At 34.2% G+C, this 72,089-nt stretch overlaps 1 pseudogene; it reads right to left on the bottom strand.

The window, feature by feature from the left end:
* Window positions 1–15,140: 15,140 nt before the first annotated feature.
* LOC133084698 (rho GTPase-activating protein 17-like) lies at window positions 15,141–21,417 on the bottom strand (annotated as a pseudogene).
* Window positions 21,418–72,089: the final 50,672 nt, after the last annotated feature.

The following is a 72,089-nucleotide window of genomic DNA, read 5'->3' as shown; positions in this document are numbered from 1 at the left end:
ACCAGCTCAAGCTATGGCCCCTCCATCTCCAGCTCCACCCCCTACCAAGGTAATAGACACCAGAACACCCTAAGATGTGACTTGCATTCATGTCAAATCCAGCTCCCCCACCAAAGGTATCGGGCACACAAAGTCTGCATAGGGATTTCCCACATAAGATCAACACTTTAAGACAAAAATAGGTAATTGTTTCACCTAAATTCATAGAGACAGAGAAAGTAAAGCAAAATGAAAGCACAGAGGAACTACTCTCAATTGAAAGAGCATGAGAAAATCCCTGGAAAAATAAATAATGAAAGAGAAATAAACAACTAACCAGAAGAAGAATTAAAAACATTGGTAATAAAAATGTTAACTGAATTAGGGGGAAAAAATTGATGTACACAGTGAACACTTTAACAAGGACTAGAAAATATTAAAAGAAGACCCAATCAGAAATAAAGAATTTGATAGCTGAAATTAAAAAAAAAAACACACCTGAAAGGATAAGTAGTAGACTAAATGATACAGAAGAACACATAAGTCATCTGGAAAGTAGAATAATGGGAATCACACAATCAGAACAGCAAAAAGCAACTCAAATTTTTTAAAACTGAAAATAATTTAAGAGATCTCTGGGAAACATTAAGCTTACCAACATTTGCATTATACAGTTCCCAGAGGAGAAGAAAAAGAGAAGGGTATCAAAAATGTATTTTTGGAAATTATGGCTGAAAGCTTCCCAAACCTGAAGAAAGAAACAAATATTCAGGTACAGGAAGCACAGAGAGTACCAAACGGAATGAACCCAAACATATCCACACTAAGACATATCATAATTAAAATGGCAAAAGTTAAAGAGAGAATTCTAAAGTCAATAAGAGTAAAACAAAGAGTCATATACAAGGGAATCCTGCTGCTTTTACTGCAGAAAGTTTGCAGGCCAGAAGGGAATGGCATGACATATGCAAAGTGCTGAATGAGAAAAACTTTCAACCTAGGACACTCTCTACCCAGCAAGATTATCATTTAGAATAGAAGGAGAGATAAAGAACTTCTCCGACAAGCAAAAACTAAAAGAGTTCATCATTACTAAATCTACCCTAAAATAAATCTTAAAAGAGTCTTCTTTCAGTGAAAAAGAAGTAAGAATCTATAGGAAAGGGAAAATCCCACTAGGAAAGGCAAATATGTAATAAGAACTGAGGATCAACCAATTAAATAGGCCAGTACAGATATTAAAAGGCCAAAAATTTTAAAGCAACTATAACTATAATATAAACAGTTAAGGGATAAGCATGAAGATGAAAATATGACATCAAAAACAAAAATGTGGGGGAGGGGTGTAAAAATGTAGATTTTTAGAATGTGTTTCAACTTAAATGACTACCAGTTTCAAACAAGTATATATAGTTACAGGTCAACATATATGAATTCCATGATAACAACAAATCAAAAACCTACAATACATAAACAAAAACTAATAAGAAAGGAACACAAGCACACTACTAAAGAAAATCATTAAATGACAAGAGAAGAAACAAAAAGAAGAAGAAATGAACAGAGAAGAACTACAAAAACAACTGGAAAACAAGTAATGAAATAGCAATAAGTACATACCTATCAATAATTACTTTAAATGTCAGTGAGTAAATGCTCCAATCAAAACATAGTGTGGCTGGTTGGATAAAAAACAAGACCCATCTATATGCTGCTTACAAGAGACTCACTTCAGTGTTAAACAAACACACAGACAGAAAGTGAAGGGATAGAAAAAGATATTTCATGCAAATGGAAATGACAAGAAAGTGAGTGTAGCAATACTCACATCAGACAAAACAGACTTTAAAACAGAGGCTGAACAAAAGACAAAGAAGGGCATGGTTAACGTGTACAGGAAGATATGCTCAGCATTGCTAATCATTAGAGAAACGCAAATCAAAATAACAATGAGGGGCTTCCCTGGTGGCACAGTGGTTGAGAATCTGCCTGCCAATGCAGGGGACACAGGCTCGAGCCCTGGTCTGGGAGGATGCCACATGCCACGGAGCAACTGGGCCCGTGAGCCACAACTACTAAGCCTGCGCGACTGGAGCTCCACAACAAGAGAGGCCGCAATAGTGAGAGGCCTGCGCACCGCGATGAAGAGTGGCCCACGCTTGCCGCAACTAGAGAAAGCCCTCGCACAGAAACGAAGACCCAACACAGCCAGAAAATAAATAAATAAATAAATAATGAAAGCTTTAAAAAAAAACAAAAAACAATGAAATATCACCTCACCTGTCATAATGACTACCATCACAAAGTCTACAAATAACAAATGTTGGTAAGGATTTAGAGAAAAGGGAACCCTTGTACACTGTTGCTGGGAATATAAATTGGTGCTCCCACTATGGAAAACAATTGGAGTTTCCTCAAAAAACTAAAAATAGAACTACCAAGTGATGAAGCAATTACACTCCTGGATATATATGCAGAAAAAATAGAAACACAAATTTGAAAAGATACATGCATCCCAATTTCATAACAGCATTATTTACAACAGCCAAGATATGGAAGCAACCCAAGTGTCTACCAACAGAGAAATGGATAAAGAAGATGTCATTTAAATATATTTATATATATATAATATATCATATATAATATAGTATATTACTCAGCCATACAAAATAATGTCATTTGCAGCAATGTGGATGGACCTAGAGAATATGAGCTTAGGTAAATACAATGTCAGACAAAGAAAGACAAATACTGTATGATATCACTTATATATAGAATCTAAAAAATAATACAAATCAATGTATGTAGCAGAACAGAAACAGACTCAGATATAGAAAACAAACTAGTGGTTACCAGTTGGGAGAAGGAAGGGGGCAGTGGTACGTTAAGAGACAAAAACTACTGTGTATAAAATAAACAAGGATATATTGTATATACATGGAATTATCGCCATTATCTTGTAATAACTTTTAATGGACTATAAGCTGTAAAAGTACTGAATCACTATGCTGTATCCCTGAAACTAGTATAATATTGTAAATCAATATACTTCAATAAAAATTAAGGTAATAACATCTGTGAATAGAGATAATTTTTGTTCTTCCTTGTTAATTTTATTCCATTTTGTTTCACTTTCTTCTCTGATTGCGCAGTCTAGAACCTCCAGTTCATTGTTGAATAATAGTGGTGAGAATGGACATCTTTGTCTTACCCCAGACCTTTAGAGGAAAGCACTATTAAGTATATATTAAATGGGAATTTTTCATAGATACCTTTTATCAGTTTGAGTGTTTTTATCATGAAAGTGTGATTGATTTTGTCATATGCTTTTTTTCTGTCTACTGAGATGAACAAAGTATTTTTCTTCTCTATATATGGCACATTACAGTGATTGATTTTTGTATGTTAAACCAAGCTTGCATTACTGAGATCAATTTTGTTATGATGTATTGTCATACTATTTCATTATGGTATATTATCATTTTTATATATTGCATTATTCAGTTTACTAGCATTTGTTGATGATTTTTATACTTATTTTTGTATGGGAAATTTGCCTATAGTTTTCATTTCTTGTGGTATCTGTCTGGATTTGGTATCAGGATAATACTGGTCTCATAAAATGAGTTGGGATGAAGCACCTCTCTTTTTATGTTTTGGATTAGTTTGTGAAAAATAAGTGTTAATTCTTCTTTAAACATCTATTAGAACTCACAAGTGAAGCTATCTGAGCCTGGATTTTTTCTTTATGGGAAAGTTTTTGATTATTAATTTATTTTAACAATATTTGTGAGGGATCTTATTACTTTTATGGTGAAGCTAATTTTGGAGGTCTTTATTCTGCTATTCTGGAAGTGTATCTTTCTTGGATGTCATTTGAATGCAAATATTTTATATGAAATCCTCACTTGTAATGGACATTGATAGTTTCAAACAACATCTCCTTCTAGATTTTAGGCTCTTATTAATTTTTAGATTAACCTTTAATCTAACTTTTCACATATATTGAAGATATGTATGAATACTGCACAGGGAAATTTAGAGATAATGGTGAAATACAAATTGAATACACCGATATCTCATTGAAAGGGATAGAGCATTTAACTAATCTATGAATGTTGTGTTCTAATATATTTGAGTGGGTGCCTTGGTCTTCATTAGCTACCTCATTTTTGTTAAGATCTCTCAAGAGATCGTATTTTAGGTTTGAATTTAGACTTCTTTGTTTTAATGAACAGAGTATTTGAAGAAAATTATATAAATGCATCTTTTGATGTGAACTCCCTGATAAATTCCAGAAAAAATAGCCCTACCTATAATGATTCATATAAATATGTGTGGATATGGCCCTACTTCTCTGCCTATTCTGGGTCTGGTGTTGAGTTACAGTCATGTAGCTCTACTGTAGATGATGTAAAGTGAAAAATATTTACAGGTAATACTATTGTTGTTTTTCAGGGATTTTTAAAATATGATATGGAATTTCACTACAATACTAAGTCAGGATACTGTTCATGCAAATGGTGCCTACTGGATTTATGTGCCACTTATTCATGACGACCTGAAAGAATTAATGTTTTCATAGTTAGCGAATCTCAACATGCACCTTCAATAATTTTTTGAAGGAGAATTGGGGCAAGTTTATAGAGCTCATGAAGTTGAAATTGATCAAATAGAATTCTATGCAAATTAAGAATAAAAAGTACAAGTCAAATTGTATGTAGAATATATATAGATATAGAATAAGATATAGAACAATTACTTATGCCACTATTTTTCACAAGTTACTTTGGATAAACGTATACAATTTTTAAAGCTACATCACATTTATATTTTAAACATAAATTGTTTATATCCTCCCCAGTTTTTAACACCAAGTACTCATGTGTACAAACTACAGTCTTGCGATAAATTATTTTACATTTTTGATGTCTGGATTCTTCACTTCATATTTCCAAGGTTCTTTCCTTTGAACCATTAAGAAAATTGGAGCAATTCGTGAGTAACTCAGCCCCTCTCCTCCCAACAAGGTGGCTCAGGTAAAATAATCATATACATCTGACCTTTAAAATGTAATACGCCAGTGAATGAAACAAGGCCAGTTCGATGCTTTACTGCACTGCTGCATTTTCACATGTAATACTCAGGAGCTGACATTTATAAAACTGCTGGTGCACTCTGGAGACATCCTGATAGCTGAGGTGTTATATGAATCTATCTTTATCATGATAATGGATATAAGCGTGTAGAGAATAACAGTGAGATCTTTTGAAAGAAAAGAGACATTTTATCATTTAGTTAATTGGATAACTTAAGAATCAATATAATTTAATAAAGTTGTTATTTGCTGTTAATAGACAAATTCATATTCATTTTACTCAGAGTAACAATTTAAGTAAATCAGTAAGAAAAATATCATATAAAAAATGTCAAAGAAAAATGTAAAACACTTTTTAATAATCCACAACAGTTATTGCTTTTTTTCACTTTCCCTATATAATATCACTGATATAATGTTTATTTGGCAATAATTTTCCTCATAGAAGGCAAATGGGAGATATTTCATGTGCAGCTAAAAAATAAAAACAAACAAAAAAACTTTACTGAAATGATTTTTGTGGGTTTTGTCAAGATGAATTATTTCTCATATGTTTCCATATTTTAATAAATTCAAATGAGAAAATAAGTGAATATTGTTTAGAAATATAATGAATGTTTTTAGCAATCATATCCAACTTTAGAACATTTAAGTCATCAAATACATGTATTGTGCATAGGTTAACCATCCTGGTGAATTTCTTCAAGATTACAATCGAACAGAAATTAACTTTGGGATATGCAATTTTATATCTATATTTTAATGTGTTTTTTAAAAATTGTAATATCTATGTCCAATTATTTACATTATAAGCATCATTATATTTCTTATGTTTAAAATTTGATAGACTTATAATTGATAGGAACGGTATTTTCAGTTAGAAGATTCTTCCTGAATTCAACTAGATATTTATATAATATTTATATTCATAATTACATTTATTATTTTAATTTAAATATACTTTCAGAAAACATGCAAGATCACATTTCATTAACTTTAAAAATCAGTGACATTTACTTATAATGTCATAGAAAATATTTGTGAAAAATTTTGGTCTCATTCACTCTTTGTACAGCAAATAGACCAATGATAGATTTTTGAATAGACACCCACATAAACGCATTTACAGAAAAATATATTTTAAAATTAATTCAAATTGTATTGTGCACCTAAAGGTAAAAGCTAAAACTATAAAAATATCTAGAAGAAAATATGGGAAAATCATATGACATTAGTTTACTTAAAGCATAATTCATAAAATATAAAACATAAATTGGATTTTATTGAAATTAAAACTCTTAAGAAAATCCCAATTCAAGCACGAACTGGGAGAAAATATTTGATCTATCTTATAAAGAACTTGTACACACAATATATAAAGAATACTCAAAACTCAATAATAAACAACTATCCTAATTTAAAAAATTGATCATATACTTTACTAGAGAAGAAATAGATATGGCAAATAATCATATTAAAAGATGCTCGGCATCATTATTCATTAATGAAATGCAAATTGAAACACACTTATTAGAATGTCTTTAAAAATATAAGCAATACTAAGTACTGGTAGAGGTTGGGGGGCAATTGGAACTCTCATATCATTGGGGGGATGCAAGTTTGTAGATCCCTTTAGTAACAGTTGGGCAGTTACTGATAATGTTAAAAATATACTCATCATATAACCTAGTAATCACACTTCAAGAAATTTGACCAAGTAATATGAAAACCTACATTGACATAAACCTGTACATGAATGTGTACAGAGGCTTTATTAATAATTACTAAAAACTGGAATCAACCATATGTTCCTCAACTGTGAAGTGAGTAAACAAACTATGATACATCCAAATCTCCACAATAGAATTCGAACTATTCTTCCACAATAAGGAATAGACTATGGCTACATGTGACAATATGGATGAATCTCCAATACATTTTGCAAAGTGAAAAAATCCAGACTCAAAAAATTACATATTGTATGATTTCATTTATATGACATTCTTTCAAAGGCAAACTTTAAGAATAGATAACAGATCAATTTTTGCCAGAGTCTGAAGTAAAGTGGGGGGGTTGACTACAAAAAGACATGAGAAATATTTTTAAATGATGTACTGCTCATATCCTGAATTTAGTGGTGACTATAGGTCTGTATACATTTTAAAGATTCACAGAACTGAGCACTTAATAGTGTGAATTTTACTGTATATAAATTATGGCTTCAATTTTAAAATGAAAAAATCTATAGTCAGCACTTCACACAAAGCCTGGCACGTGGTAAGTGCTCAATCAATATAACCTAATAATATAATTGTCATTGATTGCACAAAAAAATATAAAAATAGAGATGTAAAGATTAAAAAATAGAGAAAAATCATCACACAATTTCGATAAAAGTTACTTTGCTGTCCTTCATTTTTTCTTAAAAACCTCCTTTGTGGACCAAATTTCTAAAATTGAAGGAGAGTATTTCTCTGATGTACATTTTAATAAAAAAATTCATACCTTGCCATTTGAATAAAACAACATCATACCTTGCCCCAGGCATATAAGCTGTCGTAAGTATAAATTGATTTAAAATATATCAACATCGAATGTGAATGCTAGTGTTCAATAAATTGTACATATGGTTTTTTGGAGTTACATTTACTAGAGATGGGTTTCTTTGCCTTATCAATATTCTTGTAATATCATATCCATTGTTAAATAAAAATACTCCTAGAAGAATTAACTTGTGAATTAAATCTAAAAGTAATTGAATGTTCTTTAAAACATCTTCTTAAGTAATATTTAGAATCCTTTAGTCTTTAAATGAAAGCTGAAATAATTATTAATGTAGTAAGTTTTCTCAAAGTATGGCACAAAGGTTAAAAGTAATATTGACTGTTTTTACTCAAAGTTTCCACATCTTTTAATAAAATGTAAAAAGCCTCAAAACAAATGTTCAATAGCAGTAAAAGTTACATAAATTTGCTATGAAGTAATTATAATTTCTGAATGTGCAATCTATAGCAATAACAAAAATTTTTATTATAATGATAAACCTTAAGGTAATTTTTAAATGCATTTTGAATAAGAAGGTGCTTTAGTGTTTTTATTAGTGTTATTATGGTATATCATTCTCTGCCCTTTTGTTTTTAACTCATCTATGTCTTTAAAGTGAGTTTCTTTTTTATGACATATAGTTGGGTCTTACTTTGTTTATTCATTTTGGCATCCGTTTTTTAGTTGGTGTGTTTAGAACATTCTTATTTGATACAGTGGATTAATGTCTATCATATTTGTGTCTGTTTTCTACTCATTGTATTTTTGTTGTTTCTCCCTTCCCCTTTTTTTGCCTTTTCTGGTTTTAACTGAGTATTTTATATGATTCCATTTCTCTCCTCCCTTAGCATATATATCATTTATATCTCTTTTTAAAAAAATGTTTAGGAGTTGTTCTAGGGTTTAAAATGTATATTTCAAAACAATCTAAGTTCACCTTTGAATAACACTATACTGCTACACATATCACTACTGTACATGTAGTGCATGTATCTTGTAATAGAGTATTCCCATTCTTCCCTCCTATCCTTTGTGGCATTGATTTATTCATTTCACTTATCCATAAGCCATAATCACCCAATACATGTATACTATTATTACTTTAACAAAGTGTTATCTTTTAGAACATTTAAAAATAAGAAAAAAATATTTTATTTTATCTTTACTTATTCCTTCTCTCGTGCTCTTGCTTTATTTAGATCCGGTGTCAGATCAATGGAATTTTCTTTCTCCCTGAAGAACTTCTTTTAAAATGTCTTTCAAGGCAGGTCTGCAGGATAGGTCTGTTTTTATTCATATGAGGAAGTCTATTTCTCTTTTACTTCTGAAGGATAATTTCCTGGAGATAAAATTCTAGTTCGTTTTTTCCTTTTACTTTCAACACATTAAATATTTAACTCCCCTCATTGCTTGCATAGTTTGTGTAGGAATTCCACTGTAATTCTCATCCTTGTTCCTCTCTAAGTAAGGTGTCACACATCCTCTCCTGGCTTCGTTTAAGATTATCTCTTTGTATTTGGTTTTCTGTATTTAAAAATAATATGCCAAGGTATGGATTTTTTTTGCGGGGGAGGTATTTATCCTGTTTGATATTCCCTGATCTTCCTTGATGGGTGGTTTGTTGTCCGTTGTCAATTTTGGAAAGCTCTTGGCCAATATTTCTTTAAATATTTCTTCTGCTCCATTCTCTATACTTCCTATACTCCACTTATAGGTATGTTACATCTTTGGACATTGTTAAGCAATTCTTGGATGTTCTTTTTTCTTTTGTTGTTGTTTTTAAAATCATTCTTTTTTCTTCTCTTTGTGTTTCAGTCTATAGCGTTTCTACTGATCTTTCTTATTCATCACTGATTCTTTTTGGCCATGTTGAGTCTACCAATGAGTCCATTAAAGTCATTCTTCATTTCTATTACTGTTTATTTGATTTCTAGCATTGATTTTTTTCAATTATTTCATAGTTTGAGTATTACCTTTTGATTCTTTCATAGCTTTTCATCTTTCTGTTTACACTACCTACCTGTTCATATATGTCTTCTCTTTGCGTTAGATCCCTTACCATATTAACCATCATTATTTTTAATTTCTTCTCTCACAATCACAATATCTATTTAATATCTGAATATGGTTCTGATGCTTGTTTTATCTTTTCAGACTGTGTTTTTCCTTGACTTTTGGCATGTTTTTGAATTTTTTGTTGACAGTTGGATAAGGTGTATCAGGTAATAGAATGAAGTACATAAATCTTTAGTACGAATTTATGCTAATCTGGCTAGTACTTGTGTTGTGTTATTTAATTGTTAATATGTCTAACATTTATTTTAGCTTTAGTTACAAGAAGCTTCAACTTATTCCTCTAGTGTGCTTTGGTTTTGTCTTCTTTTTTGGCTTTGGGGATTTCCTATATGCTGCTCTTGGAGAGAGTCTGTGTCTTGTAACTCTTTCATCTGTAATCCATTGTAATGAAACTGGAGGCCTGTTGGAGTGGCGGTAGGTAAAGTGTTAGTTAGTAGGAGCATTCTATAAACTTCAGATTTAGTATTCATCTTTTAATGGCCGTGCATCTCAGGACTGTGGCTTTCACAAGTGCTTCTGTTCCTTAACCTCACACCCTACTCCTTTCTCTAACTGCAGAGTTCCCAATCTATTTCTTCAAAGTCCTATCCCTTAATGAGAATCTTGTTGTTTTGTTTTTTACCCTCCAGGAAGATGGGAGATGACAGAACAAGGAGAAATCATCTTGCCCCAGTAGAATGTGCTTCCAGAATTGCAATCTGGTGAAGTTCTTTCCCTTGGAGTATAGGTCACTGTCATTGATAACGTGCTGCTCACCTTTCACAATGATTACATTTTCCCTTCCTCTTCCAGTGATGAAGGGATCTTTCTCAAATCCTCATTATGAGAATCTGGTGAAATTCTCAGAGAGAAAATTCACACAAGATAGGGCTCCCACTAAAATAGCCTCCCCCCACTCCATCCCACAAGACTGAGGCCTCTTGGAGTTTCTCATTCTCACATTGAACCCTTCACTGAATAATTTCTGGTCCTCTCAAGTCAGCCTCTTGGTGGCACCAGATGAGTTCTAGTAGATATTATAAATATTTCTCCATGAAAATATTCATCATAGTAAAGACAAATTGGTTACTATCTCAAAGGAACTGGGAGACTTTAATAATACATCTGAGGTTATTTTTATCATCACCTGTCAACAACATAATCCTGGAAAACCTGTAAAGGTGGGACATGGCCAGGAAGCAAATCCTCAAGGGCTATTTGAGCAACCTGAAATGGCTTTTATCCAATTTCCCTTCACGATGGGATTTGAGTATGTTTTAGTTACTTTATGTCTATTTTCAGAATAGATTGAAGAACTCTTTTGCTAAAAACTCACTGCCCTAACAAGTCACTAAAATGCTGCTTGACTTTATGTTCCAACCTGGGGCATTCCAACATTTATATAATGTGTCCAATGTACATACTTTATGGAAACCATTATAAAAGAACTCTACAAGATGTTATGTCTTACTCAAAAACCACACTGTCCTTACCACTCACAATCTTCTTGAAAGGTTGAAAAGCTCAATGGCATCCTTAAATTAAAATTAGTAAAATTTTGAAAACCCTTTAATTTCTTTGGCTAAAGGTACTCCAATTAGCCCTAATGGCCATATAGTCCTCTCACTCAGACACATCAATTTACCCTCTATGAATTGGTAACTGAGGTGTCTATGCATTTAGAGATTTTTCTCTTTTATACTAGCCTATGCTCTGCTACATGCAGTCAGGGCAAAATATTGCAAGGGACTTAAGTACTGTACCCTGTCCTATCACCATCAAGTTAAGATTGCCTTTCTTCTTCAGATCTTGAACAAGGAGCTTTCATGTATCAGAAAAGACATCAGAGAAAAAGCTGGTCTTGAACCTTGTTGAAATCAATTTTATCAGGTTCTATTAACAACAAATAAAAAATTTCAGGAAGTCAATGCTTAGGTTTACCTTTCACAACTAAAGAAGCAATGTAGAATTGTACACAATTGGATAATACTCCAATAGGGGACCTCAAAGTGAAGATTCACAGATATCCTAAAGAAGAAGCTCATCTTCCTAAGTACAAAGCTGACCCGAGACCTTCAGAACAAGCAGATGATGTCAGATAGTGGACTGCTTTCACTCAAGATGTCAAATCTAAGTCTGTATGACACCTAAGTCCTGTTTTGTTTCTTACTTTCTCATTTATAATCATTCTTCTCATTTTCGATAGATTCTTCACTGTTGTTCACCTATAAGGCCCTTTTTCTCCTTTCTTTCCTCTTCATTATATTTTTTAGATCAAAACATATACATTTTAAATAAAGTATAGCATGGAAAATATAAAATGGGATAAAAATGTATAGCATGGAAACTTTTTAAAAAAATACACATTCTAAGACAATTTTTAGATTATCCCAAATGTAGTTATTGCCCTCAATTTTACCTACTATTGACTATACCATGTATCACCAGACCCTCATGATAAACATTTGTGGCCAATTCTGCTTTCATCAAGTGACACTTCAGGGAATTACAACTGGATAGTGTTTTTACTTGCAAATATACGAACAAGTAACCATAAACAAATCAACCTATGACTTTGCTAGTGCCACTCCATCCCAGAAAGAAAAAAAAGCATTACAAATCTATTGATCACATGACAGGTAATTCTAAATTTGAATTCAACAATCTTCACAGGGCAATAGGCCAAGTACTTGCCACCTGAAAGAGACTAATAGAGATCCAAATATGCAACCTAGCTAATGTAAGGCTTTGATTCTGACTTTGTGTTGTGGACAACTCCTTTGTTTCTCTGCATCTTTGAGTGCCCCTAGCAGGTACTACTTTATTTGTAGCCAGGGTTCCAGGTCTGGTTTGCCTCAGACAAATAACTCATGAAATTTAGGAATAACATTTGAAGATTTTTCTATACACAGAGACCTTAATTCTACAATAACCAAGTCTGGAAATTCTGACCCAGGCACAATATCCAAAAAAAGGCCACTCTTGATTATTCAAACATTTTACTCATACAAATTACTGATTCATTTTTTAATATGAAAAATCAGAGCAGTGTCCCCATTGGTGCTAATCTTACACATAGACAAAAGTGAAGGAAACTTATCAGTAACTCTGACAGAAGCTATTAAAGATATTACTTCTGCCCTAGATGGAATATAGGTCAGTCTGAACTCATTGTCATGACTAGTGAAATTGCTCTCAATTTCTTGTTGGTAAATTATAATGATGTCTGTGCCATGGCTAATACTTCTTGCTATATTTGGATGAATGAAACAAGCAAAGTAGAATAGGCTATATATTATTGCCTTAAGGAAGAAGCTACTTGAATATCTAAGTTTTCTCCTTGTGGTCTATGAGACTTGTTCTTTGGCCTGGGTTCAGAAGGTTGGGCTCCTGGTTTCAAGCATCTTAAATGAAGTATTAATTATTGTTACTTTGTGTTCATTTTAGTAGTCATTATGCTGTTCCACTACATTATATCCCTGATCTTAAATGCTTCTATGCAGCTGCTCTTTTGTCAGATGATTACCATGATAGTACAACAAAAATGCCAAGAATTGTTTTTCATACAGTTGCATAAGGACACAACTGAACAATCCTAAAGCAGTGAAGATCTGGATCTAGCCTTTCCTCAGCTGGTCAACTTCTTGCAAGGGACAGCATGATCAGAATGAGGACTGAGAGACAATAGATATACAAACAATGGCCAGGCCATATATGACAATTAGAACTCTTACCTACAACCTCTGAAGGAACTAGCCCAGGAAGACAAACCACTACTTGTGCAGACATTGACCCCGAATAGTCAAAGACATTTGGCTTCCTGGTTGTTTTCTCCTGCTTCCAACTAAGGACCAACCAGTGAAAGTCAAGTTAACATAAAAGATTATGGTTTGAGAAGTTTAGGGGAGAAGTGGACCATACTTAATACAAAATGATTTTGCAGCAAGAGTGAAGGAGAAGCAACTCATTCCTAATACATAAGAATGAAAGTCCAAGTATCAGGAAGTAGGTAACTTACAATTAATGTATTTTATTAAATAAATCATTTACACATTGCTTCGTATTCATTTCAAATTGCCTTGGTGCTACTTGCTTGCAATAACAGCTGTGACTAAAGCTTCCTATACACATCTCAGCAATAATACTCTTTCCAGTCTAGGTATTTCATTTTGTTTTGCTTTTGCTTTTGGCATAATTTCTTTCCCTTTTAAATAAATTCAACTTCTCAAGACACAAGTCATTCAGCTTTAAGTGTTAGCCTCCACTTTTTCCTCAAGCTGAGCAAAAGGCAAAGTCTTGCATAGTAAGGTCTTATTCTTCCCTCTAATGAAATCTTTTCACTGGTTTGTGATGATAATGGTTGCCTGCCCTATTCCACTCACCAGTAAAGAAGAGGTCAAGGGCTAGGAGGCAGCTTTTTTCAAAAGGCTGCCCTTTCTGTATCATCCATATCCAGCAAAATGTAGCCAGGCAATTTTTGCTTGCTGAATATGAGTGTATTTCAGGAAATATGCTGCCAAGTGGTCTGAAAACCTAGAATTGTTGTCATAAAATATTATAAGCCCCAGTTATTACTAAATATGGAAGATCATATATCCATTACTATTTTGAAAGCTGTTAGTGCTGTGTTGGTGAGGTTGCCATCCCCCACTGAGTGGGCATCAGGAGAATAAGGGGATGGGGGCACACTGGGTCAGCATCATGGCTTTGGTATTTGTCTTGGTCTCAGTAAGATTTCACTATGTAACTGTACAGTCTCAAGGTTACTCACAGCTTGAATCTAAGAAGTTAAAATCTAGGACTGTCCTCTTTGAGTGAAGTACTAAGGGTGTTGGACTCTGGAGAGAAGTGTGAGATAATTGCTCAAGTCCATGCTCACTGGGCAATGCCATGGGTTTGGAAGGGCTATGGCTACCCAACTTGGCTGGCCTAGGTTGGGGCTGTGTCAGTGGGTGTTTGTGAGGTTGTAAAGGACAGGCTATGGAAGTACCCCCAGGGCCCAGAGAGCTGGGAGACAGCGGAGGGCTAGCCTAGAGCCTGACCTGTACGTTGAGTGCAAGGAGGATTTGGTGAGAGACTGGTTAGATGCTAAGATATTCTTGGACAACTCTGGCCCCCAGGATAGCCAGAAGGTGGTTTTCCTGGTTTTAGAGGTGCTGGAAGGATTTTTAACAGCTCAGAGCAAAGTATGAGTGCTAAGATAAGAGAAATTGTGAGCTGTACCAAAGCTGATGGGACCTGGCAGCTGCCAGAGACTGGCTTTGACTAATAGTTATCTGACTCCAGTTCCTCAGCCCCTGTTCCAGTGTGTCCATAAAGTAGGGGCGGTCTTATCCCCTTCACTGCTTTCAGCCATAGAGCTTTGGGAGGGTGCTCTGGGCCCACTGAAGCCAAGGTGATGTGATCTGCAGATGGGAGAGGCAGGTGGAAAGGAGGGGATATATGCTTTCTTTAGAGTGCTACCCTAGAAGTCCATAAGCTTCATATTTAAGTTCTCCTTCTTAGCCAATTCTCCTTCCATCTCCACCAAACTGGCAGGCCACTTCTTCTGCAGGGTCCCCGAGTTAGTCATTTCCAGTGTGGGAAGAGTGATGGAATTTGTGTGGAGATGTACAAATGCTCCGATACATTACATTTTACCTTTATAGGGAAGAACAAGTTGTCATACTGAATGATTTGTTCAATCACCATAACCACGTGAATGGATGTGGCTACAGCCATTTCAGCAAGCATTCCTTCATTTTTGGCCCATAACAAGTTAGGCACAAAAATGATTGCAGTGCATTTTGTTAATGCTGCTGGTATAAGCAAACTCTGCAAGGAACTTAATTAAATACCTAAAGTTAACGAAATTTTGTGGTGACAACTTTTGACCTGTTCTCCATAAATCTTGAAGTTTTTTGTCTTAATCCCACACACTTGCAACTTGTGTCCATTATTCACACAGATTGAAAGTCATCAAAATTTAAGGCAATTTCCATAATTAGGACTTTAAATCAACAGCTTACAGAATGGGGGTCTGAATAGAACTCATCTAGGCGAGAGGTAGAGCAGTCTAAAACAGCTCTCAGTTTCTTTAACTTGGAGGCCCCAATACCAATTTTAAAATGCCCTTCTCTATGTGGTTCTCTAGGAGAAGCAATGACACAGGTCTCAACCAGAACCACCTCTATTCTTTCAAAGGAGTCCCCAAAGCTGGTTTTCCACCCACCTACCTTGGTTGGCTCACATTCCAGTGAGGGCCCTTCCTAAGATTGCTAATGCTTTTTGATGGTAATCTGCTTGCTTCTAATAATGAAACAAAGAATTTGTTATACTGCCCTTCTTTGGCCATACAGTTGCTTGTGTCTGCTGCAAATTGATCCTTGCAGTGTTCTACTTGATTTCCAGCTTCAACCATCTCTTAAGGTATCTAGTTTTTATGGAAGCCCCTGAAAGTTGACTTCTGAAGTTTTGTGAGCTTAGTTCCACCTAGCTCTAACCAAATCCCATTTTATTGAGCTATTTCCTCTGTTTCTCGATATTTAGGGATCTCCACTTCTGTTTATGCCATGCAGAAAGTCCACAATCTTTTCTTCAACAAAGAAAAGCACTCCATCATGCTGAGAGAGTTTAGAGCTAATCGATTCTCAGCATCCCCACATGTGTCCAGCATCTTCCCCAAGAGAAATTCTTCTAGCTGAGCTGATGTGTTTTGAATATTTTGAGTTTTGAAAGGGGGTTTCTGTACCTCCTGGCTTCGGTGCCACACTGGCCCTGGAAGCACACCATCAGGCTCTTGTGGGGATGGTGGTACATTGACTGAACCATGTCCATGCACAGCTTGAATTGTAACAGATCTTCACAGAGGACTTCTGTTTTCTCAGCTCTAGCCACAGTTTGGTTGGCCAGCTGCTTCATGAAGTTGAACTTCTTCACTCCTGCAGTGGTGGCCAGGCCTTAGGGACTCGGGCCTGAAAGGGCAGGGCAGCAGCATCAGTGGTCCTCCAGACTCACCTTTTGCCATATCATGTGTCACTCGCGGTGACACAGCCCTACTTCCTTTTTTATGTTTGTTTTTGTTATCTTACCTCAGGTTGCTCTCTGACAGGATCTCCAGGTTGAATTTGGCTAAATCATCATGTCAGTTGCACAAAATTCGTGGAAGCCTGGTCCTTCTATCAGATGAAATGTGGAAGTGTGGAAACATATGGAATGTATATGATACTACTTTATTTTGAAATTGATTGCATAATGCAAATATAAACACTTAATATTCATACAGTTTGAATCTTTGTGGGAGAAATTCTTCTTTGCAGGATGTATTGTTCTTTCTTGTAAGAAATAATTATACTGCCACTTAATTGCCATTTCTGAAAAAAAATTAATTTTAACTTGGTTGTTGCTGAACTGTGACCTTGAAAGTGACTTGTCTCTTTAACAAAGGAAATGGTGAAATATGTACTACCAAATACAATTTACTCTGTCTTCTTTTAAAGTTGCTTCTGGGGCTTCCCTGGTGCCACAGTGGTTGAGAATCTGCCTGCCAATGCAGGGGACACGGGTTCGAGCCCTGGTCTGGGAAGATCCCACATGCCGCGGAGCAGCTGGGCCCGTGAGCCATAACTGCTGAGCCTGCGTGTCTGGAGCCTGTGCTCCGCAACAAGAGAGGTCGCAACAGTGAGAGGCCCGCGCACTGCGATGAAGAGCGGCCCCCGCTCGCCGCAACTAGAGAAAGCTCTCGCACAGAAACGAAGACCCAACACAGCTACAAATAAATAAATAAATTTATAAAAAAAAAGGAATAGGCATCTAAATAGTATCTGACACCTTCACTAGGTTGGCTATCATTTAAAAAATAAATAAATAAATAAATAAAGTTGCTTCTGAAAATATTCCATACATACTGTTTATATAAGCATTAATATTAAAATGGAAGTTATGGGATTTTGTGTCTTCTACGCACTCTATCCAATATTGAAAACCAAACAGTTTTCAGTTAATACTGTCTCTTAATTGCTCTAATGTTCCATGTCAATACTTTATGCATAAAACAAAGAGAGCTTCTTAGTGTTAGTTTCAGTCCTTACATGATAAAGAGTTTGAATGGTCAGTATGCAGTGTAGTATAAATACACTTTAGACAAACTGAATTTAGAAGGCAATGATATGGCTGCAAATTTGCAAGAAGATTCAGTTTGTTTATATTTTGCAAGTTCAGCATTGCTGAATAATCAATGTTACTGGAAGATAGTTTATCAGTCAGAATCCTTCAAGAATGAGAAATGGACAGTTAAATTGACAAAGTCTGCATAAAAAAAGAGTAAATTATTAATCTGCAGACCAAAGAAGAAAGGCATCCTGAAAAATATTTTCTAAGTAGAATTTTTACCAGTCATGCTATCAATTCACAGACTACATACTAATAACATAGATTTTTTTATTGAAAAAGAAGTCAATAGCTGCATTATTTGTCACTTCTTACCTACACATCTGACATAATTCCATAGAGTATTTTCCTTCAGTTAACTATTTTTCCTGAACAAATTTTGGCCTCAATTTTCCTACAGTCAAATCGGTTCAAAAGTTTGTCATTTTTTTCAAACCACAGGCAACTTTGATGAATTTTGTCACAGATAGGATAAACAACTATTGTCCCTATGTCAGTTCTTCAAAGGAAAAAAAAAGTATTACAGTTGTGTAAATAATGATTTGTGTTTGTCAAGAAGCATAAATCAGTCGGAGTTTTATGAAGAAAAGGGATAATCATCCTTAATAAAAAGGAGCTATTGTTTGAGAACAAAGTGCACATACTCATTTTTGAATTTGATCAAATCTCTAATAGGGAATGTATGAGGAAAATTTCAAAGGTGTAAGGAGATATTCAAGTATGCTTGCTTAACTTTTATAAAATCAGAATCATGTAGTTGAATCTCATTATATTGGGCAACTCCAGGTAGAATGTTTCAACTTTGCTCTGCTTTGGTGTGATGTGAGCATCACTGACAGACATTCTGTAACATATTGCTATGATTTTTGTAATGTAAGAATGTGTATAATATCCATAATAATATAATTATAATATAATACCCATCTTACATTACTATTTTCTCTGTTAGATGTTACTAGGTTTCACAATGTTTTTCATGGTTTGTGAATTCACTGAACTACACTTGGCTCTTAGCTGCTATATAGCTGTAACTGAAAGTGGAGCTCTTCCATCAAAAGTGCAGAACCTCAGTGCACACACAATGTGTACAAGCCTCACTCAACTTAGTTTACTTTTGCTTTTCTTGTTCTCTTGGTTTGAATCATTTCAGCTAGAACTATTGTGTAATAAATCATGTATTTAGAATGAGACAAGGAATAAATGAAAACAATACTGTCAAAAACACTAGATTGATAGAGCTGGTAGTTTACATAACCATAGAGAAAAATTACAGGAACTGCTTAAGCAGTTTTCATTATAGACCCAGGTTTTATGTTGATGTTTTAAAATGTCAGTTATTTTTACCTTGAGACATCTTGAATGGAAGGTAGCTTGTATCTTGTTGCTACTTTTCCACTAGGGCAATGTATTTTACTTTTAAGTAGTTATTTATTCCTTCTATTAGATTCAGTGGTTTTTCTTTTATTAGTCTACCATGGGCATTAAACACAACTATGTATCGTGTTTTAATAATGGTTATTTGCCATCACCATCATCTTCATGATGAATGTAATTATGACTTCATCATCTGAAACATCACCACTAGAGCAATTAAAAAATATAAAATGTTGCTCTATGTCAGTGGATGAATTGAAGATTTCCATATATTCTTTTTGCATTTATTTATCACAACAACTCTAGGTATTAAACTTGGCTTATTTAAAAAATGTGACTGAGCAACGAATGTTAAGTAGCCATCTGATTCTAAAACATGGTATCAGGAATACAGATCCTAGTTAGAGAGATGTTAGTTTTATGACAGTGTATCTGTTTTCCATATTGAAACTACACACACACTCTTAAGAAAAGACTCAGTGTTCCATGGTAGCTATCCTTTATTTTACCACCTATAGTATTTTCACCTACCCACTCCTTATATTCCTACTTTATCCTAGGTGCTCTTCTTTAGCCAAAATATTTTAATATTTGGTTGGCTTTAGAAATATAATAATCAAAATAAAAGTTATAAATGAGTTTGAAGTGAACTAGGAGTAGAAGGAAACTTTCTTAACCCAAAAAGTCATTTATAAGTTCTATAGTTAACAACATAGTTTATGTTCTTGTTGGTGAAAACATGAATGCTTTTCCCATAAGGCTGAGAGTAAGGTAAGGATTTGTACTTTCAACCTTTTTTCTTGAGATCCTAGAAAGTTCTGCAGTGGAAAAAATGAAATAAAATGTATACGGTTTACAGAAGAAGGAATAAAACAGTTTTATTCACAGTAAAGATAATGTTCTACATATAAAAGCCTAAAAACTACAAAAACTATTAGAATTAATTTTATAAGTTTACTTTTTATAATAACATTATCTAAAATTCAATTGTGTTTCTGTATACTATCAACAAACAGCTATAAAATGAAACTAAAATGAAAATATCATTTACAAAAGAGCTGAAGAACATAAAACATGCATGGATGAATGTAACAAAACATATATAAGACCTCTACAATAATACCTAAAGAACTTTGGTGATAGAAGTCAAAGAAGACTTAAACAAATTGAGATTTATACAATGCTTATGGATTCAAAGACTCAATACTTTTATATCAGTTATCCCAGAAATTATTATTAGAATTAACAAATTCTAACAAATTTCTGAAAAAAATTGTTTTTGGAAGTTGATAAAATTATTCTAAAATTCATGTAGAAATTCAGAAGATCTAAAATAGCCAAAATAATTTTGAAGAAATAGTTTAAACGTTTTGAGAAATCATACAACTTTATTTCATAATCAAGACATATTGTGGTACTGACATAGAAATAGACTATTAGATCAATTGAACCAAATTAAGTGTCCAGAAACAAATACATATTTATAAGGCCAATGGATTTTTTAAAATGTACCAAATCCACTTAATGGCAAAAGAAAGCCTTTAACAAATTGTTCTGGTACAATGAGCTATTCATATGTGAAGAAAATGAACCACTATCTCATACCATACACAATTTGAGATTGATATTTGACCTTAGTAAGAAAGCTAAAAGTACACATCTTCTACAAGAACACACAATATCTCTTTACAATCTTGGCATAGTCAAGATTTCTTAAAGAGGACCCAGTAAGCCTTGACAATAAAGATATTTATTTAAAAAAAAAATGTTAAGCAACAGACATAGGTATGAAAATTAACAGGAAGCCACAGAGTGGGAGAAAATAAATGTTATACATATGTGTTTGGCAAAAGACTTGTCTCCAGAAAACATGAAGACTTCCCACAAATCAATAATGAGCAAATAAAATCAGCAAAATAATAAAGACTTCAAAAAGGAAGTTATACATTTACCCATAAGTTAATAAAGAAGCAATCAGCATCATCAGTTATGAAGGGAGTGGAAATTCAAATATATCCTTGTGGGTGAGGAGTTCAGCTCCTGTTCAAAAACCTATGTATGATTTTTCAGGCCTGACCATGGGCAACTATAGAGGCTTTACCTGGCAGGCCTCTTGGGGGAAAACTGCCCTCCCCACACCAGTATTGGTGCACAGCCAGTGCATTGCAGTCTCTGAATAGAGTTTCAGTCAAGGACTCAGGCCCTCTCTGGCTGGCCATGCTCTTACTAAGATCTGCATTTCTAACCCAGGCACTTACTCCAAAGACTGTATGAATAGGATCATCAAAAGGATTGTGTCCTGTTTCAGACGACGTATTAGACTTAATTCACTTAAAGAAAATTGATTTTACTACTATTTTCAGTAAAACCTTCATTTAGTCAACAGGTAATTATTAGATTCATCCTGTTGCCCTGCACTGTATAATGCTTATGATCTCCTGAAAAAGACAATCATTAAAAAGGTTCATCAAACGTGCTGAGTTACATGACAAAAAAAGCAAGTGGATTCATTTGCAAGAATATTTTCTTAAGCAAAATATAAATACATCCTGAATAATTCTGTTTTTGGATGAATAACTGAAATATCACAGAATAATTTTTAAAAATTATATGCTCTTTAGTGCTGTGTCATACTATAATAGTCTGTATTCTCTCTTTTTTAAAATAATAGATATCAAATGCAATATCATTATTAACTATTATTATAATTGTTACAACAATTATATAAAATATTTAAAGAGCACTTATTATGTACCTGACATTGTTTAAGTACTTTATATGGATAAACTCTTTTCTTTCTCAAAAATCATTCTGTGAGACAGGTGCTAATGCTGTCACCATTGTAGCAATTTTAGTGTCTATCTATAAGTTACCAGAGTATTCAAGCTTGCAAAATAAATGTTGACTCTTAATAAGATGATAATTATTAAATTTGTACATTTTTAATAAATTCATCATTTTAGGAAGGTATGAAGAGATTTCGAAAAATGCTTATTTGACCAATTTTTCTAGGAATTTTGGCAATATTACATGTAATTAGATTGTGAAGTAACAAAGGCAAAAACTTCACTATGGTTGAAGTTGTAATTCTTTATTGAGATTTTTATTTTGTTCAAGAGAAAAATATGACTTAGGACCAAAATTTTTAGAGGAATTGTGCTTTTTTTTTCAGCATATATCAGGAAAAGATGGAAACTCTAATTTGAAAAGATACATGCACCTCTATGTTCATAGCAGCACTATTTACAATAGCTAAGACATGGAAGCAATGTAAATGTTCATCAACAAATGAATGGGCTCAGCCATAAAAAATAATGAAAGGATGTCATTTGCAGCAACATGGTTAGACCTAGAGATCATCATACTAAGTGAAGTAATTAGCCAGACAAAGACAAATATCATATGATATCACTTATATGTGGAATCTTAAAAAATGATGCAAATTAACTTATTTATAAAACAGAAATAGACTCACAGACATAGAAAACAAACTTATGGTTACCAAAGGGGAAAGGAAGGGGAATAAATTAGGAGTTTGGGATTAACAGCTACACACTACTATGTATAAAATAGATAAACAACAAGGTCCTACTGTATAAAACAGGGAAATATATTCAATATCTTGTAATAACCTATAATGGAAGAGAATCTGAAAAAGAATAGATACATACATGTATAACTGAATCACTTTGCTGTACACCTGAAACATTGTAAATCAACTATACTTCAATTAAAAAAAAAAAAGGAATTGTGCTTTTTATACCCTTGTTTACCTAGATGAGTCACTTTCTCTAAGCACAAATTATGACATCTTTTATCTTCTTTATTCGTTCCACAGTAGACTGACATACTTAGTTGTTAAATCTGGAAAAAAATCACTGAACTTAATCTACAGAGCTGCTTCTTCATCTTTGCAATTTCTTGTTCAGTACTGGGAGGCCTGCCCTAATTAGAGCTGTCTGTAACTGGGTGGGTAAATCAGCTTATTTCTGGAGTTCCATATTAGAACTGCTACTTCATCTAACCTAAGATTTAGTGTGAATAACATTGACTATGTTGATCTCCTTCTACCATTCCTTTGTATTTTTAAAAATTTTTTCAGACCCTTATGTAAAAGAGATGTTATTCGTTAGATACAATTGAAGAACCTAAGGTACACATTAGTTTTACACCATTACCTTCTTTGAAATCCATTTACCAAATAACTATTAAATTATTTATAATGTTGTATCTCTGATGCAGTTGAAGTTAATAAATTATTAAGATTATCTTAGTGTAGACCAATGTGCATTCCGATCATGTTACTTTACATCTAAGAATGATGATGTCAGTTGATTTTATGATATGAAAAATTGAGGGGTAAATTAAGTACAAAATCTTAACTTTTATCTGAGGCCTTCATGTTTGAATGGATAATAAATTTACAGGCAAGTTCTGAAATTTAAGCATTTGAATTCAGGCATGAACACAGAAAAGATGGGCAAGTCCCAATACCTTACAAATTATAATAACGATTTGAAGTTTCCATGAGTAGGCTGGGGAAATAAATTATTCACTGACCGACTTTCACAGGAAACCCTTATAAATTAGACACTGATTGAAGTTTTTTCTTCTCCTAAAATGGTTAAAAAGCTGCTTTTATAAAAATTCAATTAGCACTCTTACTTTATGATGCTAGTATATATGTCATTTATGAAATCTTCTTTGGGAATATTCTCATCTTAAGGTAGATCAAATTCACTCTTTTTTAAAATTTATTGATTGATTGATTAATTGATTGCTATGTTGGGTCTTCGTTTCTGTGCTAGGGCTTTCTCTAGTTGCAGCAAGCGGGGGCCACTCTTCATCGCGGCGCGCGGGCCTCTCACTATCGTGGCCTCTCGTTGCGGAGCACAGGCTCCAGATGCACAGGCTCAGTAGCTGTGGCCCACGGGCCCAGCTGCTCCGTGGCATGTGGGATCCTCCCAGACCAGGGCTCGAACCCGTGTCCCCTGCACTACCAGGCAGACTCTCAACCACTGCGCCACCAGGGAAGCCCCAAATTCACTCTTAATAAGAAGATCTCAATTAAGATTTATTAGAAATTTCTTGTGATGAAGCAAATTAAGGATTTGTTGATATAAGCAAATGATTTATATGTTGATTTACTTTGCACAGCACATAGTTGCTTTCAGCAGTAGGGGATGGTTATTTAAAGAGCTAAATTGCCCTGCAGGGTGTAGATGGAGCCAGGCAATGAATGGCTCCAGTCAAGCCACCCACATTCTGGTGGAATGTCTGTGACTGTGGCATCATAGATGCCATTACCCAAAATGTGCTGCTAATTGTAATTTCCATTCTGAATCCAGGAGAATTTAAATTATTTTTGACTGGTAAAGTCTTATAGCAGTGTTAAATCTCTATCATTTAACAACATCAAGGAATCTCTTTATTCACATTAAAAGAGTATCACAAGACAGCTGACTATACTATATACATATGCACACACACAAACACAGACATCAAACATTAGGATTCAGACATATTTCTTGCTATAACTAGGAGACTTGAGACTTAGGTCCTTTTGTATGAAAACTGAGTATATACATCATTCTGCGGGAAGAATCCAGGAACAATAGGCTTAACCCAATGTGAAGCTTTACTCATTATTGGAAGTAATAATTTGTCATAGGTCATATTGTCTGTCACACCAGTTGTTTCCAGGGTCAGGGCCTAGGACAAGAGAGCACTATAGGTAATTCATGAAGAACTGGCACACATTGCCCTACTGTGGGAATCCTGTAATGAAACTGAAGCCAAAGGTAGAGAGGTTCTGATGCCATCCCCTCACGCTGCCCTTTAATGGACTGTGAGCAGTAGTCTGAACTGTGCTGCACAGAAGAGTGGGAAAGCGATCCTGCAGAATGGAGAAAAGACTGGAGGAGACCACGTGGCCTTGTCAAGTGCAGCAGGGTCTGGCTACACTGAGGTACCCCATGAAGAAGTGACACTGGCTTTCTTTGCTGATACAGAATTACAACCACACGTAGTAGGAAAAGTTGTCATAAGAGCAATTATCAAGGCCTACTCATAGAGGACACATACACAAACGCTTGCAAAGTACCCTCTGCTAAGTCCTGGAAATGCTTTGAGAGGACTTCAAAAGGAGCCAAGATCCTCACTCTGCAGGGGAAGGTTCAAGCTGACGGAAATTTCCCATTTCTTTCTATGTGAGGTAAGGTCAAAGAGACTTTGTAATGCATATAAACACTATGTAGCTTATTAATGATGAATGGAAATGGAGAAAAATAAACCAGAAAATATGCAAACCTTATTTTTATTTCTTGTAACTAGGACTATGTCTATATATGACTTTATATATGTAAATTAATTATTTTTGAGGGGGTTAATAAAATTATGTTCCTGTTTATCCCTATTTATCTTCTCTTTTATTTCTTCTTTTTTGGATGCACGCTCATTTCCAGTTACTTGAGGCTACCTGAAGTGAGATTAGCACACATGCAACACAACATGTGACAGTGCAAGCTTTGACATGAGACAAACCTCTATTTGAATACAAATTTCATCAATTTGAACTATTATATTATCACCATATAGAGAGTAATTATCACCAGTAATCATCATTCATGATTTCCCTATCTTAATTATATTATATATATATATTAAAATAAGTAACTCACATGTTGTTTGTGAGAATTAAATGAAATAATGTACATAGAGTACTTTTAACAATGACTGACATATATCAACTTCTTGATGAATATTAGTCTTACCCCTTATGCACCTTAGAATTTGCTGTGAACTAGTTTTCTGGCTTGTTGCAATTAGAGTCAACCAAAATCCACATATATATTTCAAACCTATTTCACATTCTGGAGTTCATCTTGCCAGTTAAAGGTTTAATAAAAGGAACTTTATGCTCAAATCTCAATGACTCAGCATTAAAATTTCCCTCATTCAATTCCCAATTTTAACTTCCATCTTATTGTCAATAAGTGAGTATTTGTTTCTTTTGATTCCTGTGTCTCATCCCACAATTGAGTTTTGGGGGGGGTTTTCTGCTTTGCCTCAGATGTTTTTGATCACTGTGATGATTGGTATCACCCATTCATTAACAATGCCCCTATACAAACTTTCCAAAATCCTGCAGCAATCCAAATAAATTTAATATTATTTTCAACTCCATTTCACAGAAGAGAGAACTGATACACAGAGATGCTAAGTAACTTCTTTGAGGTCACCAGGCTGTATGTGGCAATATGGGATTGTTAACCTTGGCTCTCTGGCTTCAGTGCTTTTACTTTTAATCACTATGCTATGTCATTTCTCATAAACTACTTAGCATAGTTCCTATCACTTAAGGTACTCTAAATGAATGTAGCTACCCTTTTCCCCATTTCATGTTTACTAGTCAAGTTTCTTTGATGCTCTCCATATTCTTTCTAGGGTTGCTAATCTACATTTGACCCTCTCGATGCTTGATTACCTTAACTGATTTGACTTCCAGTCTTCACTAGATGCCAGACCTCTCATTACTGCTTTGGACTTCGGATTATCATCTCTTCCCAAATTATTATTTCCGGATTATTTGGTTAGCTACTGGAGATTTGATTCTAGTTTGCTTCTTTTCCATGTAAACCAAGAACTAGTTGTGTCTTTTCAAGTCATCCATAAGGCTGGTTTTACTCTTGGTGTAAAAGTCTTCTCTTAACCTATACAAAGCAGTTATTTCTTCTGTACTTAGGATCACAACCATTCTTTCTTTTCTAGGACCCAGCTACTGGGATTATTGTTGGCAGGCAGCCTTCAGCTGCTCCTACCTATAGTGACTGCCTCAGTTCTAGACATCCTTGCCCCAAGATACACTGATTTCCAGGCCAGCTCACATCTAATAACTGATCTGTGCAATAATATGATGACCTAGCCATCTTAGCCTAATTTGGGACGATTATGAAATGCTATTTTATCTATAGAATTCCGAGTGAAATCGCTTGAGGCTATTATTGGGTCTGTATCTCAGCTGATGTCTCCTTCTGCACAATTCGTCTTCTTTCCATAGGTATCTATCCCATGGGTAGTCCTTAATAAACATCCTGCCTTCTAAGTTTCCTCTTAGAGTCTGCTTAATGGGGCAACCCATTGTACAACATAATTAATTCATTATCTTATGTCTTTCCTGAGACTTTGAGCTCTCTATCTTTACAGGTTTCTTCTAGTAGTATTTACATACATTCAAGTCAATTTTATATTCCAACAAAAACAATGATAAAAATCCCTCTCAACTTCATACCATAGTAATCGCTCTTAATTTTGGCTAGACATAGTATAATGCTTGAGTGGTTGTCCACATGAACTATCTGCATTACTTATTTTAATCTCACTGCCTTCTTAATGCATTGCCATATGTTTGCAAACATGTCATTTCACAAAAACTGCTTTTGTCAAGATTCACAATTCTTCTAAATCCTATATACACTTTTCCATTTAGTATGTTTGAATTAGACTCTTAAGTAAAAATTTTCTCCCTCAAAAACCATGTATTTTTTAGCTTCAGGAATACCCCTCATTCGATTTCTACTCTAATTCTCTAGCTATCAATTTTCTGTCCTTTTTGGGGTTCCCCTTTAATGATTCTGATCACTATTTACAATGTGGAGTGTCCCCACACACCAAGCAATTCTCAGATACCAGCTGCTTATCCCACAATTCAAATCAATTCTGACAGTATCTATCTGGAGATATCATCAGATCCCACAAGTTAAGGTCTCAGTCCTACAAGATTGCCCACCCCCTCTACTTCAGATGCCAATCACAAGTCCAGATTGTCACTGTCACCTGTGCTACGTGACTGGATACAGACCAGAAGTTCCCATGATCTCCTCCTCAGGTTCCATTAATTTGCTACAGCAGCTCACAGAACTCAAAGAAACATTTTACTTACGAGATTGTTGGTTATAATAAAAGGAACAGTCAGATGGAAGAGATGCATAGGGTAAAGCATGGGGAAAAGGCTTGAAACTGTCATGATCACTTCAGGCATACTCCTCACCTTACATCTTCCTCTACATGTTTACTAACCTGAAAGTTTTCCAAACCCTATCCTTTAGGATCTTTGTGGAACCACCATCACATAGGCATGATTGATTGATTAAATCATTGGCTATTGATGACTGAACTCAATCTCCACTCCCTCTTTCCTCCCAAGAGGTCAGAAGGTGGGACTGAAAGTTTCAACCCTCTAATCACAAGGTTGGCTCCCCTGGCAAATAGTCCACATCATTAGGTTTCCTGGGGGCTTTCCAAAGGTTGCCTCATTAACATAACAAAAGACATTTTTAAGCTCTCATCACCTAGTATCAGTGCTTTTTACCAGAAACAGGGATGAAAGACAAATATATGTTTCTTACTATAAATCACAGTATCACACTCTTCTTCTTCCCAACATTTATTGTTGTTACTCTTTCTTGTCCCATGCTGTGCTTGCCTTAATTCTCATTCTTTATATTATTTTTGAATCATCTATTTATCTAACTTCAAAAGACTATATGGATACTATTGTTGACCTTAAACAAACAGACTGCCAGGTATTTCTCCAGCAAAGATGGGTTTGATGAAATAAAATTCGGGTTGGATTGGGAGTTTGGGACTAGCAGATGCCAACTATTATATATAGAATGGATTAACAAGGTCCAATTGTATAGCACAGGGAACTATATTCAATATCCTATAATAAACCATAGTAGAAAAAATATGAAAAAGAATATTAAAAACTAAAATTCATATTTTATGGTAAGACAAGAAGAATTTAAGCATAAAATTTTTCTTTGCCCATTTGGGCTTCCTCCCTCCCCTTTAATGTGTATTGTGCATCTGCAGTAACCAGACCTCCTTAGGAGATAACCTTCCTTCTTAATCTTGTAAGAGACCAGGATAACCCATGACTCATTACTTGCTCTGTATGTATAGGTATGGATCATGTAAACTGTCAGTAATATGTCATTGGACCTACAACCTTTTGTCTCAAAAACTTATATAACTGTGCTTTGACCTCTAATGGACGGAACAATCCTCAGAGCTTTCTGAAAGACTCTCTCAGTGTTATAATCCTCAGGTTGGCCTGAATAAAATTTTCTATTTCTTTCATAGACTGTTGATTAATTTTTTTCATTGGCAGATTTCTTTGGGATCAGCAGAGAACTGCAGTTCAGGGTCTGCAACCACGGTTAGTCATGTACAAGTCCCCACACTGCAAGGGAAGGAGAACATTTTTATGGAGTGGAAAAGAAATTTGGGACGGGTATAGTAAACAAAGAGTCCATGGCTTATTGGCTGAGTCCTTGCCAGGAAAGAAGAGGCATCTTGCTTCTTCCTGTTGAACTCTGCTATCTTTGCAGAGCATGAAAGCTTCCCCTTCTGACCTCCTGACTCTATGTAATTGAGGTTTTTGTTTTTTAAGTTTTTACATTATATTTCACAGGAAAAAATACTTGCTGAATTAAAACATAATAAACAAGCTTAAACCTTATGGGGAATTTAAAAAAACAGAGAGAATTTGGGGAAATTATTTTCCAAAGATATAATGGCATAAAATTTTCTAGAAATGACAGAAGACAACAGTCTTCAGATATAATACTCACAGGTTAATATAGTATTTTGAAAATCCTAAATTACAAAAAAGAGAAAGTAAATCTTAAAATCATAGAAGATAAAAAAAGAAATTGCAAAGCACTTCCAAAAGATAAGATTTACATTGACAGTCTATTTCACATCATCCACATACATGCAAGAAGTCAGTGGTATAACATATTCATATTGCCATGGGGTGGGGAGCAAACAACTGCCAATCTAAGCTATGCCTGAAGAATGGGGATGAAGAATCTCAGACAAGTAAAGTACTATTAGAATATGCCTTCTTTCTCGTGCCTGAAATATTCTGAACTATTGGATGTGTTGGTATATAATTTATATCAAATTTATAAAGTTATTAGTCATAATTTTTCAAATATTATTTTCAGTTTCTCCACCATGTCTTCTCTGGGGATTCTTATTACACATATATTAGACTGCTTCGTTTTCTGGCAGTCAATTGAAGCTCTATTAATCTTTTTAGTCTTTTTTTGTCCTTTTTGTGTTTCATTTTGGATAGCTTCTAGCTGTGTCTTATCTGCCATTAACATCATCTGGTGTATTTTTCATCACATGCATCATAGTTTTTATCTCCACAACTCAATTTGGTTCATATTTTATCTTCTATGTCTCTACTTATCTTTTTGAGTATATGAAATTTAATAGTTATGTGAAATATTTTAAATCCTTGTCTGCTAATTATAACATCTGTGTTAATTCTTGGACTGTTTTGATTAATTGATTTTTCTGAGTTTTCTACTCATTATGGGTTATATTTTCCTCCTTCTTTGGTAGTCTGGTAATTTTATATTGTATTGGAGACAGTTTTGGTTTTTTTTACTTTGTTGCATGCTGGATATTCTTATAATCCTATAAAATATTCTTGAGTTTGTTCTAGGATGCATTTAATATATTGGGTTGGCCCAAAAGTTCATTTGTTAAGCAATACGTTGTTCAATAAATGTCTTGTTGAAAATGAAAAATGTGTCTTTTATTTTTACTTAAAACTGAATGAACTTTTTGGCCAACTCAATACTTAGAAAAGAGGTAGATCCTTTCAAGCCTTGCTTTTAAGACTTGCTAGGCAGGACAAAATCAGTGTTTAGCTTAGAGCTTATTATTCTTTACACCTAAGGCAAGACTCTTCTGAGTACTATAACAAGTGCTCAGTAATTTATGAAATTTTCCAGTACAATCCTTTGGGAACAGGTATTATTCTCAGCCCTGTGTGAGTGCCAGATATTGTTAATTTTAATTCTTTCAGGTAGTCCTTTCCTCAATATTAAAACATTTTCTTGAGGCCGTGTGCTGATCAATACCCTGTTGAATATTTGAGGGGGACCCTCTGCAGATCTCCACAGTTCTCTCTCTGTGAAGCTCTTTCCTCTTTGATACATCATCCACAAATTCTAGCTATCTTCATCTCCTGGAATCTCAACTCCACTTCCTTAATTAGGAAGTAGGTTTTCTCTGCCCTCCCTCACTACTGCCACCTGGAAACTCAATGCAGTAAGCTTAGGCAATTATAAGATTCACCTTGTTTGTGTCTTGTCTCACAGGGATCACTGTTCTTCATTGCCTGATGTTCAGTATCTTAAAAACTGTTGTTTCAGATATTTTGTCTGATATTCAGTTATTTCAGGAAAGAGGTTACATTTGTCCCATATTATTTCAAATTGGCTGGCAACGGAAGTCCTGGATAACATATAAGAGTGACCTTTGCTGGTTCTTCCTACATTGATTTACTAGGTGGTATTGTTTGAATAATTTCCATTAAGATCATATGCTATTTGTCCTACTGGGAAAGTCTGTCTAGAGTCAGAAAATGTCAGTAAACCAATACTTTATATAAATTGTATGTATATGATATAATTATATTTGTGGTTAGAGGAATAGGATGTAAAAGTCATCAGTAAGAAAAAAATTATGCATACAACTTGATAATTTATCTTGTAAAATATTAAACTGAATTTCGAAATATTTGTTTATTGAGAAAAAACTCACTATGTTTTCACATGTCTAGCTAGGGTCTTTGGCTGTGAAAATACATATCTATATCTATGTATAGATATCATTGTATACATATTTCATGACATTTGTAATTCATTATATACATATAAGTTTTCTTGTAGACAGAATGGACTGATTAAATTTTAATTAATATCAAAGAGTATCTGAGCTATTTAAACAAATTACTTTTCAGACTATTGTCCAAGATTCAGAAGGATTTAAACAATTTCTACTGCAAACAATTTTCCCTGTGGCTTTTAATTTAATGATAAATCAGATTTACTATAATAAATAAGATCACTCTATGCTTCATACTGAGAAATCTAAAATCTAAAAATTGAAAGGTGAATATTTCAGGGCTCTAAAATAAGTAAAAATCAGTAAAAACCGTACTCCAGATTTATCATTTCTGAATCTCTTTCATGAGTATCTGTGTCTCCTGATGTTCCTGTGATATTGTTCTTGATGTCCAGGCCTAGACTCTTTCATTGAAAAGTATAATATCTGTTATAAAACCTATGTTTATTTTTATACGTACTTTTAACATAGTATTGTTTACGTTCTTATGTTTTCAATTAAAGATACCACCTTGCTAACTTTATCAAATTTATTTCTTGCATTCTTTATCAAAACAAGTACTGATAAATTATACATCTACTCATCTGTCAGAGAAGATTTTACTCTCCTCATATTTTGATATGTACCAGATTTTAAATGCTACTTGATATCACATGCTATTACTATAAACAGATGTCTTATACTACATAGTATATTATATTGAGTACGAAAGACACTCCTAGAAGTCATTCAAATGAAATTTTTGCTCTCTCTCTGGGCCATAGATGGTGATTTTCATTATTTAGAAGTCTCACTGTATATCATTCTCTCCAATCCCTGACTTTGTTATTCCAGTTACATGTGATTATACATCAGGAAAAACTATATTAAAAAGAGATAATCACTTACAATAGTAACTATGGTATTTATGTCACAAATGTTTTTACGTAGGGAAATACTGATGATAAAATACTCTCTTGAAGAAATATTAACAAAGTTAAAATTGATAACATTTATCTCTTTACTGTTTCCTTTCATATTTATCCTTAGACTTCCATTAAACAGTATTATATTGAGATTATAGGAAGTGGTGACATGGCCATGACAGGTGAGATAGGTATCTCATAGAAAACTAGTCTTTTGAACCATTGTGGTGTGTAAAAGGGCCTTTTGTGGAAATATTTGATACCTTTACTATTGCTTTTGTTTTGGAAAAGTAAATCTATTAAAAACTTAATCAGCCAAAATGAGATACCACTACAGACCATGAGATGGCCACTATAAAACAACAAAAAATAACAAGTGTTGGCAAGGATGTGGAGAAACTTTAATCCATGTGCATTGCTGTTGAGAATATAAGAAAGTGTAGCCACTGTAGAAAATAATATGGTGCGTCTGAAACTAATTAGAATTACCATATGATTCAGCAATTCCACTTCTTGTTATATGCCCCAAAGAATTGAAAGCAGAGACTCAAATAGATATTTATATACCATTGTTCATAGCAGCATTGTTCACCAAAGCCAAAAGATGGGAACAATTCACGAATCTATCAATAGACGAATGAATAAACAAACTGTGGTATATACACACAATGGAATAATGTTTAACTTTAAAAAATGAGTAAAATTCTGCTCCATTCTACAATATGAATGATTTTGAAGAAATTATGCTAAATGAAATAAGCTAGTCACAAAAGGACAAATATTGTACGATTGCACTTATATATGGTACCTAAAATAATCAAATTCATAGAGACAGAAGGTAGAGTGATGGTTACCAGGGGCTGGGGGGAGGGAAGAATGGGGAATTATTTAATGGGTACAGAGCTTCAGTTTGGGTTAATGAAAGGGTTTTGGAGACAGTGGTGATGACTGCACAACATTGTGAGGTACTTAGTGCAACTGGACTGTATAATTAAAAGTAGTCATATGGTAAATTTTGTATTATGTATATTCTACAACATTAAAAAAAAAATAACTTTACAGGACTATCCACATTCTGTCACAGTTGTAATAATTAGCTATTATCATTTAGAAACTCCAGGGATTATATAATATTTCCTTTAGAGTGTAAATTTCAAAACCTTATTAACTGGAACTATTTAAGGAGAGCACATGAGCCTTTAGCTGAGCAACATATGCATTGAAATGAGGTCTGTGTTACTGAATAGCCAGAGAAGAGTGACATAATAAATTACTTTTCACACCAAATAAAAAAGAAATCATTGACTGGCCTTTACCAAGATTCCTGTAACTAGGCTTCCATTACCAAAATGCTTATGGCAACTGGACATATAAGAATTTATATATATATATAATAATAAATATATAAAAGTATATAAACATATATAATTTTCTTCTAAAACTAGTGCTAATAATGATATACAAGTTTATTATATTAGGCTATTTCCATTTTTTAACTGTTAAAAATGACTTGTTAGTCATATTGGAGTATACAGGGCCAGATAAAATGTCACAATTTTTCTTTGGAAACTTTTTGCGGTTGTGTGTTTCTATAGCTGTTGATTTACAAACATTGCCAGGGTTGGACAGTTCTAGTATATCTTTGCTGAGGCACAGCAGAGCCAACTACTATCTTTTAGTAGGAAAATATATGGACCTTTAATCCCACTTTATCTAAGGAATAAAGAGGATCAGTTCAGCCAAGTGTAGAATTTTACACAAAGAAGAGTTAACACTGGGATATGTAGAAACATGGTACAAAATGGTTGCAAGGGGAGACGATGTTATCAAATGATGGGAATGTCATTTGGATATACTTTACAGATGAAATAACTTTCCTAGGACACTTAAGCATTTTAATTATATTTAGGCATATAGAGATGGTAAACAATTATTTACAGACTCTAGTAAACTCAAATAGGTTTAAGGACATTGTAGGGAATCTAGATAGAAAATTATGCTATGTAGCCATTTCCTGAAGAAAAAAATAGGTGAAGCAGCACAGACAGTAATCAGCTGTCTTCTCATACACAATATTCCTTTGTGAAGAACTGACTTCCATTCTTTACAACTCCATGAATTCTCTTTCAAAAATCAAAATCTGCTCAATTTGTTTCTCTGGCAGAAATCTTATATAGGTCCCTACTGCCTATAGAAGATTTCTACATTTCTTAGAATGGCATATCAGGAAGTTCTTTAATGATTTGTACTTAGGAAAATCTAGCCTCCTTCCCTCTCTTCTTGATTCCCTCTCCTTTGCCTTTGTCTATATGATATCAAACTTGTTCCCCTAAATATCATACTTTCTTCCAAAACTCTACATCATTTCACATATTTCTCCTCTACTAGGATGTGGTAGACATCTCTGCTTAATAAGATACGAGAGGGTACTATTTCTGATCAATTACTACTATCTTAGGCATCTAGCAGACAAATTAGCTATTTCTAGTGTGTCCAGCTTGGGTGAGACCGTTAAAAAAGCATACATTTCATAAATAAATACACTTGGAAATTTTGATCAATTTAAGGACAAATTTGGGGAAGGTAACTGTAACTCCACCCTTTCTGTGTCACTTTTACGATGAAAGACTTAGTACATATAAACATTTATAATATTTATACCTGTTTAATGAATATTTATAATATTTAAGTGGCATTTAACTTTATTTTACAAGCATAAATCAGTCAAATAATTTATTCTTTCTGTTTTAAATTAAAAGCAATGAGCTATTCAATGTTAAAAATATAGTTCTGTTGGTTTAACATTTCAACAGTACTTCTTTAAATAAAATATCCACCTTGGTCTATAATAAGAGTACTAAAAAGAACAAATTTGTTGAAGAAAAAAAAAAAACCTAGCCACATGGGGAAAATTAAAATATACAGTTGACCCTTGAACAATGTGGGGGCTAGGGTCGCTGACCTTCCCTGCAGTCAAAGATTCAGGTATAATTTATAGTCAGTCCTCCATATCTGTGGTTCCACACCTGAATATTTAACCAACAGGGGATCATGTAGTACTATAGAACTTAACACTGAAAAAAATCTGCATGTAAGTGGACCAGTGCAGTTCAAATCCTTGCTGTTCAAGGGTCAACTGTAGTAATTTGATACATTTGAAAGTTGGAAATTTGTCACAAATTGTCTCAACCACTCGAAAAATAAGATCTTTTTGCTGACAAGATTTTCTGAGTCTGTTTCAAAACAAAACTTGACACAAACATCAACTTAATCTTGTTAATGGTGTAAGAAAGTACTTAATAATGTATTCTCCTTAATTCAACATATAATTTTTGGTAACTGAGAAGTCAGTCGTAGCATGAAGGAACATCGAGGACCCTTAGGGTGGAGAAATTCCCAGGTTTTCTACAAACATATACATTAAAAAAGTAACTATTCAGGGAGTGACTAGCTATGGTGATCTAGGATACTTCCTTGAAACTACAAATTTCAGATGTATTAGCATTTCAAATAAGTAATATATATGCCTTCTGTATTTATTTTTATCATCCTTTGCTTATTTTGACAAATTAAAGTTACTTTCTCTACATTCAGCATTTAATGACCATTTAATCAAAGCATGTTCTCAAGTAGTTGTGATATAATACAATTTTTCATTTTCAAAATATGCTAGACAATTCTATGTAAATAATCACACTTCAAGTCGCTATGGGATGGGAAAAGGAAGACTATTTTTAAATTATTTTTATTGTTAAGAAAAATATAATTTTTTTCTGAACTGCTGTGAACATTGTCACATATCAAGACTAAGTATGTGGTTATAACTTTTTCTGGAATACCTATTGTGTTCCACTTGCCTATTTTTCTACTCTTGTGTAAAATCCATACTTTTTGTTATTATAATTTTCTAATACCTAGAAGTGTTTAAGTTTCATTGCCTTGACTAGTCTCAGACGTTTGCATTTCTCCACAACTGTTAAAATAGGCCTGCCACTTTCAATAGAAAAATCTGCTAAGGTTTTTACTTAGTGCAATGTCAATTTGAGGAGAACCGACGTCTTTCTATTATTGAGTCTTCCAATCCATGACCATTGTATAACCCTCCATTTACTCTGACATTCTTTAATTTCTCACAATAATGATGTGTTGCTTTTGGTGTTGAGGTCTTTCAAGTCATTTAGTAAACTTATTCTTGGTTACTTGAATTTTAAAATTTCATCAATATACATGCATATAAGAGTGTGCATCATAAATGTAACACTCTCTGAATTCTGACACTTCAGGCATACCCCTTGAATCTTTGTAACTAACCTTCATGAAAAAAAATCAGAATGGTACTAACAACTGGAAGGAAAGCCAGTGGGAAAATGTGTTGGCAGCAGATGGAGGAATTAGAGGACCTCAGGGGATATACAGGACAGGTAGTGCAGCTCAGGACAGGTAGGGTAGCTCCATGGGGAGAAGACAGCTTCAAAAACACCTTTATGTGAAGTTAGTGCTGAGAAGAGCCAAGGTGCTGCCTACCTGGACCCTCACTCTGCTGTGTTCTGTACGACTCCACCACTATAACTGCAGTATGGACCAGAGGTTCCTAGGGCTTCAAAGACTGCAGGGCTCATAGATGTGTCCTCAGTGGACTTCACAAGACCACAAGATAAATACTACTGTAACATTTAATAGTATTTACAGATTTTTTTCTATAGAGATGAAATCATATATGATATATTATTTAATCTGGCAGGTTTTGCATAAAGCTATGGATGTAAGAGTCATTGACTTTTTTTAGTAATTATAAATGTTTTATTCACACTCATTATATTAAATTGTATCAATTTTATAATTTAAAGTAATTATCAAAAGTTTATTTCATTATAGAAACCTTTACTTACAACTATTTCTTCAAATAAGAAGCCAGGATCTCAAAATACTATAACAAAATATTTGTGATTACTATATACACATGGAGTATAATTATAGATGAAAATCATCATATAGGCAACTGTGTAGAAGGATCAGTGGAAAAGTTAGAGGGAGCCAAGAGCTATACACCATACATCTCTCAAAATACAGTGAAGCTACAGAAACTTGAGACAGCTGTATGTCTACTGACAGACGGCTGGTCAGATTTGAGTATAGTTTCTTAGAGTAGCTTAAAGAATTCTATTGAATTTATTAAGTAATAGCTTCCTTTAGAAGGCATAAATAAGTAATGCATAAATATCTAATTTATACACTTTAATTATAATGATACGCTATTAAATGTGCCAACATTTAAATTTTAGATTATACGACAATAACTCAAAATTACAAGATGATCAAAACCCAAAACTTTTTTTTTGTCCCATTTGAGAGCTCTTTTTTAGTTCTCTATAATCTTTACAATGGAGATGAGTTAGAGCAAGATAGTTATTTTGTTTTGTGGAACTTTAGAATGCTGCTGAACTTACAAGTGTTCCATGACATTGACAATGTGAACAATGTGTCATCCATACCATGAATAGTGTGCTTATGTATTTCCAGATAAAACTTAGGGATAGAAGGTGTTGCAAAAAGAAGTTGGGAATCTATGTCTAGATTATTTTCCCATCACTAGACGATTTTTATACTATTGAAAATTATTAAGTTGGAGTCAAATTGTGACTTATTGAAAATCTTGCTTACATACACACACCACTTTTCATTGGCATTAAATTTATATGCCACTCTAATATAAATATTAAAGACAGAGGGAGACAGAGACAGATTCATCTAGAAATTCTGATTATTTCAGTCTCATTTTCCATAAGGAAGGATCATATGAAAAAAACAAAAATAATCAGGAATGTTCCTGACTCTACCCTTATTTATAACACTTTATTAGAGGGGTCCATATATCTAAGAACACAATGCATGATTTTACACCCTAAACAAGAGACTGGATCTTCAGATAGAATTTAACTGTTCCAAATGTCTATGCTTTATATGTTAATTATAGGATTTCCAACATCAAGTGATTATTTGGTTTTCTAACAGTAGAACTGGCCCATTTAAATCTGCATTTGTAATGACTTAAACAACACTAACCTGCTTATATTTTGTAGCTGTTTTTATTTTCACATTCATTGGTAACTAGACATTTATTCTGGAGCTGGCTTTACTTCAAGCCACTTTCCCTATGGTTTATTTGTCTCTCTCCCTTGAGACATTTCCTTAATGGAGATTTGAGAAGTCGATAAGAAAACTGCAGAGGCTATTGAATTTAATAGTCAATCACCTGATGGGGTTTGATCACTATGACCTTCTCACCCCAATATTTCTCTCTCAAAAGGAGACAATCTGTGGTGCTTATCTTCTCTCCAGGGACACTCAGGAATTTATCTGATTCACTTTTTCTCACCTACACTGTATTGCTCTGATCTAAGTTCAATGTTGTGTAAAATGATTTTTCCCTTCAGAAATACTAAGCTGTTCAACCACTTGTCCTTTACTTACTAAATAAATCAGATGACTTGGATTCTTCTGGTCTTGATACTGCCATGTTCTGTTACTTTACTTTAAAAATTACATATTGGGATATTTGCAGAATATTTGAAAATGACATTGGTGATTTCACTAGTATGTTGTCAAATAAATGGTACAATTATACATTTATATAGAGTTTAGTTTGGTTAGGTATTAAAGAATCACATTTAATTCATCATTTACTGACTACTACCTAAGAATAGTTTTCAGAGGTATTTGGGTCAGCAAATTGTTAGATATGGAACAAATTTTAGTGAGAGAAAATGGAGGAATTCTTTATTTCTGAAACTCAGAAGCTATTGAACGATTATTAGTAATTCCAGAGGGTGACATATCAATTCTCTGAAGAATCACACAGGAATGAACAGGAAACTTGATCTGAAATCTTAAGTAGTATTCATAGGAAGACCTTGAGAAAATATCCCTTGTAAAAACAGGCCAGTACGTTTTATTTTCACATCATTTATATTAGTGGAAATTTCCGAGACTGTAGTCTTTTTGATCTGACTTCTTTCACTTAGCATGTTTTTGAGGCTTATCCACGATGCTGCATAAATCAGTAATTCATTCATTTTTATTGCTGAATAGCATATAAGGATACACATTTTGTTTATCTATCACTAGTTGGTTGACTGAATTATTTCCTGATTTTATTAGTATAAATAATGCTGGTATGAACATTCATGTACATGTAGTTGTATGGATATAATTTTATATAATTTGAAGGTATATATCTACAAGTAGAAAAGCTGGGTCATTTGATATTTATATGTATAATTTTTAAGGAATTGTCAAACTCTATTCTAAAGCAGATGTACTATTTTACACTCCCATCATCAATGTCTGAACCTTCCAGTTTCTCCACATCTTTCCCAGAATGATATATTGTCAGTCTTTTATGTTGTAGACCTAATAACTGATGTTGAACAGCCTTTTTTATAATAAGCACAAATCATATATTTTATAAGGGCTGGTATACATCTTATTTGGTTAAATGTTAATTATCTTTTTGCAATTTTTAATGGATTATAAGAATTCTTAGTATTTATTAAAGATAAGTCGCTTTTCAGATGTATGGCTTGCAAATATTTTCTTTCAGCTTATGGGTTTCTTTTTTTGTTTTTTTGCTTTTGTTTTTGTTTTACTTTCTTAATGGTGCATCTTGAGGAGCATTCAAAAACTTTCGATATGCCTAACTTATTAGTTTTTAAAATATATGCAGTATTCTTGCTGTCCTAAGAAATATTTGCCTAACTCAAAGTCACAAGTATTTCTCCTATATTCTCTCTTAAAGGTGTTATAACTTTAGCTCTCAAATTACTATAATAAATTTGTGAGCATAGAGTTGTTCATAATATTCCTTTACTGTTATTTTTAAATGTTATGGGATTATTAGTGACAGACACTCCCAACTTGAGATTAGTATTTTTTGTCTTTTCACATTTTTTCTTGGTTATCCTGGCTCGATTTTTCACATAAATGTTATTGATATTGACAAAAGAACCAGCTTTATGCTTCAGTGATTTCTGGTTTCCATTTCATTTATTTCTGCTCTAAATTTGATTCTTTCTTTCTTTCTGTTTGCTTTAGGCTTAAATTTCCCTTGTTTCTCCTTCTCTAACTTGCTAAAATAGATTTGATTGTTGATTTTAGATCTGTCTTTTTTTATAATACATGCATTTGATGCTATAAATTTCCCTCTAAGCACTGCCTTCACAGCATCTCACAAATTTTGATAGACTGTATTTTCATTTTCTTCAAAGTATTTCTTAAATTCTTTTGAGATTTCTTCTTTGACCCTAGTGTTATTTGGAAGTGTGTTTTTTACTCTCCAAATATTTTGAGATTTTCTGTTATTGAAAACATTTTGTAATTGAATTCAATTTTATTTTGTATTCCATTGTAGTCTGAGAGCATAATCTATATAATTTCTATTTATTAAAATTTGTTTAGGTGTGTTTTATTGGCCCATAATGTGATCTATCTTGGTGAATGTTCCATGTGAGCTTGAGAAGAAAATGTATTCAAGTGCTGTGGGATGAAGTAGTTTATAAATATCAATTAGATCCAGTTCTCTTCAGTTATGGCCTTGATGATTTTATATCTGATGGCTCTATCAATTGCTTAAAAATGGGTGTTGAAGTCTCCAACTATAGTGGTGTATTTATGTATTTCTCCATGTAGTTCTATCACTGTTTGTCTCACATATTTAGATGCTCTGTTTTTATGTGCATACACATTGTAAATTGTTTTGTCTTCCAGGAGAATTGATTCCTTTATCGTTATGTAGTGCTACACTTTATCCTAGATGATTTTCCTTGTTCTGAAGTCTGCTTTCTCTAAAATTAATATAGTCACTCAAGCTTTCTTTTGATTAGTATTAGCATATTAGCATATTATCTTTCTTCATCTCTTTACTATCTGTGCCTTTATATTTAAAGAGGGTTTCTTGCAGAAAGAATGTAGTTGGGCCTATTATTTTAACCACTCTTAAGAGTCTCTGTATTTTACTTGTTATATTTACGCCATTTAAAGTGATTAATTACATAGTTGAAGCAACATTTACCCTGTTTATAACTGTTTTCTACTCATTATACTTGTACTTTGTTTCTTCTGTTTTTTACTATTCCCCACTTTTTCTGATTTCTGGGGTTTTAAATGAGAATTTTGTATTAGTCAATTTTCTCTAGTCCATTAGTATATCAATTATATATACCTATTTTAAATTATTGGTTACTCTGGAGTTTACAATATACACCTAAGTTCACTTTCAAATAACAGTAATTCCATCCTCCCTCCCATTATAACATTGCTGTCATTCAATCCACTTTTCTGCATGTTACAAATACTCAAACATTGATAATATTATTAGTTTAAATAGGTACCTACCAGATCAATTAAGAATAAGAAAATAAAACATTTTATTTTACCTTCATCTCTGACACTCTTTCTTTATGTAGATCTAAACTTTTGATCCATATAATTTTCATTCACTCTGAAGAACTTTTAATATTTCTTGCAAGCCCGGTCTACTGGCAACAATCTCCCTAGGTTTGTTTCCCTGAAAACGTTTTTATTTCTCCTTAACTTCTGAAATATATTTTCACTGGATAGGGAATTCTAGGTTGGTGTTTTGGTTTTTTGTTCTTTCAACACTTTACATATTTCACTCAACTCTCTTTTTGGTTGCATGGTGTGTGATAAAAAATCGGATATAATTCTTATCCTTGTTCCTCCGAGGTGAGATGTCTTTTTTGACACCGGATTCTTTTGAGTTTTTCTCTTTATCTTTTTTTTTTCTATAGCTTGAATAGATATGCCAAATTACAGATCTCTTTTTTTTTTTTTTGGTAGTTATTGTGCTCAATGTTTGCTGTAGCTATAGGTGTCAGAGACTTCAGTTTTCTCTAGTGTTCTTGTCCCCTCCTCTGTTGTTGTCTTTGGATTTTCCTAAGAACTCCTTCTTAAATAAAGATTGTGTCTTGCAGATCTTTCAGTTGTGATTCTCTGTTGTTACGCTCGAGCCCTGTTGAAATGGATGATGGTAGGGTGTGTGGAGGGAAATTGTTCTATAATCTTATGATTATTTCTGTCTTTTGGTGGGCCTGTGTCCCTGGGCTGTGACTTTCACAAGTATCTTTTAGCCTTTTTTTCCCCCTCCCCTTACATAAGACAGGAAGGCTGGGGAGTGTGGGGGTGTGGTTGGAGTTACCTAATTGCTCTTCCCCTGATAATGCTCTCTAGTAACATATTTTCCCTTGGAGTGTTGATCCTTGCTGTGGAGAATACTCTAGGAATATTTTGCTTATTTTCCTCTTCCTCTGCCCAGAATGTGAGGGCATTTTTATTGGATCTTAAACATGAGAACCTGGTAGGATTCCTTCAGGTAACATCCACAAAAATTTGGACAATTTCTCAAGCTAGTCCACACTCAGTCTCAGTCAATTCGTCAAAATGACCACATGTTTTCTTACCAGTTTATGACTCCAGAGGTAGTCAGGTAAGTTGATATAGACTGTTAATCACTGTATTTGCCTGCCTCTCCAGAGTCTTGGTGGTAATTTTTCCACTGACCTCAAATTTCTGATGAGTCTAATAAAAGTCACTGCTTTTCATTTTGTTCAGCTATTTTCCTATAATGATGGAATGATAACTTCCAAGTATTATACAGGTTGGGGCTAAAACTGGAAGTCCTACAATCACATTTTAATACGAAGAAAGTATTTTACAAGTTAAAAAGACAAAAGCTGTAATTTATTCTGGGTAGTACATATCTAATGACACTAGAAATGGATGAGAAATTATCTTTATCAAGCAATACTTACTAACTTAAAAACCAATTATTTGACAAAAGTTTCTCTAAATTAATTTCTTATTCATTTTTCTGCACTTTTCCCACAGTTTTCAGCATGAATATGGATTATATTGTCAAATAATTCAAATGGAAAAAGCACTGTAAAAGGCAGTTTTGTAAAGAGTACTTTCAGGTATGCAAGGTAGATAATTGTTTAGGAGCAATCCTTTTTCCATATAAAGGATGTTATTACTTCATTTGTTAATTAATTGTAGTGCTTTTGAAATAGGGTTGAATTCTCAAGCATCAGAACTGATATTCCTGAGTATATTCAGAATACAATGGCACAGTTTTCCAGCAATGTAAACGATGTGCACTGCCTACTGCTGAAGAGGTGTGTGTGGTTCTCTTCTACCTTTATTCAACGTGAAACCTCTGGGATGCCTCCAAGGGTGTTACTGGCATGGAAAAGTACTGAGCATTGGTCATCTGCTAGATTTAATAAGTCATTTGAATTCATTCTTTGAAATGGGTGCTTTCTTCAGTTTTTAAAATGGTGTCTACAATGGTCAAATCAAGAATAAAGTTAACTGGGAAGTGTAACAGTGAAAACCTGACATGAATTGAAGAATGATATAAGATAGTGATAAGATTCTAATGAAAATAACATGACCATTAACGTGAAGAATTTGTTCAATGTTGTTTCTTCATAACTTTTCATCAGGGATAAAGTGATCTCTTTATTAGTGAAAGGTATGACTTATTTGTCAGTACAATTTCACTTATGGATGTAAGCTTTTAAAATTAATACTTTACATTTTAATAAATACATCAAGTGCAATATGGATTCTCAAGGGCTCTAAATGTCATCATTCTTGAAAACCAACCTTTTAAATTATTTTCTCTTCATAATCTATTATACCCACGGGATTTTGCCCTGCTAATTTGCGTAGTATTCTATTACTTCCACATCATTGCTAATATATAGGGCCCAAATCAGGGTATCTGAGAGCTGGAAAGTAACGTATTATTTTAATGAGTGCATTTCCTATGAAAATAAGTGTTTCAGCTCATATTAATTTCAGCTCATATTAATTCTAATATTTAACAAATGTTTTAGCAGTTTTCATTGGTTATTTGTAGTAAAATATTAAGTTGATTAGGTTATTGTTAGATTATGTTTATAGAATATTGAGGACTGCAAATTAATGACTGAAAATTTAACTTTTCTGGGAAATCATTTATTTAACCTATTTTTTTAAAAAGTATGCTGACTCCCTCATATGTATTGGGTTTAATATTTTGTTTTAGCCATTTTCCCTGGCATTAATGCTATTACTTTTCATAAATAATTATTATAGTTCTGAGTAATATTATCATCTCAAACATGAGATGTATTTGATAGGGATGGGAGGTCACATAGTGAACAGTATATAAATGACTAAATATTCAATTTTTGGTTATCGAAAACTACAAATATGTATAATCCCAAACAAAAGAAGTCAATCAAGTCAACACAGTCTATCACTTATTACAGTTCTAACTATCATTGTTTGAGGAAAGAAAAATAATATAATGAAATGTGCTCAATACGTGGTCTCTATTCCTAACCATTTGAAACATACTCTTTGAATGTTAATTCCCTTAGTTCTAAATTAATGATGATGACGTTTGGATGGTTTAGGGTTCACATCCAATTAAGGATATGAAAACTCCTTTATAAATATTAATATCAACTTAAAACTAGTATTTTTGCTCATAGTATTTTTTTTTAGCTATCAGCAGCTTGAATTCAAATAAGGAAAAACACATTGATAGTGTTATTAATAACACTTGACATATCTCTAATTTTTTTATATCTCAAGATATTATGCATATGCTATTTCATTTTTCTGTGGTAATTTTAAAGCTAAATGGAAATTTTCTTTAAAATTGTGGTGTTAAGAAAGTTTATGATTAAGTTATAGTGGCAATTTTCTACCAAATAATCAGAAAAGGAACATATTTTAGGTGTCTATAACATATTATGATAAACACTAGAGACTAAATAATGAATAAACTCTGCTCCTTGCCCTCATTCTTATCTATTAATAGTGATTTCTGTTACAGGGGCCATACTAGAGATTTTTGACTAGCTCATTTTTCACAGAGATTACCTCACTCCAAGGAGAATCCTATATGCTTCCTTCTCATGAAGTTTCTGGCTTAAAAACTGGTATTAACATTCAGTTTCCTTTCATTCTATCTTTATATCTATCTGCCTATCATCAATTTTTTAATATTTTCATTTTCCTCTTATCAATAATTATGTACTGATTTGAGGCATGTGCTCTAGGAATTACAAATAGTAATTGTAACTGATTATTATGTCAAAGAGATTACAGTCTTGGTTGAGAGATAAAAATGTGTAAGTAATAAAGAAATATGCTAAGACAGAGGAGCAGTTTATTTCCATAATTTTGTGAATATCATCTAATCTGACATAAAAGGAATGAAAATAAATTAATATGGGGTCCTAGAGATGTGAGAACATATTTTGAGTAGTGCAATAAAAGGTGGCTTTGAGACGCTGAACTTTAGAGAGACACAGGAGACAGACACATTTTTTACGCTAATACAGATGTTGAATTTTCAGTCAACATTTGTTCATTGCATAGAACTATTGTGTTCTTCAATGATATCTGTAAGAAAACCCACTTCTCCTGTGTGTCTCTCCTTTACTCTCACACTACTCCACACTCACAACACATCTGACACCAGATGTGTGAGATTTTTTTCCCCACACCAACAAGCGATTATCTGTGACACCAGCTGGGTGTCGTACAATTTAAATAAATTCTGACACTATCTAGCTGGAGATAACATCAGATCCCACAGGTTAAGGGCTTGGTCCTAAGAGACCACTGACCCCCCCCCCCACTTCAGATGCCAACCACAAGTAGTAGGTCCCCAGATTACCCACAACTTCTGTCCAGTTGGGCTATAAACCTGAGGTTCCCATGATTTTCTCCCCCTTGAATTTGATTATTTGCTAGGACAGCTCACAGAATTCAGGGAAAGACATGTTTACCAATTTATTATGTAATAAATGATATGATAAAAGATACAGACGAACAGTCAGATGAAGAGGTACATAGGGGGAGGTCTGGGAGCTCCTATACTGAGTATAGGAGTTTCTGTTCCCATGGATATGGGGTGCATCTCCTGCCTGGTAGGTAAGATGTGTTCACCAAACTGGAAGCTCTCCAAATCCTATAATTTTGGGATTTTTATAGAGGCTTCATCACGAAGGCATGAATTGATAATTAACACTACTGCCAGCTCCTCTCCCCTCTCTAAAGAATTGGGAGTGGAGCTGAAAATTCTAAGCCTCTAATCATGGCTTGCCCTTTCTGGTGACCAGACCTCATCCAGAATCCCACCCAGAGTCACCTCATGAAAACAAAAGGCACAGCTATCACCCAGGAAATTCCAAAAGATACAGGAGCTCTGTGTCATTAACTTGGGATGAAAAATCATATATTAGAACAAAGGACGCTCCTAGTGCTTCACTTAGGAAATTATAAGAGTTTTAGGAGCTCTGTGCCAGGAACCAGGGGCAGAGATCAATGTATATATTTTCTATTCTCTTACAACATCTAATGTCAATTTTACATAAAAGTAAAAGCTATTTAGAGATGAGATCACATATAAATACTCCACTTTAATATTAGCTTAACCTCAGGTAGAAGGGGAAAGGAAGAAAGAATAATTATGTGGTACAGCAGAAAAAAGAATAAAATACAGTTCTAAAAAAGTATAATGCTGCTATGTGAATGTCATTCTCTCTGAAATGTGATGTTCTCATTTATCATTGTTTGCCTTTTCTATTTCACATGGTTTTGAGACAATCAGAAGAGATAATATATTTTGGATTTAAAAACATTTTTTAATTTATTATTTTACTTTCCCCCAGTACTATACTGTACTGGCAAAGATAATGAAAGACTTTCATTCAAAGTAGAAAATTACTTTGAAAATAAGGCATCTTGCTGTCATTCCTCATATCCTATTGTCATCTATAATGACTAAGAGCTGAAGGATATGGGATTATGCTTCTACCAAAAAAAAAAAAAAATCAATAGTAAGAGTCTTCCTTTTGGAACTGAGAGGACTCTAAGGATATGTGGAACATAAGAGCTTGTCAATTCATTTTATTTTATTTTATTTTTTAGAATGATGTATGTTGAATGAAATGTCACTGTGTAGGAAACGACCATTGTATAAGTAGTACAATTTCCTTCACCTTTTATTTTTTAGAAAATAAAGTCACTTTTCTCTGTGACCAATCCTTCTTTTAGAGTGAGGATTAAAATGTTATTCCATTGTTCACCTGCATGAAAGCAGTTGTCATGCACATTTATAGCAAGTGCCAGAAAGGAAACGGAATATTTCAATACCACAGAGAGTTTCATACTCTGAAGACAGCCATCAGCCATTACATTATGTGAGCAAATCTACTTTGCTTTAAAAATCTATTGGAAATGATGTTATATCACTTTATTTTATCACTTTATTGGCACTGTAATTGTATTTGCCTTAACTTAGTTTATATGATGAATTCTGAGTCGACATATTTCTAAATTACAATTCAAAAGGTAATATAATACTTGAAGAAAATTCAAATTAATCAATCATTATAATACATAAAGCTAAGTACAAGTTAATGTATAAAAATATGTTTTATATCTGCCATTTGAAAAATGTTTACTAAATCAAATCACTCTATGAAATATATATAAAGATATATAGGTGTGAATCAGGATACCTAGAAATTTTTTACGTCAAGCACAAGTCAAGGAGTATTATAAAAGACAGTTAAAATGAATTCTTCAGGGTTTTTTATTTTTTCAATTTTACTTAAAGACAGAAAAAAATATTGTTGATTGTGGTCATAAAATGAGAAAATTATCATGCTAGAAATTTTATGTGCATTTAGTCAGAACATCCCTGTGATGCAGACATTATTAATCCATTGTGTGTGTGAAAATGTGTGTATCTTGCTCAAAATCAATACTTAGCTACTATTCAAAGCCAAATAGTCAAATCTGATATGCCACTGATGTTCACTCAGAAACTATTTATGGATTTGATATTATAGAGTTTATATTTCCTTTTAATGATATTTTCAGTATGTGTGTGATGTTATTTATGCTTTGATGTCTTTAGAATGTAATTTATTTATTTATTTATTTGGGGTTTTTTTTAAACATATTTATTGGAGTATAATTGCTTTACAAGGTTGTGTTAGTTTCTGCTGTATAACAAAGTGAATCAGCTATACATATACATATACCCCGTATCCCCTCCCTCTTGCGTCTCTCTCCCACCCTCCCTATCCCACCCCTCCAGGTGGTCACAAAGCACTGAGCTGATCTCCCTGTGCTATGCGGCTGCTTCCCACTAGCTATCTATTTTACATATGGTAATATATATTAGTCCATGCCACTCTCTCACTTCGTCCCAGCTTCCCCTTCCCCTTCCCTGTGTCCTCAAGTCCATCCTCTACATCTGTGTCTTTATTCCTGTCCTGCCCCTAGGTGCTTCATAACCTTTTTTTTTTTTTTAGATTCCATATATATGTGTTAGCATACAGTATTTGTTTTTCCCTTTCTGACTTACTTCACTCTGTATGATAGACTCTAGGTCCATCCACCTCACTACAAATAACTCAATTTCGTTTTTTTTATGGCTGAGTAATATTCCATTGTATGTATGTGCCACATCTTCTTTATCCATTCATCTGTCGATGAACACCTAGGTTGCTTCCATGTCCTGGCTAATGTAAATAGAGCTGCAATGAACATTGTGGTACATGACTTTTTTTGAATTATGGTTTCTCAGGGTATATGCCCAGTAGTGGGATGGCCGGATCGTATGGTAGTTCTATTTTTAGTTTTTTAAGGAACTTCCATACTGTTCTCCATAGTGGCTGTATCAATTTACATTCCTGCCAACAGTGCAAGAGGGTTCCCTTTTCTCCACACCCTCTCCAGCATTTATTGTTTGTAGATTTTTTGATGATGGCCATTCTGACTGGTGTGAGGTGATACCTCATAGTAGTTTTGATTTGCATTTCTCTAATGATTAGTGATGTTGAGCATCCTTTCATGAGTTTGTTGCCAATCTGTATATCATCCTTGGAGAGGTACAAGCTATTGGGTAAATGAGAGGTTCAAGGATGTATTGTACAACATAGAGAATATGCCAGTATTTTGTAATAGCTGAAATGGAAAGTAACCTTTAAAATTGTATTAAAATTTTTTAAAAAGAAACAGTCAATATGAAGTAAAACATCTTTTTCAGAATAGGGAAGACCAACTAAATTTAGGCGTTTTTCTACCACTATTCATAAACAATGAATTACTTGAAGCCCTAGACTATGTTCTCAACTGTTCCTTCTTCATTCCTGCAAATCAGCCTCAATGATGTAACTTGTGGATTTTCAATAAATGTTGAAAATCAGGGGTGAAACTTAGGATAGTTTGCTTTTTTTTTTTCTGATTTAAACAAAGACATAGGTAGCAGTTGAAAAAAAAATCTCCTTAGATGTCTTTTTTATTTTACGACCTTTTTGATATGATGGAAAATGTGTGAGACATTTTCTATAACGTCATCTGGAGAATTACATAGCCTAAAAACTATCTTCTGGTACAAAATACTTTAAAAGTTGGATAAATTTTATTTAAACATATACCTTAGCTGGCAAGAAAGTAAGGAGAATGCTCAGAATACAAAAAAAAAAAGGAGAAAGTATTGTTTTTTTTTCTAGAAAAGCTAGCCAGCACTGTAGCAGGAGTCTGCCTTGAAGTCAGATGCTAATCTTTTAGGGCCTAGAACTTTGGCTTATATAGCCAGTAGTAAGAAGCAAGGGACAATATCTATATCCTCTATTTCTACATTGTTAACATATTATTCTATGATTTATTGCAGATTTATTGTAGAAATAAAACTTTGTCCACGTATTTGAAATGTCACATGTATCGTGTAAATTTTATAAGTACTTGGACCTATTTTAAGACTAAATTCAATTATTCTGATCTGCCCATCAATTGCACTAACTGTGCTAGATTAAATACTATATAACAATATGAATTACAATGTCTAATATAGTAAGCATGCCTTTGCAAATTATTTTGGTTGATTTTTTCCAGACACTTCATAATTATTTCATAATATTTCACAAAATACCATTGAGAGTTTGATTAAATTGTATTAATATAATATATTTTATGTTGGAAAGAATGACCAATTTTTAACATAGAGGCCTCTTATCCAAGAAAATGAAATTTTTCATCTTTTGTTCATTGTTTATTTATTTTATATCCCTCAACAGAGATTTGAAACTTCTCTAACATGTGCTCTGTATATATCTTATTAAATCATTCTAGTTACAATTAAATGTCATTAGTACATACTATATTTTTATGAGTTATTCTCTCCTTTATTATAAAACAATCTCATCTGTATGTCCTATAAATCAATCTGTAAACAGACTTATTTAAAGTACTGATACATTGTATAGCAGTGTCCTTTGAAAAATTCTTCCTATAATATTTAATCATACTTTAATAGGATATCAGAATTCTCCAATTTTCAAAGAAATTATTCTTGATATAGAATGTAATGAAACCATGCTTTTCTCATTAATGATACAAATCGTGTAAAGGACAAAGTAGAGAACGTGGTGGGGTGGTGTCTCTGAGGATTCATCAGCATCATTGGGAGCATTGATGAATGAATATTAAGAGACAGTTGCCATTGCCAAAGGACTGAATTATCTACATGTTTGCCCAGCTTTATTATTCTCCTAATTAAGCTTTATGGTGAGGATGACTATCTAATTAATCTAATATAACTGGAGAGATGAGTTCTTACCTTTACATTTAGTAAGGTCATTATTATTTTGTTCATACCAAAACTTTTGAGAGTAAAATATACAAGTTTAACAAAAGAGAAGGAAGACAGTTCCTTTTTTGTTGAATTGTAGTTGATTTATAATATATTAGTCTCAGGTGCACAACATAGTGATGTAATATTTTTATAGACTATACTCCCTTTAAAGTTATTACAAAACAACGGCTATATTTCCCTGTGCTGTACAATATATCCTTGTTGCTTATCTATTTTATACAAAGTAGTTTGTATCTCCTAATCTCATACCCCTATCTTGTCCTTCCTCACTTCTATGTATGTAAGTCTGTTTCTGTTTTATTATATACATTCACTTGTTTTACTTTTTAGATTGCACATATAGTGATAACATACAGTATTTGTCTTTCTCTGTTTGACTTATTTCATGAAGCATATTATTATTATGTCCATCCCTGTTGTTGCAAAGTGCAGATTCCATTATTTTTATAGCTAGGTAATATTCCATTGTGTATGTGTGTCTGTCTGTGTGTGTGTATATATATGACATATTCTTTATCCATTCATCTGTTGATGGATACAGGTTGCTTCCATACCTTGGCTATTATAAATAATGCTACTGTGAACACTGGGGTGCACGTATCTTTATGCAATAGTGTTTTTTTTAAAATAAATACTCAAGAGTGGGATTGCTGGATCACGTGGTAGTTATATTTTTATAATAGTTTTTTGAAGAACATCCATACTGTTTTCCATAGTGGCTAAACCAATTAACATTCTCACCAATAGTGTATGGCAGGGGGTTCCCTTTTCTCCATATCCTCACCAACATTTATTATTTGTGTTCTTTTTTTTTTAACATCTTTATTGGAGTATAATTGCTTTACAATGGTGTGTTAGTTTCTGCTTTATAACAAAGTGAATCAGTTATACATATACATATGTCCCCATATCTCTTCCCTCTTTTGTGTTCTTTTTGATGACAGTTATTTTGACAGGCGTGAGGGATATCTCATCAAGCAAAGTGACTCAGGCAACAAAAACACAGCTAACCACCCTAATTTGCTGCTACTCTGCTTAGAGAAATTTTCTGGTCAGAGAGGAGACACTGTCTTTAATTTTTATTCTACCAAGACTGGTCATTTAAAGAAAGACGGGTTAGAAAAATAAATACCTAAAAATAGCTGGTTATCCAGCACTATTTTTTAAACAACCTCTCACCCCAGCAAGGATGTGACACACTCATACCCTTCCAACACTGAATATCCTGGGCCCATATTATCTGTTTTTTGTTTTTGTTTTGCTTGTTGATGATGATAATGTAGACAATGATGTTTCTCAAAAGATATATGGATTGCCAACAAACACATGAAAGGATGCTCAACATCACTAATCATTAGAGAAATGCAAATCAAAACTACAATGAGGTATCACCTCACACCAGTCAGAATGGCCATCATCAAAAAACCTACAAACAATAAATGCTGGAGAGGGTGTGGAGAAAGGGGAACCCTCTTGCACTGCTGGTGGGAATGTAAATTGATACAGCCACTATGGAGAACAGTATGGAGATTCCTTAAAAAACTAAAAATAGAACTACCATACGACCCAGAAATCCCACTACTGGGCATATACCCTGAGAAAATCATAATTCAAAAAGAGTCATGTACCACAACGTTCACTGCAGCTCTATTTACAATAGCCAGGACATGGAAGCAACCTAAGTGTTCATCGACAGATGAATGGATAAAGAAGATGTGGCACATATATACAATGGAATATTACTCAGCCATAAAAAGAAACAAAATTGAGTTATTTGTAGTGAGGTGGAGGGACTAGAGTCTGTCATACAGAGTGAAGTAAGACAGAAAGAGAAAAATAAATACTGGATGCTAACACATTTATATGGAATCTAAAAAAAAAAAAAAAAAAAGGTTCTGAAGAACCTAGGGGCAGGACAGGAATAAAGACATAGACTTAGAGAATGGACTTGAGAACACGGGGAGGGGGAGGGGCAAGCTGGGATGAAGTGAGAGAGTGGCATGGACTTATATATACTACCAAATGTAAAATAGATAGCTAGTGGGAAGCAGCCACATAGCACAGGGAGATCAGCTCGGTGCTTTGTGACCACCTAGAGGGGTGGGATAGGGAGGGTGGGAGGGAGACGCAAGAGGGAGAGGATACGGGGATATATGTATATGTATAGCTGATTCACTTTGCTATAAAGCAGAAACTAACACACCATTGTAAAGCAATTATACTCCAATAAAGATGCTCAAAAAAAAAGAAAAATAAAATTCATTTCTCATTTTCAATTCTGCCGATAATCCTGCATTTGGGGAAGGAAGGCTGAAGTCTATCCTAGGCCATCTTACTGCTAGAAACCAGAATCCTTATGATCTCTCATTCAAACATGTCACTACTTTTAAATTTAACCTTCTAATACTTGTTAGTATATATAATTCCTTCAAATTAGAGTAATTTGGGATGGAGATGGGATCCTGAGTCATGTGGTAACTATACCAAGCAGATCCAATCTCTACTGATTTTCCTCCAGAAAGATTGAAAGTTTTACCTATACATAGTCATAACAATTTGTTTTTAGTAAATTGTAGCAAGAGATAAAATTTTGGGGATATGATGAAAGTGATATTTTCAGAATATTAATTTTTGAATAGAAACTGATACCTTGGAAGGAGAAAGACGTTAGAGACAAAGTCTTGCCTTAAGGTGACATCAGTGAGAATAGTAAAATAAGGAAATTTGTCATTTGATTACATTTAAAAATGACATGGCTTGGGGACTGATTTTGACATATGAAATAGAATAATTCAGATAAGTTTACACAGGATGAATGCTATTGATATGTAAAGAATAGAAAAGGGGATGGGAAACAAACTTTCATGGACCACACTGATTATATTTCATTTGCTGTCTATCAGTAGATTCATGTTAGATAATGTTCACAAAATAATGGGTATAAACTGCTCCTTGATTTCATTAATGATAGTTATATTCTGTACTGGGTTTGAGCTCATCACCAAGAGTTGCTGTCGTATACTTATGGTCACAGGAACTTCTCTGTCTGTACATACCACAAATAAGGATATAAACCACAAGTTCTTACATGTTCCTCAGTGAGTGAATATAGTTATTCCAGAAGGAAGCTTGGTAGTTACAGAGATCAATTTTCATTGAGTATTGACCCAAACATACATCTTAGACTATTGGGGAAAAAAATCAAAAGATTTGAAAATAGATTAATATTCAAATTTCTGCCTCTGTCTTACTTCTCTATAGCCTTAGGAAAGCTAGTCAATCTCTTTTTACCTCAGTGGGACAAACATATGTAAGATTTTTTTTCTATCTTTATTCTGCTAGTTTCTATCTTTATTGTTTCAACAAATACATATTAAGTGTATACTTTGTGCTAAACACAACAATAATTACCGATGTGCTGACATTAAAGATTCTGCTCTGAAGGGACTTAAAAGGAGAACATAGATAAATCAGCCACAATCCATGAGCAAGCATAATATATTCTAAAATAATTGTATTAGAAGTTTACTATAAGAAGACAGGAACAACCACCAAATCAAATTGGAAGACATAATGCCTTATTTTATATATCAATTATGATTTGTGTTCAAAAGAAAGCATACAAATAGCCTCTAAGCAAAGCAGACAGTTCGCTCTAAGGCAGCATCATGAGAGACCATGGATAATGTATCAAACTGGGCTATTATGCTAAATAATGATCCTCTCCACCTTAGTAATTGAAAACAGCAAAAGTTTATTTATGGTGGATGCAACAAACTTGTGGTAGAGGAAAAAAACATATGTCAGATTCAGGAGTTAGCTCCTATATAGCTTTTGCTCAGAAAGTGACATATATCACATCTGCATATTAATCAGTGTTCAAAGAGAACCACAGCCCAAGTCTGATTTCATTGGAGAAAGGAAGTATAATTCTATAACAGAGGTGGGCTTGGCAGGCAGGGACAGCAAAGATTTTGAACAATGACAAAGACCACCACAGGATATTTTGATGGTTGCACATAAAATTTGTTAAGCTTGGAACACAATATACATTTGAGAAGTGGTAGATGTATCTGGAAAAGTTGATATGCGTCAAAATATGAAAGGGTTTGCGTGACAAACCAGGGAGTTTCATTAAAGGATTATATGCATTATCCATTTTTCAGTAAAAATATTCAGTCTGGCAGAGAAGAACTCATTTCTAAAAGGCAAGACTAAGAGCAGGGGGATGTGATATGAACCACTGCAGTAAATAATATAGTTTTAAAAAGATGAATGTTGAAATAAAATTATATAAGAAACATTGGAAAAGGGAATAATAGTTTGGATAAATAAGTAGTAGGTTGAATTGATGAGAAATTGTGGTCAATTTGATAGCAATGACAAAGAAGAAAAAGTGTTGACTTTTGTCTATTTGACTTGGGCAACTCTATGAGTGGTGGTTTCCTCCATCAAGATTAGAGGAACCAGGGAGAGTAAAATAAAATGAGGCAGGGAGATGAGCACTTCCATTAATAAAAGGTTGAGTAGGTATAATCTAATAGAGGATGTTCAGAAGGCTGTAGATATATGTATGTCAAGACTATACTCCTAATTTGGAAAAAGACTAAAATGAACTATACATTTAGGGCTCTAAGTATGTAAATATAATTTATACTGTAAATCTGCTGAGCTCAATTATGGAGGATGGGAATATATTTGAAAAAATTTGTTTAGGGAAAAATCTTTGAGATGATAAATATGGAAGGTCTAAATGGAAAGAATAAAAATACTAAAGGGACAAAGGAAAGAAAGTGGAAGTTACTGGAAGGCAGGAGGAAGCAAAAGGAAGGTAGTGTTTTATAAAATAGCATTGTTCAGAAATGTCAAATATTTCCCAAAACACAGGAAAATAAAGATTAAAATTGATACTAGGTCTAGCAATTAGTAACTCATGAGTGAAATTCTGGTTAATATAGTTGGATAAGTTCAGAATTGGATACACCTCTTCTGCTTCAAATGTGTAGCAAAAATAGACAAATACACTAACTGTTAAAAAAAAAAAGAGAAAAATGTAATTAGGTTAAAATATGAGATCAACATTTTGTAGAACAAAAAGTAACTATAAATAACAACATCTGGGATGTTGATCAAGATGGCAGAATAGAAGGACACAGAGCTCATTCCCTCCCACAAATACATCAAAAATACATACATGTGGAACAATTCTCACAGAATACCTACTGAATGCTGGCAGAAGATCTCATACAACCAAAGCTGCAAGAGGATCACAATGTAACCAGGGTAGGATGAAAGAAAAAAAAAAGAATCAAGAGGGGATCTGGAAAATTGCACCTTTCCAAGAATTTGTCCATTTCTTCATGGTTGTCCATTTTATTGGCATAGATTTGTTTGTAGTAGTCTCTTATAATCCTTTGTATTTCTGTGGTATCAGTTGTGATTTCTTCTTTTTCATTTTTAATTTTATTGATTTTCATCCTCTCCCTTTTTTTCTTGATGAATCTGCCTAAGGGTTTATCAATTTTGTTTATCTTCTCAAAGAAACAGCTTTTAGTTTTATTGATCTTTGCTATTGCTTTCTTCATTTCTATTTCATTTATTTGTGCTCTGATCTTTATGATTTCTTTCCTTCTACTGACTTTGGGTTTTCTTTGTTCTTCTTTCTCTAGTGTTTTAAGTGTAGGGTTAGATTGTTTATTTGAGATTTTTCTTGTTTCTTGAGGTGAGATTGAATTGCTATAAACTTCCCTCTTAAAACTGCTTTTGCTGCATCCCATAGGTTTTGGGTCATCGTGTTTTTGTTGTCATTTGTTTCTATGTATTTTTTTTTTTACTTCTTGTTTGATTTCTTCAGTGATCTCTTGGTTATTTAGTAGCACACTGTTTGGCCTTCATGTATTTGTGTTTTTTACAGTTTTTTTTTTCCTGTAATTGATTTCCAATCTCATAGCATTGTGGTCAGAAAAGGTACTTGATATGATTTCAATTTTCTTAAATTTACTGAGGCTTGATTTGTGACCCAAGATATGATCTATCCTGGAGAATGTTCCATATGCACTTCAGATGAAAGTGTATTCTGCCACTTTTGGGTGGAATGTTCTATAAACATCATTAAATCTATCTAGTCTATTGTGTCATTTAAAGCTGTGTTTCCTTATTTATTTTCTGTTTGGATGATCTGTCCACTGGTGTAAGAGGGATGTTAAAGTTCCCCACTATTATTGTGTTACTGTCAATTTCTCCTTTTCATGATTGTTAGCATTTGCCTTACGTATTGAGGTGCTCCTATGTTGGGTGCATAAACATCTATAATTGTGATATCTTCTTGGATTGATCCTTTAATCATTATGTACAGTCCCTCCTTATCTCTTGTAACAGTCTTTATTTTAAAGTCTATTTTATCTGATATGAGTATTGCTACACCGGCTTTCTTTTGATTCCCATTTGCATGGAATATCTTTTTCCATCCCCTCACTTTCAGTCTGTATGTGTCCCTAGGTCTGAAGTGGGTCTCTTGTAGACAGCATATATATGGGTCTTGTTTTTGTATCCATTCAGCCTGTGTCTTTTAGTTGGGGCATGTAATCCATTTACATTCAAGGTTATTATCAATATGTATGTTCCTCTTACCATTTTCTTAATTGTTTTCAGTTTGTTTTTGTGGGTCTTTATCTTCCCTTGTGTTTCCCGCCTAGAGAAGTTTCTTTAACATTTGTTGTAAAGCTGGTTTGCTGGTGCTGAATTCTCTTAGCTTTTGCTTGTCTGAAAAGCTTTTGATTTCTCCATCAAATCTGAATGAGATCCTTTCTGGGTAATCTTGGTTGTAGGTTTTTCTCTTTCATCACTTAAATATATCCTGTCACTCCCTTCTGGCCTTCAGAGTTTCTGCTGAAAAATCAGCTGATAACCTTATGGGGATTCCTTTGTATGTTATTTTTGTTTTTCCCTTGCTGCTTTTAATATTTTTTCTTTGAATTTAACTTTTGTTGGCTTGATTAATATGTGTCTTGGTGTGTTTTTCCTAGGGTTTATCATGTATGGGACTCTCTGTGCTTCCTGGACTTGGGTGACTATTTCCTTTCCCATGTTAGGGAAGTTTTCAACTATAATCTCTTCAAATATTTTCTCAGACCCTTTCTTTTTCTCTTCTTCTTCTGGGACCCCTATAATTTGAATGCTGGTGTGTTTAGTGTTGTTCCAGAGGTCTCTGAGATTGTCTTCGATTCTTTCCATTCTTTTTTCCTTATTCTGCTACTCGGCAGTTATTTCCACCATTTTGTCTTCCAGCTCACTTATTCGTTCTTCTGCCTCAGTTATTCTGTTATTGATTCCTTCTAGTGTATTTTTCATTTCAGTTATTGTGTTGTTCATTTCTGTTTGTTTGTTCTTTAGTTCTTCTAGATCTTTGTTAAACATTTCTCGTATTTTCTCAATCCGTGCCTCCATTCTATTTCCGAGATTCTGGATCATCTTTACTATCATTACTCTGAATTATTTTTCATGTAGATGGCCTATTTCCTCTTCATTTATTTGGTCTTGTAAGTTTTTACCTTGCTCCTTCATCTATGACATAATTTTTGCCGTCTTTTTTTTTTTTTTAAATAAGTGAGATTGTGTTCCTGTCTTACTGGTTGTTTGGCCTGAGGCTTCCAACACTGGAGTTTGTAAGCTGTTGGGTAGAGCTGGGTCTTGGTGCTGAGATGAGGACCTCTGTGAGACCTCACTCTGATGAATATTACCTGGGCTCTGAGGTTCTCTGTTAGTCCAGTGGTTCAGACACACAGCTCCCACTGCAGGAGCTTCAGCCCAATCCCCAGCTCATGAACCAAGATCTTACAAGCCACATGGGGTGGCAAAAAAAAAAAAAAAAATAACAAAGTGAAAAATAAAATTACACTAGGAAACTAACAGATATGTTAGAAAGAATACAAAAATAAAAATATAGATGAATCAACAACCGGAAGGTACAACAGTACCACAATAGTAAAAAAGAGGAGGGAAAAGAAAAAAAGAAAAAAAAAAAGGGGTAAAAGGCCTTGGCTGTGGAGGGCGGGGCCTAAGCAAGGGTGAGATTTGGGTGGTGGACAGGCCTGTGTTTAGGACCCACAGGCCTGGAAAAGGCCCTGGGGGCTGTTGGGGGTGGAGCTTAGGCTCGACAGAACAAAAGGGGCCCAGGTGTGCCCCCACCTCTGATCTCAGAGGGTGGGGGACCTCACCTCGGAGCCCAGCAGGCTTCCCGAGCCCTAGTGGGTGGGGCAAACGCCCTCCAAGCTCCTTTTCCGCTGCTCCACTCTTCCTGGAGGGCCCCTCCCGCCTGCCTCTCCTGATCTCCTGCCTCCCTCTTATGCCCCCAGGACCCAGGCGGCCTGGAGGGGGCTTTGGAGGGGGGCACTGGCCTGGAAGAATTAGAAAATACAGACAGACCTATCACAAGTAATGAGATAGAAATCATAATTTAAAATCTTCCAACAAACAAAAGTCCAGGACCAGATGGCTTCACAGGCATATTCTAACAAACATTTAGAGAAGAGCTAACACTGATCCTTCACAAACTTGTCCAAAAATTGCAGAGGGAGAAACACTCCCAAATTCATTCTGTGAAGCCACCATCACCCTGATACCAAAACCAGAAAAAGACATCACAAAAAAAGAAAATTATAGGTATCACTAATGAACATAGATGCAAAAATCTAGAACACAATAATAGCAAACATAACCTAACAACACATTAAAAGGATACACCATGATCAAGTGGGATTTATCCCAGGGATGCAAGGATTCTTCAATATATGCAAATCAATCAATGTGATATACCACATTATCAAATTAAGGAATAAAAAACATGTGATCATCTCAATAGATGCAGAAAAAGCTTTTGACAAAATTCAACACCCAGTTATGATAAAAAACTCTCCAGAAAATGTGCACAGAGGGAACCTACCTCAACATAATAAAGGTCATGTATGACAAACCCACAGCAAACATCATACTCAATGGTGAAAAACTGAAAACATTTCCACTAGGATCAGGAACAAGACAGGATGTCCACTCTCACCACTCTTATTCAACATCGTTTTGGAAGTCCTAGCCATGCAATCAGAGAAGAAAAAGAAATAAAAGGAATACAAATTGAAAAAGAAGAAATAAAACTGTCACTGTTTGCAGATGATATGATACTATACTTAGAAAATCCTGAAGATGCCACCAGAAAACTACTACGGCTAATCAATGATCTTGGTAAGGTTGCAGGATACGAAATTAATGCACAAAAATCTCTGATATTCCTATACACCAAAAATGGAAAATCAGAAAGATAAATTAAGGAAACAATCCCATTTATCATCACAACAAAAAGAATAAAATACCTAGGAATAAACCTGGGTAAGGAGGCAAAAGACTTGTACTCAGAAAACTATAAAACACTGATGAAAGAAATCAAAGATGACATAAACAGATGGAGAAATATACCATGTTCTTGGATTGGAAGAATCAATATTGTGAAAATGACTATACTACACAAAGCAATCTACAGAGTCAATGCAATCCCTATCAAACTACCAATGGCATTCTTCACAGAATTAGAACAAAAAATTTTACGATTCGTATGAAGACACAAAAGACCCCGAATAGCCAAAGCAATCTTGAGAAAGAAAAACAGTTGGAGGAATCAGTCTCCCCGACTTAAAACTATACCACAAAGCTACAGTAATCAAGACAGTATGGTACTGGCACAAAAACAGAAATATACATCAATGGTACAGTATAGAATGCCCAGAGATAAACCCATGCACATATGGTCACCTAATTTATGACAAAGGAGGCAGGAACATACAATGGAGAAAAGACAGCCTCTTCAATATGTGGTGCTGGGAAAACTGGACAGCTACATGTAAAAGAATGAAATTAGAACACTACCTAACACCATACAAAAAAATAAAATCCAAATGGATTAAATACCTAAATGTAAGACCAGACACTATAAAACTCTTAGAGGAAAACATAGGAAAAACTCTCTTTGACATAAACCACAGCAAGATCTTTTTTGACCCACCTCCTAGAGTAACAGAAATAAAACCAAAAATAAACAAATGGGACTTAATTAAACTCAAAAGCTTTTGCACAGCAAAGGAAACTATAAACAAGACGAAAAGACAGCCCTCAGAATGGGAGAAAATATTTGCAAATGAAACAACAGACAAAGGATTAATCTCCAAAATATACAAACAGCTCATGGAGCTCAATATCAAAAAAACAAACAATCCAATTAAATAATGGGCAGAAGACTTAAAAGACATTTCACCAAGGAAGACATACAGATGGCCAAGAGGCACATGAAAAGATGCTCAACATCACTAATTATAGCAGAAATGCAAATCAAAACTACAATGAGGTATCACCTCACACCAGTCAGAATGGCCACTATCAAAAAATCTACAAACAATAAATGCTGGAAAGGGTGTGGTGAAAAGGGAACCCTCCTGCACTGTTGGTAGGAATGTAAATTGATACAACCACTATGGAAAACAGTATGGACGTTCCTTAAAAAACTAAAAATAGAACTACCATATGACCCAGCAATTCCACTACTGGGCATATACCCTGAGAAAACCATAATTCAAAAGGAGACATGTACCACAATGTTCATTGCAGCACTATTTACAATAGCCAGGACATGGAACCAACCTAAATGTCCATCAACAGATGAATGGATAAAGAAGATGTGGCACATATACACAATGGAATATTACTCAGCCATAAAAAGAAATGAAATTGAGTTATTTGTAGTGAGGTGGATGGACCTAGAGTCTGTCATACAGAGTGAAGTAAGTCAGAAAGAGGAAAACAAATACCATATGCTAACACATATATATGGAATCTAAAAAAAAAAAAAAAAAAAAAATGGTACTGATGAGCCTAGTTGCAGGGCAGGAATAAAGATGTAGACATAGAGAACTGACTTGAGGACACAGAGTGGGAGGGGGAAGCTGGGGCGAAGTGATAGTAGCATTGACATATATAGACTACCAAATGTAAAATAGTTAGCTAATGGCAAGCAACAGCATAGCACAGGGAGATCAGCTCAGTGCTTTGCGATGACCTAGTGGGGTGGGATAGGGAGGATGGGAGGGGGGCTCAAGAGGGAGGGGATATGGGGACATATGTATGCATATGGCTGATTCACTTTGGTGTACAACAGAAACTAACACAGTATTGTGAAGCAATTATACTCCAATAAATATCTATTTAAAAAAAGAGGGGATCTGCACCCCTGGGGGAAAGGAGAAAGGTTCCCTCACTCTAGGAACTGCCTTCATTGGCTGAGAGATCAGCTGGGACAGACAGGGAGCTTCAGAGGCTCAGAGGAGAGTTCAGCACCTGGCTTGAGGAAGGCAGGACAGAGAGAGACGAGGACAGATGGTCCTTGCTGCCTAGCTGCACTTCACAGCCTGAGACATGTGCCTGCTGGTATGTGCAGTGGCTGGGTGATAAAACTCGGGCTTCAGTGGAAAGATCCAGGGAGAGGACTCATTTTGGCTGCATGGAGACAGCCCAAAGGACACAAAATGTGGTCCAGGCTGCAACTGGGGGTGTGCACAAGATGGAGCCGGGTCTGCATAGGCGCTCCATTGTCAATGTGAAAAGGGAGGGGTGTGGCCCCACCATAGCAGACTCTTCTCAGTATGCTCACAGAGGGTGCTGTTCCACCACTAGGAACTCTGAGAGCATGCAAGAACTGCCTGGTTACCCATGTGGAGGCAGGGCTGAAATCTGAGCTGATTCCCAGCAGGTGTGCTACTTCCATATTTATTCCACCAGGGGCTTTGTGAGCACAGCACCTGGGGGACATCTGAGCTGATTACTGGCACTTCCATAGCTGAAGCTGGTCTGGCACCAGTGGCAACAGGCTTTGTGGGCATGTGCACGTGGAGGCGGGGCTGAGGTCTGTGCTGATTCCTGGAGATTCCACAGAAAGTCTGGGTGCACAACTGGTGGATTTGCACCAGTGACTTTGTGAGAACAGCCCTTGAGGCACCTCTGGGCGGATTGCCAGCATTCCCATAGCTGAGGTGGGGCCAAAGGCAGTGCCCAAAACAGTATACTTTGTGAGTGCGCACAAGGGTGACAGGTGACATCTCAGAGCACATGTCCCAGTGGACAGCTCTTGGGGAAGAATACACAGTGGCTCCTTTCCCAGCAGGAGCACTCCAGTCCTACCTAACTCACACTGCAACTTAGATCCAGATGTGGGGGCTTCTACACCAACAACTGGGGAGGAGATCCTGTCCCAGACCACACAAGATTGACAATCACACCCCCTATCAAGGGGATAAGGGCCAGCACACCCTGAGGCATTCATACCAAAAACAGCCCTCACACCAAAAATATTAAACTGACACAGGCTACGCAGGGATTCTACCATAAAAAACAGCCCTTCAAGACCAAAGTGGATAACTGTTTCTCTGAAATTCATAGTCAGAGAAATATAAGTAAAATAAAAATGCAGAGGAAGAACTTCCAATTAAAACAACAAGAGAAATACCCTGAAAGAACACATAATGAGTCAGACCCCTCCAGTCTATCAGACCCTGAGCTCAAAAAGGTGATAATAAAGATACTGAAGGAATTAAGCAAGGCTATTGACAGAAAGGCAGGTCACAGTAACAAGGAACTAGAAACTATAAAAAGGAGCCAGTCAAAATTAAACAATTCAATTGCTGAGATGAAAATTGAGCTAAAGGCAATAAATAGCAAACTAAATAATGCAGAAGAATGAATAAGTGATCTGGAAGATAGAATAATGGAAATCACCCAGTCAGAACAGCAGACAGAAAGACAAATGAAAGCAACATATGAGACCTATGGGATAATATAAAGCATGCCAATCTATGCGTAATAAGGATCTCAGAAGGAGAAGAAAGAGAAAAGGGGATCAAAAAGGCATTTGAAAAAATTATGGTTGAAAACTTCCCAAACCTAAAAAAGGAAACAGATATCCAGGTACAGGAAGCACAGAGGGTCCCAAACAAGATGAACCCAAACAGACCTACACCAAGACATATTATAATTAAAATGGCAAAAGTTAAAGATAAAGAGAGGATTCTAAAAGCAGCAGAGAAAACAGAGAGTTAGTTACAAGGGAACCCCCCAAAAGCAATCAGCTGATTTCTCTACAGAACATTGCAGTCCAGAAGGGAGTGACAAGATATATTCAAAATCTTGAAAGGGAAAAACCTGCAACCTGGGATACTCTACCCAGCAAGATTATCATTTAGAATAGAAGGAGAGATAAAGAATTCCTCAAACAAGCAAAAACTAAAAGAATACAGCAATACTAAACCTATCCTTAAAAAAAATATTGAAAAGTCTCTCTAAATAGAAAAATTTCCCCTTTCCCTCTATAGGAAAGGGAAAATCACAACAGAAAAAGCAAATATATAATAGGATTGTAGATCACTTAAATAAGCCAGTTCACAGATTTTTAAAAAATCAAAAAAATTTGTGAAAGCAATTATAACATAATTACAATGAACAGCAAAAGGATAAACATGAAGATAAAAAATATGACATCAGGATCATAAAACGTGGGGAAGGGGAGTAAGATAATGTAGATTTTCTTTTAGAATGTGTTTGAGCTTATATGACTACCAGTCTTAAAGCAAACAGATTTAGTAATGTGTTAACGTACTTGAACACCAGGGTAATAAAAACATACAAAAGATTCACAGGGCTTCCCTGGTGGCGCAGTGGTTGAGAATCTGCCTGCCAATGCAGGGGACATGGGTTCGAGCCCTGGTCTGGGAAGATCCCACATGCCGCGGAGCAACTAGGCCCGTGAGCCACAACTGCTGAGCGTGCACATCTGGAGCCTGTGCTCCGCAACAAGAGAGGCCGCGATAGTGAGAGGCCCGCGCACCGTGATGAAGAGTGGCCCCTGCTTGCCACAACTAGAGAAAGCCCTCGCTCAGAAACAAAGACCCAACACAGCCAAAAATAAATTAATTAATTAAAAAAAAAAAAAGAGGGCAGTAAAGAAAGGGGTAGGTAAGAACATTCCTCTAAAAAAAAAAAAAAAAAAGATTCACAAAAACCAAAAAGAAGAGAACTCAAGCATAATATAAAAGAAAACCATCAAACCAAAAAAGGAACAACAAAAGGAAAAAGAGAGGAACAAAGAAGAAATACAAAGTCAACTGTGAAACAAGGTTTAAAATGGCAATAAATACACACCTATCAATAATTACCTTAAATTTCAATGAAGTAAATGCTCCAATCAAAAGACATAGAGTAGCAGATTGGATAATAAAAGAAGAACTTACAATATGCTACCTACAAAAGACCCACTTTAGGAAGAAGGACACACATAGATTGAAAGTGAGGGGATGGAAAAGGATACTTCACGCAAATGGAAATGACAAGAAAGTGGGGGTAGCAACACTTATATCAGACAAAATAGGCTTTAAAACAAAGGCTATAAAAAAGATAAAGAAGGACACTGTATAATGATCAATTCTTTTGAATTGATTCAAAAGAATCAATTCAATTGCAAACAAAGTCCAGGCTTCACTGGGGAATCCTACCAAATATACAAAGGAGGATCCTTCTCAAACTCTTGCAAAAGACTGAAGAGGAGGGAACACTCCCAAAGTCATTCTATGAAGCTACCATCACTCTGATACCAAAACCAGTAAATGACACTACCAAAAAAGAAAATTACAGAAATTTATCTTTGATAAATACAGAGGCAAAAATCCTCAACAAAATATTAGCAAACTGAATCTAACAACACATAAAAAGGATCACACACTATGATCAAGGTGGATTCAACCCAGGGTCACAAGAATGGTTCAACATATGCAAAACAATCAATGTGATTACACCACATCAACAAAAGAAAAGAAAAAAAAATGATCTTCTCAGTAGATGCAGAAAAAGCATTTGATAAACTTCAACATCAATTCATGATAAAAACTCTCACCAAAGTGGGTATAGACAGAACATATCTCAGGGGAAAAAAAAACAAACAAAACCTATTTTTGACAAACACACAGCCAGCATAAAACTCAGTGGTGAAAAGCTGAAAGCCTTCCTGCTAAAATCTAGAATAAAACAAGGATGCCCAGTTTCACCACTTCTATTCAACATAGTACTAGAAATCCTAGCCACAGTAATCAGATGAGAAAAAGAAATAAAATGTATCCAAGTTGGAAGGGAAGAGGTAAAACTGTCATTATATGCAGATGACAGGATACTATACATAGAAAACCCTAAAGATTCCACACAAAACCTATTAGAACTGATAAACAAATTCAGCAAGGTAGCAGGATACAAGATTAATATGCAGAAATAATTTGCATTTCTTTACACTAACAATGAAATGTCAGAAAGAGAAAGTAAAAAAAAAAAAAAATTCCCTTTTAAAATTACATCAAAAAAATAAAATACTTAGGAATAAACCTGACAAGGAGGTGAAAGACTTATGCACTGAGAAATATAAACCAGTTATAAAGGAAATTAAAGATGATTCAAAGAAATGGGAAAATATCCCATGCTCTTGGATTAGAATAATTAAAATGACCATACTACCCAAAGCAATCTAAAGATTTAATGTGATCCTTATCAAATTACCCATGACGTTTTTCATAGAACTAGAACAAATAATCATAAAATTTATATGGAATTTAAAATTTATATGAAATGAAGTCTTTGAGGGCATAACCCTCACAGACTTCAGAAAATACGAAGCTACAGTAATCAAAACAGCATGGCATTGGCACAAAAACAACCATGGATCAATGGAGCAGAACAGCAAGCCCAGAAATAAACCTGCACATCTATGGTCAACTAATCTTCAACAAAGGAGGCAAGAATATACAATGGAGAAAAGACAGTCTCCAGCAAGTGGTGTTGGGAAAGCTGGAGAGCCGCATGTAACTCAATGAAGTTAGAATACACCCTCACACACCCTCACACCACACAGAAAAATAAACTCAAAATGGCTTGAAGACTTAAATATAAGACATGACTCCATAAAACTCCTAGAAGAGAACATAGGCAAAACATTCTCTGACATAAGTTGTAGCAATGTTTTATTAGGTCAGTCTCCCAAGGCAAAAGAAATAAAAACAAAAAATAAACAAATGTTACCTAATCAAACTTACAAGCTTTTGCACAGCAAAGAAAACCATAAACAAAACAAAAAGACAACCTATGTACTGGGAGAAAACATTTGCAAATGATGTGACCGATTGGGGCTTAATTTCCAAAATATAAAAACAGCTCATACAACTCAATAACAAAAGCCAAACAACCCAATCAAAAAATGGGCAGAAGACCTAAATAGACATTTCTCCAAAGAAGACATACAGATGGCCAATAGGCACATGAGAAGATGCTCAACATTGCTAATTATTAGAGAAATGCAAATCAAAACTACAATGAAGTGTCACCTCACACCAGTCAGAATGACCATCAGCAAAAAGTCTACAAATAATAAATGCTGGAGAGAGTGTGGAGAAAAGGGAACCCTCCTACACTGTTGGTGGGAATGTAAAGTGGTGCAGCTGCTATGGAGAACAGTATGGAGGTTCCTTAAAAAACTAAAAATAGAGTTGTCATATGATCCAGCAATCCCACTGCTGGTTATATATCCAGAAAAGATGAAAACTCTAATTCGAAAAGATACATGCACACCAATGTTCATAGCAGCACTATTTACAATAGCCAATCATGGAAGTAACCTAGGTGTCCATCTACATATGGAAGGATAAAGATGTGGTGTGTGTGTGTATACGTATACTATATATATATATACACACACATATATATATATATATATATACACACTACTCATAAAAGAATGAAATTTTGCCATTTGCAACAACATGGATGGACCTAGAGATTATCATACTAAGTAAGTTAGAGAGAGAAAGACAAATAGCATATGATACCACTTATATGTGGAATCTAAAAAAAACGAACAAACAAAAATGATACAAATTAACTTATTTACAAAACAGAAAGAGACTCACAGGCATAGAAAACAGATTTATGGTTACCAAAATGGAGAGGTGGGGAACGGATAAATTAGGAGCTTGGGATTAATAGAAACACACTATTATATATAAAATAAACAACAAAGATCTACTGTATAGCACAGGGAACTATATTCAATATTTTGTAATAAGTGGTAATGGAAAAGAATCTGAAAAATAATATATATATATTTTTATAAAAGAATATATATAAGATTATATATATATATATATATATATATATATATATATACGTACTTTGCTGTGCACCTGAAACTAACAGAACATTGTAAATCAACTACACTTCAATAAAAGAGAACCATAAATTCAGAAAACTGCACTTGCATAGAATGTCTCAAAAGACCAGTGTAAAATTAAGTAGTAAATGTAGCAAATTCCCAATAAGATACATTTGAAAGTTTATTCAAATTTATTTTAAAGTTTCAGCTTTGAGAATTTTTCCACAATTAACTTCTAATTTTATTTTTCTTTCAGTTAGAAGCACTAAAGTAAACTTTTAATTTTATACTTTTGTTTCAATAAGAATAATGTTGCTAGATAAAATACAGAACTCTTGTGTAAATTTGAATTTCAGATAAAAAGTGAATTTTTTTAGTATAAGTATATACCATGCAATATTTGAGACATGCTTAGAGTGGAAAAGTATTCATTGTTTATCTGAATTTCAAATTTATCTGAACCTCTCATATTTCTATTTGCTAAATTTAGCAACTGTAAATCAGAGGGGCTCAAAGAAAGAAACAATTTAATACCTATTCAAAATTTTTAAATAATTGGAAAATACATGCAAATGAACTTTCATTTTTTTCCTAAGTCTTTAGTATCTATACTACCGACGTCTATATGCTACATAAAACTGTTCAAAAACCTTTGGGGTGCTGTATAGACTATCTGGTAAATGGTGCCAAGGCAAATTTTTATATCTATGGAAAAATACATCTACTACTCTTCATCATATGAAAAAAATTAATATGTTTTAAAGGCTAAACTGTGGAAAGTCACATTTTACTTATTAGAAGAACTTAGAGAAAGCTCTATTCATCTTAGGGTTGGAAAATATTTTTAATCAATTCATAACAAAAGGAAATAAAAAGTTGGTGATTTTGAGAGCATTAATATTAAAAGTATCATATTACTTTTAAAACACCATAATAAGAATAATTGGGCAAGCCATGAGTGGATATTTGCAAGAAAAATAAATTATTATATTTATATGCAAAATATATAAGCATCTCCACCATTTCAACTGGTAAAAGGACAAACAAGCCAAGAAAATAATTGCCAAATGTCATGAAGAAGCATTTCACAGGAAAGGAATCACATGTGGCCCATAAACCCATGGAAAAGATGCTCAATCTTGTAAATAATCTAAAAAACTCATTAAAATTCAACATTTTATACCCAATAGCCTGATAAAAAGTAAAAAGTCTGGCAATGCCAAATCTTGGCAAAAATAATGCAGACTCTTCTCATAAGAGCATAAATTGGTACCACCATTTGTAAATCATTTTAATAGTAGCTTTTAAATAAATGATATATTTTATTTGATTCAGTGATTTTATTTCTCCCTATGCATCCTAAAATAATTATTTACATATGTGTAAAAGAGATGTAGAAGAATGTTTACTGCAGCATTGTCTTACGATAACAATAAAAACTATTGACACAACTTTTTAAATTAAGCAGTATAATGGAAAAATGAATTATGGTACTACAGAAACAATATAGCAGTGAAAATGAATATATTAGACAAGTCAATGTATAAACCATGAAAACATATTGATAAAAAGAAATTGTAAAATATATCATAGTATTTATATAAGGTATATTTTACAGATACTTACATGATTGGTAATAATATAAAACCATGTAAGGAATGGCAGATACCATATTCAAGAGAGTGTTTACTTATCTCTGGGAGATGAGGGAGGAGTAAAGAGGTTATTTAAACTTATCTGTATTCTTTATTGATTGTATTCAAAATATTATAAAACAAATATATGAAATGCTAAGTTTTAAGAAGCAACTGAAAGTAGCTGTTAATGCTCTGGAATTAGATGATTGCATTCAAAGTCTAGCTTGCCATTTGCTAGCTGTATGACCTTAGATGTTATTTAATTTCCCTGTGATATTTCCTCATTTATAAAGGGGGTTGGTAATAGTGTATTCCTCATAAGGTTGTTATGAATACTACACGACTTAATATTTAAAAATTGCATAACAACCGTATGTTGGTGTTTGAGAAGTAAGGTAAAATTAATGAGATGGGTGTTGTGTATTTGGCTGTTAACTAAATAGTTCTTATAAAAATAATTTAGGTGATTATTATAATGGCAGTTTTAAAGCAGTTATGTGACCAAGAACAATTTAACGAACAAAAGAAAAAACAAGTGTCCATTTCTTAAAAGAATCTTGGCTATAAAAAAGAAGAGTGGTAACTCTACGGCCGTGCGGCCATGAGAGGAGTTCTGCTTCTATACAAAACCAGACCAAGGTGAAAGGTTGAGTGGACAATTCTGGAGAGAAGGAGTGAGACTAACGCCAGCTACTAAAATTTGGGAGCTGGCTTAATCTTGAGCCTAATTAAAGTCTTATTTTTGGTGAGGCCTAGGGGTACTTCTTAGGAAAGAGCCAAGGGAAAAAATAAACAGAAAATTTTAAATCTTATTAATTCAGGAAAAGAAAGTGACAGAGTTCCTAACCACAGGCCTCTGTTTCTTGGGCAATAGGATGTGTGATTAATTTCTGACAACTGCAAAGGAGGTCCTTGAGGACAGTCGTTAAAATCTGAAGGGAGAAGTAATAGTAATGAATTAGGGTCAAATAGATAGTGGCATCTCAAAATCACTGTTTTATAATATTTTCCATCAGAATTATAGAAGACAGCATTGAGGAGTAAATAGTAAAGACCAACTGATGAAACTGTCTATGTATTTGCTTTATTGAGAAGCATATAGAGTGAAGATTGGAGTGGGGGCTCTGGTATCGAAACTCCAGGGTTCCCATTAAGACGCTATTCTTTGCCAAGGTATTTAAAGTGTCTGGATTTCTGTTGGATTTCTGTTACAATATCAGTAGAATGGGCACAATAATAAAGCTTACATCACAGAGTTGTGTTAAAGTACCTAGAAGAAGTAACTAAAACATAGCTAACATATGATAAATGGTATCTAACATAATTACTTTTATTATTACTATTGGGTACTATGATCAAATTCTGAATCTATGCTTCAGATTATTCTTTATGAACGAAGATTGTTTTAGTTTAGGTTTAATAAAGTATGCACAGATATAAAGAATAAACTACCTCAATATAGAAGTCTGTATGCATAAATCATACTGATTTCAGGATAGCAGTTTCCTTGGAGAATGGAAGAGATTAAATGGACTAGAGGAAGTTCAAATGTATCTGTATCACTTTATATTTCTAACCTTTTTTTAAAGTCTGAAAATACATTAGGTATAAAAAA

This window comes from Eubalaena glacialis, chromosome 2, assembly GCF_028564815.1.
Source record: "Eubalaena glacialis isolate mEubGla1 chromosome 2, mEubGla1.1.hap2.+ XY, whole genome shotgun sequence".
Taxonomy (NCBI): domain Eukaryota; kingdom Metazoa; phylum Chordata; class Mammalia; order Artiodactyla; family Balaenidae; genus Eubalaena; species Eubalaena glacialis.
Note: the sequence above shows the minus strand (reverse complement) of the source record. Positions and strands in the feature narration are given on the sequence as shown.